This window comes from Magnolia sinica, chromosome 13 (genome assembly GCF_029962835.1).
Source record: "Magnolia sinica isolate HGM2019 chromosome 13, MsV1, whole genome shotgun sequence".
Lineage (NCBI taxonomy): Eukaryota > Viridiplantae > Streptophyta > Magnoliopsida > Magnoliales > Magnoliaceae > Magnolia > Magnolia sinica.
The window spans coordinates 8816967-8889055 of NC_080585.1; the positions used below are offsets into that span (position 1 = coordinate 8816967).

A 72089-nucleotide genomic window follows, 5' to 3' on the forward strand; every position below is an offset into this window, starting at 1 on the left:
AGTTGGGAATCGCACCGAACATCGATGAGCTGGACTCCTAGGTTGACAGCTAACCTGAGCCTAGCCAACAGTGCTTCATATTCTGCCTCGTTGTTCGATGTCTTGAAGCCAAGCCTGATCACGTACTGAATGGTGGTCGCATCGGGTGCGACCAGGACGATCCCCGCTCCTCCTCGTTTTAAGTTGGACGACTCGTCCACGAACAAGGTCCATCTATCAGACCTTATCTCTGCCCCAACGTCCTCGGGGGGGGTGAAGGAACTGGGGGAACAACAGGGTTTGTTGCTGAGTCTGCTGGTACCTCTGGACTAATTCCTCCGAGTCCACAGTTCGGAGTAGTAAGTTCTGCTATAAAGTCGGTAATTGCTTGGCCTTTGATTGCAGTCATCGGTTGATACTATATGTCAAACTCTCCAAGCTTAACAGCCCACTTAGTCAGGCATCCGGATACTTTAGGTTTTGGGAGAACTTGTCGAAGTGGTGAATCTATGATGACAATGATGGAATGTGCTTGAAAATACAGATGTAGTCGCCGTGTAGAGACAACCAGACTCAAGGCTAGCTTATTCATACTCGGATACCTTGTCTCTACTGGAACCATCGCCTTACTGGTATAATAAACAGGGTGTTGCTTGCCCCCAACTTCTCTGATAAGGGCTGAGCTGATGGCAAATGCATAAATTGTCAAGTAAAGGAGTAAGGGCTCTCCTTCCTTTGGTTTGGACAATAATGGTGGTGACGTCAAGTATTGCTTCAGCTACTGAAAAGTTTGCTCGCAATCCGGGGTCCACTCTGCTTTCTTGTGACCCTTCAATTGTTGTAAGAAGGGGAGGCACTTATCAGTGGCTCTGGAGATAAAACGGCTGAGCGCAGCAACCCTTCCAGTGAGGCACTGGATCTCCTTCACTGTCCGAGGCAAGCTCATGTTGAGCAGAGCCTTGATTTTATTAGGATTTGCTTCGATGCCTCTCTGACTGACTTCAAAACCAAGGAATTTGCCCGACCCCACGCCAAAGGCGCACTTGTCCGAATTTAGCTTCATACGGTACTTTCGTAGGATTGAGGTCTCTCCGAGGTCTGAGATATGATCAAATGCTTTGATGCTCTTTACGAGTATGTCGTCGACATAGACCTCCATAGTCCGACCGATCTGTCGAGCAAACATCGAGTTTACTAGCCTCTGATACTTCGCACCAACATTCTTCAAGCCAGAAGGCATGCCCAGTAACAGTAGAGCTCTTTGTCGATGACGAAGGTTATCTTTTGTCTGTCCGAAGGGTGCATTGCTATTTGATTGTATCCGGAGTATGCGTCCATAAAAGTGAGGAGATCATGCCCAGCCGTGATGTCGACCAATTGGTCGATCCGGGAGAGGGGGAAACTATCCTTAGGGCATACCTTGTTCGGATCTGAGTAATCCACGTAGACTCGTCATTTCCCATTAGATTTCTTCACGAGCACCACGTTCGTGATCCAATTTGGGTAATGAATTTCTTCGATGAAGCCAGCGCCGAGGAGTTTAGAGACCTCGTCGATAATTGTAGTATACCTCTCAGGCTCGAAGGATCTTCTCTTCTGTTTCACTGGCTTGTGCTTTGGTTCCACGTTCAGCTTGTGGACGAACACCTTAAGAGGGATACCTGGCATATCGTGAAGAGTCCAAGTGAAGCATCTTTGTGCTTCTTAAGGAAGTTGAGCATTAGTGTCTGCTGGCTATCGGATAGCGACGATCCGAGCTGAACTGTTTTGATCGGATCCACATCATCAAGAGGAAGGACCAGAAGGTCCTCCATGGAGGAGTTCTCTGAGGCAACTTCTCTGGGGTCAAGCATGTTGACTGTAAGGGTCTGTTTCACCATGCCCTTCCTGACCTCCACAGAGTAGCATTGTCGCGCCTCCCGTTGGTCTCCTCGAAGGTACCCGATTCCCCCCAATGCAGGAAATTTCATCATTAAGTGGTATGTAGACACTTCCGCCCTCATGGAGTTGAGGGAAGGTCGTCCGAGGATGACATTGTACGCCGAGGGTGTGTTTACTACCAGGAAGACGACCAACAGGGTGACCTGGTCCGACCTTCTCCAACCGTGACTGAGAGTAGAGGTGGGCATCGAGCCGAGTCGAGTCGAGGTGGGCCAAGCTTGGCTTGGCTTGTCCATGATGTACTCGAGTTCGAGCTCGAGCTTGGCCTCGAGCTCAACATTGAAGCTTGGCTTGTTTGCCAAAGCTGTCGAGTCGAGTTCGAGTCGAGCTAATGGTTCGAGTCGAGTCGAGTTTACCTTGAGTCGAGCTCGAGCTTGTTGGGTGAGAGAGTAATGGATTCTGTTCTTGATCCTCCATTGATGAAAAATTCAAAAATCTTAAGAGAATCAAAACAAAACCCGACGAAAAAACCAAGCAAAGCTTTGAATCGGATGAGGAAACCTATAAGAACCGATCTGTTCTTGATCTTCTTCCACCAGCAAAAATCCAAGTACTAGAAAAGAAATAGAGCAGAACACAGATCAAAAATCCAAGTAAAGAGCTCTAGCCAATCAGATCATTGGATTTCCTTGAAGCTCTAACAAATCTGAGAAAAACCCATCTCGGATTTCTTGGGTTTCTCGCCTAAGAAGTAGATCTCAAGAGATGAAATCATATTATTGTGGAGCTGAAATGAAAACTGGTGGTGGTGGTCCGGGTGGGCGTGCAGCTGGCAGTGGGCAGAGAAAGAGAAGAAAGGGAAAAGGGAAGGGAGTGCATGCAGTCGGGTAGAAACTCTAGGGTTTGTTTTTTATTTTTTTATTTTTAAGTTTAAACTTAAAACTTATATATATATATATATATATATATATATATATATATATATATATATATATATAAAATATTTAATAGTTAATATTTTTATTAATCGAGTCGAGTCGAGCTCGAGTTCGAGCTTCGAGTCGAGTCGAGTTTGAGTTCGAGTCGAGTTGAAATGCCCCCTGGTCGAACTTGGCTTGAACTCAACTCGAGCTTCAAATAATTAGCTTGGCTTGGCTTGAATCGGTCATTCAAGCCGAGTCAATCCGAGCTGACTCGAGCCGAGTCGAGCAAGCTTTTCGAGCTAGCTTGACTCGTGAACAGCCCTAACTGAGAGAGAGAGATTGCTCCCTCTGAAATTACTTTATCACCTGCAAAGCCATGCAACGGGGTCCAGATGATTTGGGGGTGTGATCTGTCGATCAACATCTTATCGAATGCTTCAGAATACAAGATGTTGGCCGAGCTTCCAGTGTCGACTATAATTCGATACACTTTTTGATTGACTATAGTCATCGCAACCACTACTGCATCGTCGTGGGGGTGTTGAATCCTTCGCACGTCGTCTTCTGTGAATGTCAATCTGTACGGGCTCATCCGAGGCTCCTTGCTGGACATGTCGGCAAGATAGATGTAATGTTTGGGGTCAGTACTACGAGCGTGGGCTTTTCAAGCCTGGTTCGAATCCCCACATCCTAATGGTCCCCCATATATCGTTCGGATCTTAACAGCATCGCCCGCTGCTCGGCTCGACGATTCATCTTTCTGAAGTTGTTTCTCTTCTTTCACATACTGCCGCAGATGCCCTTTGTGAATAAGAGTTTCGATTTCTTCTTTCAAGTCGACACAATCGCTGGTGTTGTGTCCATGGTTGTGATGAAAGCGACAATACCTGCGCTTGTCCCGTTGGCCTGCTTCTCTTTATACAGCTCGACCAATGCAATAGCCTTTTGTCCCGGATATCTAACAAGATCTTATCCGGAGACGTGTTGAGGGGGGTATACGAGTTGAATTTGCTTTCCGGTCTTCTGCTCGGCCTCCGATCACGGGAGGTATTGTTGTCCAACCTCCTTTTATTTGCTTGCAATGGCGCTTCATCCTTCTGCCTCTTTTCTTTGGATGAGCGTTCTGAGCTTTGGTTATTCTTTTGCGAGCTGAAGAACTCTTCGGCATTTGTATACTTCTGAGCCGACTTATGAGCTCTCCAAGCGTAGTTGATGGGTTCTTCCCTATCGAGAAGAGGAACCTTCTGTCTTTGAGCCTGCTGATCATCGCGGTCAGAGCCATTTTGTCTGAGTAGTCGTTGACCTACAGAGCCTCCTCGTTGAAATGAGAGATGTAATCTTTCAATGATTCTCCACTTTTTTACTTGAGGGTAAGCAGGTGAGTCGACGGCTTACAACTCTTCTTCCGATGATGAACTGCATCAGGAATGCCCTACTGAGCTCAGCGAACATGCTAATTGACCTCGGCTTAAGTTGTCGGTACCAACTTCTCACAGCCCTTGTGAGAGTTATGTAGAATGCTTTGCACATCATCACTTCTGAGGCCGACTAGATTTGTATCTAAGAGTGGTAGGACTCCATATGCTCTGACGGGTCCCCAGAACCCAAGTATTGAATGATGGGGGGCATTCTGAACCTCGGAGGCATTGACGTGCCCATGATGTCGCTAGTAAATGGAGGCTCGGTCTCCTCCATCATTGCTTCTACTGCAGTTGGGGTTGGCGCCTGATGATTCCGCTGCAGGTTCTTAATTTGGTTTCAAAGTTCGTCAAGCTAGGCCTCCCATGGGACTCTGTTATCAACGATAGTTTCGTAAGGAACCTCGACCTCGGGTGTTTTGCCATTTCTTCTCCTCTCCAATTCATTTTGGAAGTCAGTTGGGGCTAACGCTGAGGTCTCAGACACGTAAGTCGGCGCACAGGTTGCTGCATTTCGTACATGATTTGGTACGCGAGCTGACATACTTTGGGATGCCCCTGCTCGTGAACTTACAAGAACGGGCTGCCCTGCACCCCTTGGAGCGACCTCCCCTTGATCAGGGGGTGGTTGTTGTTCCATCGCTTACTGATGTTTCATTTGGTTGATCTTGTTGACCAACGCCTGCACTTGATTCTACAACGCACGATACTCATCTCCTCTGTTCCGAGTTCGTTGAGACAGTCCCGTTGGAGCTGATTCAGCATGAAGTATTGAAGATAAGCGTTGTTGTCTAGTAAGCTCAGGTTTCACCGCTGCTACTGGAAGTGCCTTCTTCTTTCCTCTAACCATCTTTGGTAAAGTTACTAAGACTTTTTATTACGATTTTCCATTGACGACACCAAAATGTTGATGCTAAAATCTAATTTATCCTTTGCTGAGCTCCAAGCACTTGAACCGAGACCTGTAGCCTGCACAAGAGAAGGACAAAGGAGACCCTAGCTAGAGCAAGGGACCCTTTGATGCCAAAGTCAGGCTATGAATCTAGGTCTAAGTTGTGTAGAGTAGGCTTATGGTATCAGATATTGCGTACATGTTCTTGTAGATATGTCTCCTATTTATACCTTTTTTCTGAGATGAATGTACCCGTCATTCTCAGCATGATTTTTGTTGTTGAACAAGAATGGTGTGTGCGTTGATGTCGGCCATTACCTGGAGATCATGCACCGGATGTTACTCCAGATATGCAGTACTGGGGTTAATTCTTTAGCGTAATCATCGGCCATGTTCTCATCCGAGCCGACTCGGAAATCTTAGTCTCACTCACGACAATCCGAGCTCATGAGAGCTGATCCTGATCGAATCCAATAGATATGATGTGTAATGGCTTCTTTTGGATTTCAGGTCGGTGTCAAAGTTCTACAAAAGAACTTGGAAATTCGACCTAGATTGTTATGACTAAGTCGGTGAAAGATGAACTACTATCAGCCCGAGGCTCCGCTCGTTGTCCTCCAAGTCTACCTCTGTCAAAGTTCCGCTCGAATTTTCCTGTAACAATATAAATGTAGAGTACATACGTCAACGTGCCCCACACAGGAGGGGCACACCGTCTTGGGTGAGGTCGGGGTGCATTTAATGGGAGGCGGATTGAATCCTACCTGGGGAAGGGGCATCAGCTACTCAAAAATAACGTAAATCCATTGCTTGTGGAGTACATAACGGGGATTAATCTGTTCCCGTTGAAAACTTCTTGGGAGCCCTAGAAGTTTTTGATAGAGTTGATATTTGTGTTTTCTCTTCATCCATGTCTATGTAACTTTATGAATAGGTTGGATGGCAAATAAACATCATGGTGGGCCTAGAAAAAGTTTCAACGGTGAGAATCATTATCACCGCTGCTTCCTGTGGTGTGGTCCCCTTGAGTTTGATCTGCCTCATTTTTAATTTTATCAACTAAAATTATATGAACAAATGGATGGACGGTGTGGATAAGACCCATGCATCATGGTGTCCACTCAAATCTGCTGCCCGTTTCCATTGAAGACGGCGGGGCAGGACGCAATCCGCTCCGCCGAAATGCTAGACTGGCACTCCGGAAATTTCGTCAAACTAGCTGTGTCAATTTAAAAAGACGTAAAACTTTGCCACACGTGGATTCTTTGTGGGATGTCTGTGGGGCCCGCAAGGATGTTTGGGGAAATCCATAACGTCCATCAGTTTTGTAAGATCATGATAGGACATAGGCTAAAAGATAATGCAAATCCAAATCTCAAATGTGCCGCAAGTGAGGAAAATGTGTGTAGATAAATGCCTACCATTGAAACTTCTCTAGGTTCACGGCTATGTTTATATACCATCCACACCGTTCATAAAGTCCTTCGTGATAGGATAAACTGAAAACATTAAAAAAAAAATAATTAAAAAATAGCTTGATCCAAATAAATATTACCATAGCAGACCATAGGGAGTATTTTACCGCAGGCGTTCAACCAGTATTGTTTGTGTCGTGGTTCAGCTTAAATTCAGATCCATCGCAATTTTGGACTCTTGCTGAAAATGATTTGGAAAAATATACAGAGAATGCGATAAAACATATACATTATGATGACTCATCGGACACTATCAAGTTGCTACTGGTAGCCACTTCACTACTGACAGAGTCAACAGCCAAATCATGTCCAGCGCAAGTTGCCAATCGAACTAAAAGATCGCTTGGTATTTTCGTAAAATTAGTCCTCCGTACGAATATTTGTCGTCTTGTCCCTTCTGGTGTGAACACATGATACGGGTGGGAGTATATATCGGCTTAAAGGACGCGGACTGCGTCCTACCTCCGCCCGTGCCTAGCCACGAACAGACAATTCTGTGGCCGGGCCCACAGATATTTGTGTGTTTATCCACGCCGTCCATCCCTTCTTGCAGATCATTTTAAGGTATATGCACAAAAATGAGGTAGATCCAACACTTAAGTGGATCACACCACAATGACTCTTGTATTTGATGCAACCCAAGCTTGTTATTTTTTGTGGTCTACTTGAGTGTTGGATCTACTTTAATTTTGTACATGTATCTTAAAATGATCTTTGAGAAGGGATGGACGGAAACACATACATCACGGTGAGCCCGGCCATAGAACTGCCCATTCGTGGCCAGAGACGGAATGAGGTAGGACGCAATCCACGTCCAGCTTAAAGCAGGTGGATTGGAACATCAAAATTGGTCGATCTATAATTGTAGGGCCCACTGCGATGTATGTGTTTTATATCCACACAGTCCATTCATTTCAGCGGCTCATCTTAGTTCATGAGATTATAAACGAAGCATATTCAAATCTACAGTAGACCATACTACATGAAACGGTTGTGATTTAATGCCCACCATTGAAAACTTTTAACAGCTCCGCGTAATGTTTATTTTCCATCCAACTCGTTAATAAGTCCACACAGGCTTAGATAAATCGAAAATACAAATATCAGCTTAATTCAACACTTTTATAACCTATAAAGTTTTAAACGGTGAACACTTAATAAGCCACTGTTTCATATGTTGTGGTCCACCTTGTGTCCTAAAATGAGCTGGAAAACAAACCTACGGCATGGACATAAAACACATATATCAGGCAGTGGACCCCGATAATCCTGATCACTGACCCTGATCCACCCAATATGTGTGAGGCAAACATGCTGCTGCATTACAACTTACAATGCAACCTGCCGCTGGAGATCATTGTCCAGAGGGAAGCGGATTAGGTGCGTCCTTACTGTGGGCCTAACTTGATGGATGTATTCTATATCCACACCATGCGTCCATTTTTCCAGATAAGTTTAGGGCATGAGCCCAAAAATAAAAAAGATCTCCAACCTTCGGGTGGACCGTACTATAGGAAACAGTGGTGATTAATATCCAACCATTGAAACCTTATAAGAGCCCACCCACTGTAATGCTCTAGCAATGTTTATTTGCTGTCCAAGCTGTTGATAAGGTAAACCTAGATGATGGAAAAAATAAATACCAAGTTGAACCAAAACTTATGTGGCCCATTAATGGCCAATCATAATGTTTCCTATGGCATGATCGACTTGAGAAATGGAACTACCATGTCTTTGGGCTTATGTCTAAAATCTAAAATGATCTAGAAGAATGAAGGGACGATATTGATATAGAATACATACATCAACGTAGCCATGCACGATAAGGGTCTCACTGTCTTGAGTGAGACCAAGGTTGCACCTAATCCGCTCTCCTGGAATGGGAAAGGAATGTAAGACATTCATTAGGTGGGCCACACATGATCGTTGTTTAGATCTGACTATTAGATTATTTGTATTGAGTGATTCAATAGATCCATTATAATTGTGATCATTGCAAATAAGTTTAGGATGGGATGCTTGAACCATAGTCCCTATACACGGTTATTAAGCCGGATATGATAACCTACGATGTAAAAATCCCATAGGAGTGAAGTGTGGGGCTTATCGTGATGTACTTTCCTAACACCCATGCCATCCTTCAGGACTGAAAACTTATTTTACCGCATGGTGCAAAAAATAAAGTAGATCTAAATCTCAAATGCACCTTATTACAAGAAATAGTAGTAATTGGCCCCTAAAAATATACTGTGAGCTACAAAAGTTTTGGATGAAGATGATATATGTATGGTTTCTTCGCACAAGTGTATATGAACCTATCAATAAGTGGATGGAAAGTAAACGTTACTGTCACTCAAAAAGGTTTTAAGACACCTAAATTTCTGTGAGCTACTGCATACCAATAGGCAATTATGTGTAATGTAGCTGTTTATAGCGTCGTCCACTCTTTTTTTCAAATCATTTTAAGACATGAATACAAAAATGAGTTAGATCCAACGCTCGGATAGACTGCACCAAATAATAAGCTTGGTTGCATTAAATGCAAGAGTCATCTGTGTTGTGGTCTACTTGAGCGTTGGATCTTCCTCAAATTTATACACATACATTAGAATGATATGATACAAAGTATGGAAGGCATTGATAAACAGATACATAAGAACTGCTCCTCCTGGCCAGAGACGGGTGGGGTAGGAACAATCCGCGTCCTTCCGTCTCTAGCTATGTCTGGTGGGAAGGGTTGTCCATGGGCCAAACTCGGGCCTGAAAAATAAAAATTTCAAAATAAGCTCAGCCGCACACCCTAACCCGAAACAGGTCAAAATCTGATCCGACACCTACTCAGCCCGATCGTTGACAGCCCTGCTGGTGGGGGTAGTGCCCAATTCGCGCCATCCGCATCCCCAGCCTCACAGTTTCCTGGCTAAGATAACGATAGCCTCAGCAGCGACTCTTCGAGGGAACCCGATTGTGTCAAGCCCTGGGTCCGACAAGATTTGTGTGAGCCTCCACTGTAACGTATCTGTTTATCCACACCGTTCAGTCCTTTTTTCATATCATGTTAAGGTACAAGATAAAAAATGAGTCAGATCCAACGCTCAAGTGGACTATACCAACTATTAAGCTTGGTTGCGTTAAATACACAGAGCATAAAATGCAAGTTGCATGTATTCGAGTATCATTGGACGAATATTTTAACATGATCCGAGAATATCATGGTGGACCCACACAGATCTGATCCGACCACCTGGGTTCAGACACAATCCGCTTCCAGCTGCGAGACCGGGCGAGTGGTGTGCCGAACCTTCGACTGCCACGTGTGAAAACTAACGACCGTCGACGCAACACCACAGGGCGCGGATTAGGTACTTCCCCCGCCTGATTGGAGAGGCTCTAAGGGCCACTGAGGGTCCACCGTGATGTTTTAATTTTATCCAAACCGTTCATCCATTTTTTTCATATCATTTTAAAGTGCCAAATAAAAAATAAGAGAGATCCAACGCTCAGTTGGACCACACCACAGGAAGAGGAGGTTCTAAGGATGCCCACCGTTGAAACCTTGGGTCCACCGTGTTTTTTATTTGCCATCCAACCTGTTTATACGGTCATATACACCTGGGTGAATTGAAAAAACAAATATCATCTTAACCTAAAACTTATGCCGTCCCAAAAAATTTGTCAACGGTAGGAATCCAATCCCTATCTTGGTCCATTTAAGCCTCTGATATTCACCGTTTTTGTCTTAATAATTTAAGATGATAGGGAAAGATGGATGGACGGTATGGATAAAATTAAAACATTAACCCTCGGAGCCTCCGCCTGTCCCGAGCTCCGAACAGGCAGGGAAGTACCTAATCCAGGCCCAACAACACATGCATTTAGTCCTAAAAGTGCCACGTCATCGAGAAAATATCAATTTATCAAGACAAAAACTTCTGCGGCCTCATAAGTTTTTCAACGGTAATCGTTTAATCCCCATTTAGGTGGTCTACTTGAGCATTGGATCCATGTCATTTTTGGCTCTGGTCTTAAAATGACATGAAAAAATGGATGGACGGTGTGGATATAACCCATACATCACGTGGCCCCTAAGAGCCACAGCCTGTCGGACAGGCGGGGGAAATACCCAATCCGCGCCCCCATAAATATCTCAGCTGGGGGAAATATCTCGAGCTCAACTATAAATAGTCGATCCATCCAACTGACACACTTCACTTCTCGCCGTAGTAATCTCTAGCTTCGCTCTCAGTCTCGAGTTTTTTATTTAAAAACGCATCAAGTAAGGAGAAAATCTATCATGTCGCAGATTCAAAGGTATGGGATCTTTTCATCTCTTATTTGAGTTTTATTTGAATTGATTTTTTTTTTTTTGGTATTATGGGTTTTTCGCTAGCTAGCTAGGTGGGCCACACCTGTAGGATTCTTACTCTTGCTCTGGTGTTAGACTCCTGGGAGTTTCAACACCCGGTCAAGGGTTCAAGTATCCATTGGTGAAATTCCACTATGGCGTGAGTGTGTGGGGGTTTGTGTGCGTGTGTGTAAAAAAAAAAAAAAAAGGTGGGCCACACCTGTATGTTGATTTGCTTATTTTTGCGCAGCATACCGATTTCATGTTCGGGTTAGCTGACCCAAGCTAGCTTTGAGTTGAGTTCGGGTCAGTGGTAATCAGGAAGTGGGGATGAGCCACAGTTTTCCGAGCTCGGCCTGAAAGTGAGCCTGGGCTGACCCACACCCAATACGGGTCGAACCCCACCGATTTATGATATATATGAGATATGCTTATAAGGTATATGAAATATGCTCATAAGGTACATTGCGCTTAGTTGCATCTGTTTACGTGGACAATTCAATGGATCGGTCTGTAACCGATCGAGTTAAATCTAAGATTATCATGCATTTGTTTAAGGGGGCGTTTGGATTGTAAGTTACTTTAGATAAGCTAGTTTGGTTTTTACTTAATCCGCATATAAGCATTATGTTTGGAGGCTAGCATGATGAATGGTTTAGATGGCGTAAAAATAACATGGTGGGCCGTACAAACAATATGGAATTAGGTACTTTGGCTTTTACCAGCATTTCTAGTACGTGGGCCCACTTGATTGTTAGTTTAGTCTAAGAATTAGCCCAACTATTTGTCTAAATGAGCTCAATAAAATGACATACTTTTATCTAAGCTTTTTTCATGTGTTAATTTGATCTTTGAATAATTTTTTACTTCAAACTCTTGTTGGTGTGAATATACAACTTATTACCTGAAAGTAAGTTACCTATAACTTAGTTACAAATTAAAAAACTTAAAAGGCATTCAAATATAGCATTAATGTTTTTAAATAAAAAATTATAGTGTTTTTAATACCTGCAATAAGGTCTTATATTTTAGGTTAATGGTTAGATTATCCTTATTATTATTATTTTAATTTAAAATCATAATGGTTAAACCATGCCTTATGGGTGCCTACGGGTGCCAATTTTAGGCGTGTTTGCGCATGGGGTTAGCACAGACATCCCGGTATGTTATCACCCCTAGTTGGTTAAACAATGCTTTATGGGTGCCGATTTTAGGCCAGACGTGGATATGGCTATGGTTATAACAAATAGTGGCGTGTATGCGCATGGGGTTAGCACAGACATCCCGGTATGTTATCACCCCTAGTTGGGTTTCAGGTTGAACAGTAGAAGACCCGACCTGCCTGTGTAGGCTAATTCAACCTGACAACTCTGTGGGTGAGGTTGGGCTCTAGCTCGTAAGTGGTTGGATTGAGCTTTTTAGATGATGGGTTTTGTGTTGGTATGGTTTGAATCCTCTACAGAGTGATGTTTATATCTTTCCACCAAGTGTGATTAGCCATTGTTATTTGAAACGTTTATGTGAGCCAGAATCCTTTGCCAGGAGGATGTGCAACAAAAAGCACTGCAGTGTGGCCACTGTGAATCTGTTTGAAATCCATGATGCGAACCCAATAATCTGGCCTAGCCAAAACTCAAGTGGACCACACCATAGGGATAAGGATAAAGACACCCGTCGTTGAGGTCGTCTTGAGATTGGTTGGATAGTATGTGAACATCGTTGTCGTCCCATGAAGGTTCATGGTGGTCGTCTCCTATTGTTCCCTCTGGCCTGGCCCGTAGGGATGATTTTTGGGCACTCATCCAAACATGAGCTAGAGAAAATGATGGACATCATGGATTTCACCGACACCCACTCCAGGATATGGATCAGGTGATATGTATTGGTTTCGGAGTATACTTCAAACCTTGCTCAGCTATGGTTTGGATGCCCCAACAATCAGACCCCAACTGTTTTCCAATTCCTTTTTATTTTTTTTTTTCCATTTTATTTGCTTGGTTTCTGGGTATAGAGACAGTTGTTGTATGTCAAGCTTGCCCACACCACAGAATCTCAGATGCTTTAATTTCCTATTGTGTTTTCTGTCTTTCTTGGCTTCTAGTTATCAGCTTAGTTGTTGCGATTCTGAGCTCGTCTGCTTTAGAATATCTTAATATGTCTGATGTACTAAACTGTTTGTGTTCCTAATCTTCCCAGGAAGAGGAAATCGCGGAGCAGTAGACGCAATGGATGCAATTCTGTAGAGGAAACGCTCGCAAAGTGGAAAAAGCTTAACAGCCAGCTCGACTCGGATGATGGCAAGAATGTCCGGCGGGTGCCTCCTAAGGGCTCCAAGAAGGGCTGCATGAGAGGGAAGGGAGGCCCTGAGAACTACCACTGCAACTACAGGGGTGTTCGACAACGGACATGGGGCAAGTGGGTTGCTGAGATTCGGGAACCAAGCCGAGGCAGCCGGCTCTGGCTTGGCACATTTGCAACTGCCAGACAGGCCGCCCGTGCATACGATGAGGCTGCCAGCGCAATGTACAGCTCTTGTGCCCGACTCAACCTACCACAATATTGCAATTTGAAGGAATTGCCAACATCGTTTCCGGAGTCTACCACAACATCTCATCATTCTGAGGGTAGTAAGGAACCAGAAGCACCAAAAACCACAACATCTCATCATTCTGAGGATAGCAAGGAACCAGAAGCACCGAAAACCACAACTTCTCATCATTCTGAGGGTAGCAAGGAACCAGATGCTGGTGTTCCAGGGAATGAATGTGTGGCCAATTTGGAGAGTGACAGAAAATCCGGGGCCATGTCGGAAAGTGACAGAAGATCAATGGCTGCCAAAGCCCCATTGGCTTTGGTCAAGTCAAAGGTGGCCCAGGATGAGCCTTTGGATGAAGTGCAGCTGCAAGGTTTTGGAGAGGAATTGTTCAATGCGGACGAGCTCATGCGCTTTCTAGATAGTGATCCAGGCGGTATGAAGGACAACAGCTGTGTACCATGGTGGGACCCCAACAGTAATGCTGGCCCAGGTTGCTTGGGGCTCGCAGATGAGCAGCAGCTGCAAGGTGGGCATCCATCTGATAAGATGAAATTCCAGTTGCCGTACCGGAATGCGAATTTATTGGGGAGCTTGCCTCACATGGAGCAGACTCCCATGGTCCTTGATCACATATACCTCGATTTCTGCAGACCAGTGAAGAGTCGAGGGGATGTTGCAGATTACTGCAGGTCAGCGAAGAGTCGAGGGGATGCTGCAGATTACGGGCTCCTGTCAGATCAGGAAATGCTTCACTTCGGACCCTTCGAACTGGACTTTGGAGTACTCAACAGTGAGGAAGGATTGAAACATGGTTGCAAGTTTTCAGTTGGATGTGCTTCTTTACTTGAGGAGCATCAGCAGATGTTCTGAATTTTGAGTGGGATATGCTTCTTTATCGTGAGGAGCATCAATAGAGGTTGTGAATTTTTAGTGGGGATGTGCTTCTTCTCCTTGAGGAGCATCAATAGAGGTTGTGAATTTTCAGTGGGATATGCTACTTCATCTGGAGGAGAATCAACAGAGGTGTGAGGACTGATCGAACCTGTGGTCATAGGCATTTTGGATCTCATGGGTTTTGAGCTAACAAGAGTTTTGAGCTGATTCCCTATAGTTTTTTTTTTAAGATGGAGAAATTGGCTTTTGGAAGATGTATTTGTTTCCTTCTCCCCCACCACAATGGGAAGAGACTGACCATAAACATATCTTTCTTTGCTTCTGTTCTCCCTGTTTTTTAAGGTGGCTGTGTAAGGAAGCGTTTGGACTGGATTTTTTGATGTGAATATCTGAATGGAAATAATGATAGGCTACATAAATGTAGATATTAGATATGATGGAGGGATGGATTGTATATTTTCATGCAAGATATGTGTTGTAGATTTTCATACAAATAGAAAATTCTATTATGTTCAGAGTTCTATAACAGTTCCAGATCTCAATTCCATTTAGCTTCCAGCAGTGCAGCCTATTTGTCTTGGATATGCAATTTTTCTTTTCCTTGTACCGTGAGATATTGTTATGTAGAAAGGTGGGGTGGATGGTCTCTATAGCTTGCTTAAACATATGAGATGTAGGGAGGAAAATGGATGAGTTGTGGATCTTCATACAATATCGAAAATGTGGTTATGTTTTAGAGTTCTTCATGCAGTCCATTTCTTCATATGATGATACAAAATGTTCTACTCTTGCAGATAAATACTTCATAAATATATCAGTTCATAGTTCTATGAGTGTACTTTATAATTTGTCAAATCAAAATTCAATGAAAAATCATGAATTGGCCAGTTTATAGATTTTTTGAAATCTATGTTCTCATTTCCTTTATCCGAAACAGGCCCTAACATCCAATGATGAATTCCTAGAGCTCTATTAGAATATGAATTTAATAGATTTTATTTTCCAAGGTCTTAGTCCCAAACAGGCCCAACATCCAATGATGAATTCCCAAGCTCTATTAAAATATGAATTTAATAGAATTGAATGAATTTTGTAGCTCTATTAAAATATGAATTTAATAAAATATATTTTCCGAGGTCTTTGTTTGGATAACAAGAGTGAATTTTCATAGCTCTATTAAAATATGAATTTAATAGATTTTATTTTCCAAGACCTTGTTTGGATAATAAGTGGGAATTCCCATAGCTCTATTAAAATATGAATTTCATAGATTTAATTTTTTGAAATCTTGTTTGAATAGCAAGTGGAAATCTCATATTCCTCTTACATATTTCAACTACCTATACCTACTAAGAATTTAAATGTGGAAAAGGTTAATGCTTGTTATTTCCAATTTTACTTTTCTAAGAATAAAAAATCCTAAGGTCTTTTTATTATTTTATTATTTTTTCCATATTTTTTTGCTTGATTCAAACAGGCCTAGTTATAATTATAATAATAATAAACAGATAAAAACTCTTTATGTCAAATTGAATTGGGTGTGCATGCAAAGAGTAGAAAGTTGCATTAAGACAACTGAGTTGGCGAGTCAACTCAATGAGTCCTGACTTCGGTTGAGGTTGAGACCGGATTGTGGTCCAGATGGAGTCGAGTTGGGCTCCAACTGATCCAAGTTACTCAATATGAGTTTTGGGTGGGCTAGTTTTAGGGCATGTTTGGACGCACTTCCTCATAAGGGCCTGCACTCTTACTACTGGTTAATTTTAATGAGCTGGATTTTATTGTGCGGTGGAAGAAAGGAAGGTTTGCTGAACAAGCAGACATGCATATTTGTTGCTCCTAAAATTTAAATACTGGATATTTTATTCTGAACTTTCTGCTTTAATATCGTGTCAAACAGCCACTTTCAAAAATATCAATGTATATCAAGATACTTTAACATAGGTTGCATCAAAACGGGTTATTAAATTGGATACCAGAGTTTCTGCGGGTCCAATTCTAGGAATGGCTGGTGGAAGTATCCATATTGATTGTGAATGGTGGAGTTCCCACCAGGAATACGCGTAGGTAATTTTGAATCCTTCTTAGAGTGTGAATCAGAAATAGAAATTTCTTTTCCAAGTGAGGATTCTCATTCATACATGCTGATTCTGTAATCTCATGCATCACCGTTCATGATGTTGTCCGTCACCCCAAGGGATGGGCCATAGCCTATAATTTTCTGTGAGGCCCACGTGATGGTTGGATCACCCTGATTTTCGGGCGTCTGTTAATCCAAATTGCCTAGATCAGGTCCACGGGGGTGCCAGTGGCATCGATGTTATCTAGTAGAATATGTTTGTGGACAGTACACGTGTGTGAGATCAGGACCATCCATCTATTGGTTCCTATTAACATACCCCACGATTTATTGATCATAGACTCCCAATCGCAGGAATCGGTGAAATCCAAGCCATGGGATAAAATGCTGCAACCAATGGCTAGGACATCCTACTGTTTTGATTTCTGTTATAAATCCTCTGTTGTAGGTCGCATTGATAAACAGTCTGGAACGCCTATACGTGTGCTATATATTGCTATGTTAGAAATTCAGAGTGCGTTTGGTTGCACTAAACTTAGTGAAATATGATGAATTTTCATCAGATTAGACTGATTAATCATGAAATATCATGAAATTGGGCGCGGATGGGGGTACTACTCCCACCATGACCTTGCTAGAGAGGGAGGGTCCTGTCAGGGGTTCTGTGGGGCCATCATGATTTATATATTTTATCCACTCTGTCCATCTAATTTGAAATATCATTTTATGATATGAGCTCAAAAAGAAGGAATATTGAATATTCAAGTGGACCACACCACAGGATGCAGTGGGGATTGAAAGCTCCACCATTGAAAACTTCTTGGGGATAGAAATTTTGGATCAAGTTGATCTCTGTGTTTTCCCTTATCGAGTCTTTGTAATCTTATGAACAGGTTGGATTGAAAATAAACATCACAGCAGGCCTTAGGAACTTTTCAACTATAGGAATTCAATCTCCACTTTTTCTTGTCAACTTGAGCCTTCCATCTACGTACCTTTTGAGCTCATGCTCTAAAATAACCTATAAAAATAAACAGACAGCGCGGCGGATAAAAAAAAAAAAACTCATCAGGATAGCCCCACATCTCCATTGACAGGAACTTCCCTAGTTAGTAGTACCAAATCCGTGCCCATGTGTGACCAAACGCAACCCACGGGTAAGGCACGGATTGGTGCTACCCCCACCAGTACCTAGTTAGAGACAGAAGGTCCTATCAGGAGCTCTGTGGGGCCCACCGTGATCTATGTGTTTTATCCTATGCGTCCATCCATTGAAAGATCATTTTAGAGAATAAGCTAAAAAGGGGAAGATGGAAGGCTCGAGTGGACTACACCACAAGAAGCAGGGCTGACAATGACTCCTACCATTGAAACCCTCCCAGGCTCATTGTGGTGTTTATTTGCCATACAGCCTTCCAACTTAACCTAGTCATAAAGTCACGTAGACATGAATGAACGGAAAACATAAACATCAGCTTGATCCAAAACTTCTATGGCCTTCTAGAGGTTCGGTAGGCATTCAGTCCTCACTTTTTTCCTGTGGTGTGGTCCACTTGGGCATTCGATCTGCTTATTTTTTGGTCTCATCACTTAAAATGATTTGTCAAAATATATAAATGGCGTACATTTTTTATTTTTTATTTTTAAAAAAACATACATTGCGCTGGGCCTAAGAAGCCCTGACAGGACCATCCGTCTCTAGCTAAAACGATCTTCGAATATTCTTCACAGATCCAACCTAAACAGCTCCTCAAGTCCCAGGTAAATTTGAAAAGGATCGTTGATTAAATGAAGCGCCCCTATGACGACAGAGCAAATGTTAGAGATCTGGGTTGTTTATTGGATAGTACCCAATATGGGCATATGCCAACTTGGCGCACATGTGAAAAATCCAGCAATTCATCACACAAGTGCCGGTAGAGCGGAAACCCAGCACAAATAACAAGTTATTCCACCATGGTTTTAAAACTTGGACAAGTCTGACTCAAGTCCAAGTCTGACTCAACTAATTTGACTTGAGTCAGACTCAGTTGAACCTAATCTAGTTAAAACTACAAACTGTTAAACCTATATTGTGGAGTTGATGAATCGTCTATGCATCAATAATAGATATTCAACACAATAATATTAAGGCCTACTTTATTGGGAAGACATTCTTGATGCCTCGATATTACTGACTGAAATTTTGATCTTCCGCACCTCACACCCTTAGGCGAACCTTCAATTAGACTAGGGTTTTCTCTCTTTTGTGTTGATGAGGGGATCGAGACATATATTTATAGGAAACAAGGCTAAAAGCTTACCCATCACACTTCTCCCCTACCTATAGGGTCTTCACACCATAAGTTTTCATATCCAACTTAATAAATGTCTATAGGGACCACGGTTCAAACTTCCCGCCCTAAACCTATTTACAATGATCGCGATTGTAATGGAGCCCACTGAATAGCTCAATTTGAATAATCCAACAGTTAGATTTAAACCGATGATCATGTGTGGCCCACTTGATAAGAGTCTTACACAACTCACCCACTCGTGTTACCCCAATTCAGACCGGTTGAGACCAATTCAATTTCACATGAATAATAATAATCAAGATATATATCTTTACATGACTACTCATAGAGGTAAAATAAATAAAGATATATCTCTTCACATGACTACTTGTAGAGGTAAAATTGGCCAAATACTACTTGCATTATGTATAGCAGAAATATGCCACATATAAGGTAGGCAAGTTGCCACAATAGTCCCGATGCAAATGGAATTGGTTAAGTGTCTAGTTGGTTTAAAATAGCGAATTAATTTAAGTTAAAAGTTTTATGTGGGGCCACCATGTTGGTATCTTTCATCAAAGCCATTCATCAGGTGTGACTCACAAGGATTAAGGGAGGACACAAAAATTAGCCTGATCTAAAATGCTCTAATGTCTTTGCACAACACACAACACAGCACTCGTAAGCATCACAAAGGGCAAAAAAAAATCCTTTACCAGCGGCCAAAACCGCCCCCTAAAAGTCCAAAAACCGCCGGAATAATATTTACCGGCGGTCGGACACGTGCCGCTGGCTATTAAATTTACCGGCGTTTATGATGGCCGCTGGTATTAATTCTTTACCGGCGATTCTGTGACTGCCGCTAAAAAGTGTAAAGCGCTGTACGAAGCGCTGCTAAAAATTCTGAGAACGCCGGTAAAAACAAGCGCCGCTAATGTAGTAAAAACGCCGCTAAAAGCTATGAGAACTACATTTAATTTTGTAACAAACGCCGGTAAAATCTGTAAAAACGTGGATAAATTATTTACAATATAAGAGAAATGTCTTAAATTATTATTCAAACACAACCTGTACATCATTTACAACCAGCCCTCATTTTTCTTAGATGAGCAAGAAAACAGTACAAAAAAGGTCTGAAACTACTTACCCAAAAGCCTTCAATGTAGCCAACAATCCATGAATTCCCATGTTTTCCATGTTATTATCATCATGTTGATATACCTAAAGTATAAATAAAAATGGCAATTACGACCATGATAAGAACTTCTTAAAATCAAAATACAAATAGAAAAACTACATGAGACAGATTTTTCAGGTTGGTTACAGTTGCCATGTAACCATTCAAACCGGTTGCTAGAATGTGATAGCAGATATGCCCCATAACCTGCATGAATGTGTTTCTTTATTACACATTGGTCATCAATATAACTAAAAACCACAAGAAGCTATTTTTCTACAAGCAACTCGACGCACTGTGTTCTCAATGATTTGACTAAAGTAGAAAACCCACCCTATCATAGAATATGATACAAAGTCTGCTCATCAGATTCTCTACTGAGAATTACATAAGCAAAAGATCAAAAAGCAGAACAGAAATGGTTGTCAGGGAGAAGATATCGGTTAGTTGGCTAGTAAAAAAAGTCTCCCAAAAACAAATTTCATGAGTGAGATCAGAGTACGAAGCTCAACTTCTTCCAACCAAAATATAGCACACCAGATCTGGGTTACGAGATCAAGCAGATACCTAGATCCCTGCCAATGCAGCATCTGCAGCAGCAATAGATTTAGCTGAAATGAGTTTTTCAACATTTTCAGCTTGAGAAAGATCTAAGCGTCCATTGAGAAAAGCACGGAGAGTGAACTCACCCGATAGAACATATGATCAGAAAGGTGCTGTCAGAACATCCATTTTTGTTACGCTTATAAAGTGATTACATTAGTTAGGGCACAAATTTATGAAACAGGGAAACAAAATAGCTTGTGGTTCACATTCATCTTACATGCCGTGATGCATTTTTCTCTAGAATTCCTGTTTTTTTTTTTTTGTATTTTCAGGCCTATGGGCATTTTTTTATTATTATTGAGTTCTCTCTTTTATTCCTCAAAACAAGAATAATAAACAATCCAAAAGAAAGAAAACAATAGCCACAATAAGAAAGCTCACCATCTCTCCTGATCTAGGTAGAAGACCGTGCCACTTAGGAATTGCATGTGCACGCTCTACATATGCAGCATTTGTTCTGGTACCCAAGATTACAGCAACAACAACATCATTATTGCAGTATCTACTTCCAGCCAGTGTTCCAACTGTATCATTGACCTATATTGAAGGCAACCAGTAAGTACCATTAAACTGAGTTGCAGGGGTACCACTAACACATGAAATGTTAAAAGTTACATGTGAAATTGATACATGGATATGGCAAATACTAGCATAGGACATTTATTTGGCACATAAATTAATGTAAGATCCCTGGTAGGGCACAAGCCAGGATTCATCAAGAACAAACTTACAAGTTTGGTAAAGAATGAGATGAACAAGAGATTGGTAAACTTCAACACTGCAGGTTCATTATCTTTATCCTTAATATTCTTATAGACTAACATATTAGTGGATCTGTTTAGAAAGAAGGTACTTACAAAGAGGAGAGTGTGCTGTCCAAATGGCTCCTTGGATTAAAAAAGAAAGTAATAGTTACAATACATGGATTGAACTGAAGTTCCAGAGCATGATATTCCCTTCTAATCCTCCCCACAAGGGTCACCACCGACAGATTTCCCCATACAGTTTAGCTGTGGTGGGAAGTTCAGGTTACATCCTAGGTTGGAACACAGCTACTTGTTTTAGTCATTGTCTTCCTCTCTTGTTGGCAGCAAGTGTCACTATATGAGGGCCAAAAGAACACCTAACCATCAGCATGAGAACAACCCTGCCATTGGTAAATATTATCAGAGACTAGCAACCAGAGCTATAGTATGAAAACTATATACTTGATTTAGTGATTTAGTATGAAAACTTCAGCATTACACCAAACTTCTTCATTCTGTCCAAATTCAAAAACCTGCCTTACCATTTTCCAACCCAAAATAGCCAAATAAATTTGAAAGAAAAAAAATAAATAAAATCAAAAAATCAAAACTTATCTGAAATTATTACTTTGCAATGCAGGAGTATGTCCAAACGACATGGCATGGCCACAAGCTTATAATCACTGCCGAGTTCCCGAATGTGATCACAAGGAAAACAACAGGGCCGATTGGAGTTGCTGCAAATGAACTGTTCGAATCGCATTAAGAAAATTCCTCTCAAAATTATCTTTTGGTGTTCAAATCTGCAGTAATGAACATCTCACAAAGACTTGTAACATTCCTCTCAAAAATATCTTTTGGTGTTCAAATCTGCAGTGCTTTTTAGACAAACCAGACTAATGAGTAAGATCATTATTTCTTTATGATCCTAGGCCATTTTATTGTGTAGTATTTAGATTGTGTTTCAAAACAATGGCCTGCTAAGTCAATGATAATTTCCTAAACTACAGTTAGGGAAACACAATTGCAACGGGTATGTTCATACTGCCCATGGTTTAGCTCATGAAGCGGGCCAACTACAACCCTCTTCCAATGAAATAAAGAAAGTACATAGCTAGCTACCATTCAACTCATCCATGCCAGGGGGCATGTCAAACCAAGGCAAGGTAAGAAAGGACACGCATTGATCTCCAATCAGTACAATATCAGATTTAGTTTTTTAAAAAAAAGAAGTCCAAACATTGTATATTTTTCATTTCTCAACAAGATGAGAAGTGTCATTAACCATGAAGTGAGCAAGATAATTGCAAATCCATATGCATAGGGAACGTGTAAAGTTGCAAGTCCATCCTTCAGCACGTCACCAATGCAATTTCTCAGTCATTCACATCTACACCGGTCCTCAATGCACCCAAAATTCAGAACAGTTGAGCAAATTAAACACAAAATATTTCATCTGTCATGACAAACAGCAAAAGCAAAGTAATGGGGAGAATGTTTATGCAAGAATGAGTTCAATCAGATCAGGTTATCTATTGTGCTGAACTTCGAGAAATACAGAGAAAATCCAGAAACTTTCACACAATGTAGCTTTTAAATAGATACAAAGATGCAATTACACAGCACACAACTTCTATTAGATGAGATGTTCATTCATTTAGTTTCTTTCTTAGTTGTGAGCACTAATGACAATAGATTTCAAACACATTAACCATTTATATTGGGTCTAATTAAGAAAAAAATGTATGCAAGGTTTAAAAATCAGTTTCAATGTACCATATTGTCACCACTAAAATCGGGTCATATCTCCCTCTATCAGGCCAATACAATGGATGAAACTAGTTCCATCAGGCGATACATACTGGTTTCAGATGATACTTAAAATCAGTTCTATAGCGCTTTGGGTTACATGGGCATCATATAACAGGGGATACACACAACTTGGGTTCCATCATCATCACCTTCTCCTTGCTTTTTTGGGCTGGCAAAAGTTCAAAGTTCAATGATGGGATGCTTAATATCAACCCTCCATCCAAGTCTGGGTCCCACCCAACCAGCACATTATGACCAGGTGGAACCTAGAATACTTGTTTTATTTGATTTACAATGCATTTATTTATCATGCCTATTCAAATTACTTGAAAGATCCAAAAGGAAAAAGAAAAAAGAAAAAAGAACTATTTAGCAGAAACAGATGCAGCTTAAACTACAACAAAAAGCCGGGAAGATTACAACTATCTAGCTTGAAAGATCCAACCTTATATGTACATATATGTACACATATAAATACTTAAACATCCATCTGGCATTTAAAAAAAAAAAAAAGGGATTGATGGCAGTAAGTATGCAAACCTGCTGAAATGTAGCTGATCATATGTATTTTTCAGCTTCATCTCAAACCTGTGAAATATTCAAGCACAATTTGAGAAAAGGAAGAAATAACTGAGAAATGGATAAGCTGCAATTTGAGAGGGGGGGAGATGGCCATACATGTCAATTCTCAAGGACTACAAACTGACAAACTATCATCAATTATAAGATGCTAACCCTTCTCCAGAAAGTAGAGATATTTAAGCAAATTATCTTTCGATAATTAAAAGATATGTTGCTAAAGTGTTTGATTTCACAGATATTCAAAGCATGTATTTTTACTATTTGTCAAAAGATAGGGATATATCAGCCTTTTCGCTTCACAATCCCACAACCATTTCATGGGCTACGGACTTGGTATTTCATCTTATGAAATCGAAATAACTATTAAATAAGGGTAGCTAATGACCTGCTTCTTCTTTTTCAGCGACTCCTCTGTAGCAGCTATCTTATCTGCACACGCTTTTCAAGATTAGATAGCATGCTCTTTTCTCTCTTCCCTGAAAACCAATGCAGTCTCACATATCAATTAACAGTACTTTTTATGTTTAAAGTAAATTTCTAAAATTGTGATGTTTCCTAGCATTCACAGTTGGAAAGTAGCCATCAGTCACATGGCAGCAACGTTGAAAGGAATATTGCTGTCATTTGGAGCTCAGGTCATGAATGATGAGGGAATTAAGATTTGGTTATTTCCAAATTATTAGACTAACAATTGAAGAGCTTTGCTAAGCAAATACGCATGTGCAATAAAGCTCATGTACATGCCACAAATGTGCCAACATGGCACATGGATGCAAAATCCAATCCTTCCATAAGGTTGGTCCAACCCTGTACATGTTTTCCCAAAAAATAAATCTGGTCCACTCAATACATAGGCTGCAAGATATATTGGGGCCTATGCCAAGATTGGAAATAGGTGGATGTGTTAGAGAACTTCAGCCAAGATTTTCAGAGCTGTACATTTGTTTGGATCTCGATCGGATCTATCATGCCATGCCGGCACATGAGCTTTATTACAACAGAGACCAAGAACCATGCAGGTTAGGATGGGTGAGTTGGTACAAGTTGAAGGCTCTAAAAGGGCAAGAGGAAGGCTCAAAAGGAGGTGGATGGAGGTAGCAAGAAAAGTCTTGATGATCTACAGTCTAACTGAAGGACTAGCCCTTGAATGGAATGGTGGAACAAGATTCATGTAGCTGATCCCAATTACTTGGGGTAAGGCTTAGATGATGATAATGATAATTGCAGGAGTTACTGGAAAGGAACTCATGAGATATTTTTTGTTTCAAAATTACAGGTATGGCATTTCCATAAGTGGATTTGCATAAGGGCTGCATCATATTGAAAGATTAAGACCTCCATGACCAAACTGCTCCTTGTCAAGGGACACATAGTTCCGTTTCCAAGGAGGGGCTCAAAGGCATGATATAAGCAACAAACAATGAAAACAAGGAAAATGAGAAAGAAGGAATATGTGTTAAGGATTTGGAATAGAAGAGCAATGATCCCCACTTTCATAAATAAGGCAGATTTCTCTTGTTTTGAGCTTGTTTTCTGAAGCCAAACTACAGTGTTTGATCTATTAATACTTTGTAAGTACTAGCTTCTTGAGTTTATTACTTTGATTATCAAGCACTGCAATCTTGTTCCAGCAGTGTCGGTAGTGCTGAATATGTAACAGTTAAATATCTCCATTAGCATTCTCTTGTAAAAAAAAAACAAATAAATTTGTCTAAAGTTGGTTAACACAGATGGAAGAATACCATGTGCAGCTGATGGAAAAAAAATAAAAATCCATCTAAAATTGTCGAAGAAAGAAGTTAATCATAATGATTAAGATGGAACTCTTAGATCAGCTTATAAAAATTTAAGCTCCCATCGCTGTGAGTGATGGTTTCCCAGTCTGGTTTAGTGTCAGCTTATAAAAATTTAAAAGCCTGCAAGTGTGCTTGCAACATTCAACCTTCAAGCATTGCACATGCAACTACGAAAAAGTGTACACACACCATAGCCTACATTTGTTACCATACATTTGGCCTGTCACTAAAATTTCTACAAATACAAAACAAAACAAAACAAAACAAAAAAGCAGCAGTATATTTGTTAATTTTTGAATATGTTGCACCTGATAGCCATTTTATTCAGCTTTCAGCTGACCAACCTATCTCAATTTGAATAGTATTATGTAGATCAGATTCAGCAGAGACAAAACTTAGCCTGAATTTATTCAGAATGAAATCCTCTAACTATTTTTACATTTTTACAAAAGAAGTGAGAAATGTTTTGAAGTAACAATAAGGTTAAGGTAATCATGAAAATCTGAGAAGAAAAATATTTGAATAGAACCATTGAATAAAGAGTTTATTTTCCACGTACCAAGAAGAGCATTTACTAGATCCCCAGAACTGGTCTCTAGTGACCAAGAATTGTCACCATTCCTAACAGCAAAGAATGGAAGCCTGTTAATCACCATCAATATTTGTTGTTTTAAAGGCCTTGTGTCTTTGTTTTTCCATCCCATAAAGATGCTGGAAATTAGCGCCTTGAACAACATCAACAAACACAAAGCAATATGACAACATTCAACAATCGAATTTCAGTGGCTTAATAAACATTAAATGACACAACAATCAGATATTCACTAGTTTAAACCGAAACTATATTACACAGAGGATTTGTTTTTCTTTTTGCATAGCACATTAACAACTCATTATTTGCACACGCTTGTAAGGTGTAGTTCATCTGAATTGATAATCAGGTGAGCCCTGATTGGACAATTCCAGCCTTTGGACTCGAGCACCTCCTTTAGGGGAAAAAAAGATAGTGAGAGGAGCATAGGTTGATCTGTTGTAATTTTCCCTAAAAGTCCTCAAATTCAAAGGCTGAAAATCCTCAAAGGCTGGCGGTCCCATGATCAGAAAAATCTATAAATGAAGTTTACCTCATGGTTGGAATGGTTGCCTTGTTTTCTATGTCCTGCAAAACTGGTGAAGAGGTGGATGTAAGGCCTCTGTCAGTGCTTTGATTGAACCCATTATCCTTTCCAGTATTAGCATTTCTCCCACTACCAACATCTGATCATATGAAATTAAGTCAAGGACTTAAAACTTGGAAATATGACAATGGCAAAAATAATCAAAAAGAGATCATTCCAGTAGCTGATCAGCATAGTACAAGTTCTGAATGAACAAACCTGATGGTGCAAATGCAATATGATGCAATCATCGATCACAAAAAAAAAAAAAAAAAAAAGTCTTCAGCTCTAACCAAGTAGCATGAATTTTACAGTAGTAAAAGAAGGTTTGTCGAGAAAAGGTTGGAAGCCCCACGAGTCTCCTTAGAGATCAAGGCTTGCTAGTCTCCAACAATCTCCACCATAAACATGGAACATATACACTTATATACGTAAGAAAAGGATTCAAATGAACATATCCAATAAATGAGAACTGAGAAAATAAAAATCACCAAGAAAATATTTTTTTTTTTTTAAAAGGAAAACTAAATTCATACATTTTGGTGCAGTTCCCATAGAGACAGGTCCTGTACGAACCTGGCCCCCATGGTCCCAACTTGATCTAATCTTTGGCCTGCAAGTCAAACACATGCCTATTTTTAAGTCCACCAAATGAACAGGACAAGCCCACCAATTATACATGTCTTAGTCCTCCCACCCAATGAATCACGCAACAAACGTGTGAGTTTGCACATAGGAAATGCCTTTTCAGCTTTGAATGTATCCAACGCCGCATCTACTCCAACAATCTCACCTTGCCAAATCACTTCCTGCAGGTTCATAAAACAGTCAATCAAAAATTATTGAGTAGGAGTATTTTTCACAACATGGGCATGGATTATGTGGATGTGACCATGCCAAAAGAAGAACAGAGTAAAGGGAACTACAGAAATAATCAACCATGCTTTTGGAATGAGAGGGACCTTGGATTCATCCTTCATGTCAAATGTAGATATCAAAATCCCTGCTCATGATGGAAAAATAGATTATTATTATTATTATTATTCAATAAAGATCGACATAAATCCGGTACTACAGGCAGATTACGATACACATCAGATGACCCATTTCTTTTTGACAGTCCAACCTTTTCTTTTTCTTTTTTTTTTCTTTTTCTCTTTAAAGTACATCAGGACAACAAACTCAACTGATTTTCTGCTCCCACTTAAAAGTTAGACAGTTCTTTAAAACTTGTAAAATCTGATAAGGATACAAAAAAACATATATGAAGTTATTAGTGCAAAAGTCTACCTAAAGAGAAAACCAATTCACTGAACACAATAGCCAAGCTATTGCAATTGCATTCACCAGTCTTGGGTTTGAGTCACTTAACCAGTACTAATGCCCATTTCAGAGTTATCTTAGTTTTCAATGTCTTTCTAAGAACTGAAATAGCACACTACAGAAAATGTGAATGTCACAATTTGGTGAATCCTGGAGGGAGAAACATCACAGTTGAATGGACTTACAGACTGGGTATTGATGATTTGAGTATTTTTATGAGTTTGCCAGGATCTAAAGAACCAACCTGCAAAAAGATAATAAAGCTTTGGCAAATTTAGCAAATGCACGGCTAATGTAAATGGTGATGCCAAAGTCGAAACAAGAATGGAACCTGCAAGGGAGACATTATTAAGTGATTGCAACATGCTCATTTCTGTTTTGATAGATGAGCTCACTTGTCATTTGAAGCCAGTTTGATGGACTTTCTGCTTTCCACCTAATATAGAGTGGGGCTTCCACAGTTTCTGAATTGGTTGCATTTTTTCCATTGAAACAGGGCACAATTACCTAATATAGAGCGGGGCTTCCACAGTTTCTGAAATCTTGACTCTCTAGGAACCAAATATCTATTACAATGAGTTCATACAATGGACCAAAAGGTGAAGGGACTGAACTTGCCTTCTCTAGATGATGGCGAAGATAAATAACATCATGCATTGCCTTAATAGCAGCAATCCAAGATGATAACAGCACAAAATAAATGAGTTAGTCATAGGGCCGGATTTGAACAAAATCTACATGAGCTAGAAGTAAAATTGCATGGTGTTAACAAGAAAAACAATAACAATTATGACACGATGAAATGGTTAAAAGCAAAATAATATTTTTTTAGAGGAAAGATGTTGGCTGATTTCAGGAAATAACTGAGCCCATGGGTGCAGCATCAGTTGCAAGCTCGCTGTTTTGCAGGAGTCAGAAAAATCATTTATAAGGAGAAGAGATTAAATTATGATCAATTTACGGTCCACCTTCTTTTGGTCCAACCATGCTAGGAATGTATCTGTGCCATGTTCTACATCAGTTTGCTAGTTTCTGTTATAGTAGTGTAAGCATGCAAAGTACAAATTAACAAACAACTAACCAAAAAGTAAAAAGCTTATACTATGGAAAAAGTAAAAAGTTTATATTGTGGCTGTCTTCTTACAAGGAAGATGGAGTATAAGAAAAATAGCATTTTCCTTTTAGGGCTTGTTTTACATATTTATGATAGAAAAGAAGAGAGGGAAAAAAATTTATATTTACCGATTCCTACAAAATCCCTAATCATAATGAAGCTTGATGATCCTATTCATCCATTCTACAGATCCATAATAGGCATATAGAGATTATTGTATGTCAAATAATATCCAAAGTGTTGGTTTCGGAAGATGGAATGTCTAATGTTCCCCGGCCTTTAATCATCCATCTTTTTTCTACATGAGACCCACTAGAGGCCTCATCAACCTTATTTTTGGCTGCATGGAGGGGTCCACTTGATGAATGCCCCAAACTCATACATGTTGCCACACTTGCGTGTATTGGGACTAGTAACCAAGTTCCTACAATAATTAACCCTGTCAGGGCTCTAAGATAATATACAGATAGATGACAAGCACATCATTATTTAGTTAAAGAAAGCATACATAGTTTTTCTATGGAATACCTGTGTATAATTATGTTAAGTATGATTTTGTCTTTTTTTTTAAAAAAAACCTTTTTTTTTTAACCAACTGTATATTGATATGGACAAGTATACAATATGACGATTCAGGAGGGCCTAGCTAAACAGCAGGCCACTCCTATCATATGAAAAAAGACAAAATCAGCCAAAAAAAAAAAAAAAACAGGGGAGCAGAAAATCAAAAGATAATGGCACTGCGCCCGGCTGCTGGAGAAAGGCTGAAAGCAAAGCCACAATATGTTTGCACATGCCATTGATCACCCACATGATGAGCGGCCAATAGACCTCTTTGAATATAAGACAATAAATCTACAGAGGGACAAACCGATGATTGAATATGGGTGATTTATAGACGTCCACAAACAAAGGCTTCTGCAAGAAAAGCTTTGTATGATCTACATCCCTATTGCAAATCAATGTTACGAAACCTAAAGGGAAGGTGATACGATTGATTGACAGTACTAAATAGTTAATCGAAAGAGGGTGCCCCAGGTCTAGCCAGCATATTTGCTTTGGGTTTGAGGGCCTATTTATTTACCAATCATGGTTGAGCATTTCTTCAAACATATAGGGGGCCATGGACAGCGGCGGACATGGCTGCTGCTGCCATGGACGCTGCACAATTTCTGGCCATCAAAAGAGGAAAATAGAGAGAAAGAGAGAGTACCTTCAAGTGCCTTCTCAGATTTCTTCTTTTCTCTTCACCGTTGATGACCACGTCCATAGGTTACCGGGCCTACTCGATCTGTAGCTGTAGATTTGATCTAAGAACCCTGAGAATGAGAAGAAAGGAAGAGAAATAAGAGAGAGAATGAGATTTGGAGATGGGAGATGGAAAGTTCCAAATCAAAGATGGGAGAAGCGCAGGAGATGAGAGGGAGAGATGAGAAAGGGAGTGCTACAAGCAAGGAATAGAAAGAGGGGAGAAGGGTTTTGGAGAGGAGCCACGCGGGAGAAGAAGCGCGATTTTGGAGTTCGGGCGCGCGGGAGAAGAAGCGCGATTTTGAAGTTCGAGCATGTGATTTGGGGTAAAATATATTTAAGGTTTTTTATTATTATTTGGAAGGTGCGGCGGTGGATTCATCTTACACGGCCGGCCACGTAAAAACGCCCCTGATTTCCATCTACAGTGGCATTTGTTGAGGCCGCCTGTGATAAAAACGCCCCTAATACTAGTATTTCTTGTAGTGATGCATGGGGATGGTTTCAAAATGAGTAGTTTGCAATTTATTGGCTAGACCACACTCGCATGGATAAAAATGATTTAAAACTATTTCTTGAAAAATTAGTTATTCAACAACTAATTGGATGGTCAGGATCAACTGATCAAAGTGATTTGAGTCGGCCTTGCAATCAAAGGTGGGTCTAACATGGGAGATGGTCGATATCAATTATCCACCTTTTTTAGTATAATTGATACGAATCATTCATTGCAATCAGATATCCATTGCCACCGTGGATAAACAATGTCCTGATGCATCCATTCATATGATTGCGGTGCAAGATTGCATACCTATGGTATGGTAATCTAGACCGTTGATATGATGGGCCTCATGTTGCGAAAATATTGATTTAAAAAATATTTTAAATAGAAAATATGTGTGTGTATTAAAAAGTTTGTTTCAAAAACTGTGTTTTTTTTTTTTTTTTGGAATAGTTCTGTATAGGAAAGGAGAGAAGAAAATAATATGTTTATATACGGGGGTATAGAGACCTTATTATTTGCTTGGTAGATCCATGGAATACGCAGACTTGTGTGTTCTACGCAGTGGAACACCTGCATGCATGCACGGGCATGGTCTCGGGCGCCACATATCATATATGGTTTTGGGATAGGACAAGCTACTTTAGTCAACCATTAGTAAGTTTTGTTTTGATTGTAACTCTTCATCCGTTGGGTGTCCAACATGAATAGTAAATTTGCTATTTATAGTAAGTTATGAATTTTAGGAAGTTTTAGCTGTAGTTTAATTTTGGAACTTCTTCCAAGGCTTGGTATCCCTATTTAAAGGGTTGTAGACCCGTTTATTTCATCTATCAATCAATTTATGAATTTTCATGAATATTATTTCTATTTTCTTATTTTTTTTTCTTGTAGATTCAAGAAATCTCTGTGTGGAGTCCAGAGAAGCTCCGTGGATTTGAAGTAATTATCCTTGAGGAAGACGGTGATCGACCTCATCATGTTCATCCCTGCGTCCCTATCGACCCAACAAGAAGAGCAAGATCAAGCTAGTAAGGTTCAATACGAACCTTAGCCGGCAGTCCTCAAAAAATAGACCAAAATAGTTGATGTAGAGCGGGTTGCGGACAGTTTCATGGCCAAGATGGATCAGAAAAGGCCCAGTCGACGACAGAAGTGATTTGGACCGTCGGATCATAGATTGGGCGTATCTCACAATCCAGAATGAGTTATCGGGCGTAAAATATATGATTTTGGGGTAGAACAAGCTACTTTAGCCAACCAACCCAGCATAGCTGGGTTATGCAAGTTGGATTTGCAAAATACCCCTGGATCAATGGTCGTTTCCTTATTTTAATTCCATTTTTACTATAAATAGTAAGTTTTAGTTTGATTATAACTCTTCATCCATTGGGCTTTAGGAGTTGCACCCAACGCAAAAGGAGCTTAGAAAAATTAGGAGAACGGCTTGGTGAAGCCAAATAGGACACTTATTATTTTTAGCTGAAAACCTTATGCACTAGTAGACATCACGATCGTCTATAAATAGTAAGTTTACTATTTATTGAAAGTTGCGAATTCTAGGAGTTTTGGTTGTAGTTTTCTTCTGATTTCTCTCCCATTTCTTGGTATCCCTATTTAAAGGGTTGTGAAATCATTTATTTCATTCATGAATCAATTTCGAATTTTATAGAACTTATTTTCTATTTTGCTTGCTTTCTTTCTCGTGGATTCGAGAAGCGTCTGTGAGGAGTCCAAAGAAGTTCCGTGGATTCGGAAAATTTATCCTCTTGAGGGAGACGGTGCTCGACCTCATCACTTTCATCCCTGCATCAGCATTGGTCTAAACTAGCAACAATTTTTCTAATTTTCCCTTAGATCTGGGATTTTATATTATTTATCTGCCAGAAGAAATTTGTGTACACAAAGTTCCATTAATGGCTCTTCATGTTTGTTGAACGCAAAACCACATACGAACTCGTCATATCTTAGAAACTATTTTCCTGCAACCTATCAGCATTCTCAATCACTTTGAGAATGGAAGAATAACTCTTTAAGGACAACGTAGTCACATGTGCTTCAACATGTCCTTAACTTTTCAATTTCTTTATTATTTTACAGAATTTGTAAATATGTAATTTGCAATAACACCTCACTGTAGAAGCAATATAGGCCAAACATTGCCGGTGGATTCACACTAGCTGAAAACATTTTCCTTTGAGCAAGTGCAATTGCAATGGCTTGAGCATGTTGGACATGGAAGCAACCTTAGATTGGATCAAAGATGCAATAGAGAATGGAAAATCCAAGTACACAAAGAATACACAAGATTTTATGTGAAAAATCCTTGCGGGAAAAAACAACAGCACAAAACAATGGTCAATCCACTATACTAAAAGGAAGGTTACAAGAGATAGAACAACTTACAGTAGGAATTACCCTAACTTTTCCTTCAAAACCCTTGATGCCAGGCTCTAAAATTTCCATTCTACTTACCCTAATCGCAATTCCGGGTGTGGCACAATATATATGGGTTTAATTATGGAATTAGGGTATGTTAATCAATGGCTAATCATTTTTAGGATTTCGGTAGGTGATAACGAGGGTTTTCTAAGCATTGTAAGTGATTCCATCACTCGTACTTTTGCTTTGTGCCGTGGTTTTTTCCGGTAAGGGTTTTTCCATGTAAAATTTGTGTGCTTATGATTGCTTTGTTTACATTTACTTAATCTCATGTGATCTGAATTCGAAATTTGCTTCCACATATTCTCAACACCCATGATAGGGAAGATGGCATTTATCGAATCAAGAATTGTATTTCCACTGAGTTTGTAAAGGAGTATAAAGATCTGGACCTTCAAAAACACGTCATCCATATTTTCCATTTGGAGGGTGGGGTTCTTCATCCGAAGCTGTGTTGCAACTTGCCTTCTGTACGATAGGACTTTAATATACAAGTGCAATCATATAAAAAGGAATACTCACTATCAGTCACAGAGAGCAACTACAATAGGCCTTTTCGAAAGAACTACTTGTATTGATGATGTGAACAATCCAGCGTATGAGCATATACTTGGATTATAGTGAAGGATTACTGCTACTAGATTATCGTTGCTCTTAGAGCTAAGCTATGATAAGGAAAGATAAATGTCATTGGTTTGTTGGATTTTTAAGAAATAATTTACTTTAATAAACTTCTTGCTATTTATAGATCTTTGTTGCAAATTCTCTTCAGGCGTTTCTCTTATTTATTTCAACGGTTATGGCAGTTGAACTGTTGTTAGGTCGGTCTTCCAGATCCTTTTGTCTCTTCATGCCCCTCTAATCATCCTTTTCCACTCGATCGATTTCCGCTTTCTGGACTTCTCGCTCATGCCTTGTCATCAGATAACATGTATCATTCAACTCAACGCTAGTTGTACTTCAATGAAAAGCACTCCAAAACATCTCTAAAAATCTTTCGCATGCTATACATTTCTCTTGCAATGACACGTGTCCTTTCCTCATTGGTTAGTTTAAAACATTCAGAAATATGGTACAACACATACATACTTCTCATGAAGTCCAAAGATCATAAATAAGCATTAGTCATGTTTAATATCCGAACTAGTTCTTAACTAGAAAATCAATTTCTAATGAGAAGTTAAGAAATCATAACATGTGAAAGGGAATAGAAGTTGGTTTTCTTGCTCTTAAACAAACTGTCACTAGCTTCTTTTTGCCATCCAATGTCTTGTTATGATGTCAAGGTTCAAATAAATACCAACTTGCAGCCTTTATATGAATGTTATTTGAATAAATAGTGTTTCGACCTAGTTATTGGTGATTCTGTTTTCGCAGCACCCTGTAAGAGGCTGACCTACCACTTATCCACACTGTTCATTTGGTCACCCCCACCATGCATGACGGATCCTTGTTATCCATTAATTGGCATGAAAATGGATCGCTAACAGTCTATATGCAACTACAAAGTCCACTCATCAGATGGCCATATTGTCTAATGGAGAAGATTTTTGGTCAATTGTCATCCCAGGACCCACTTGATGAAAGATCTAGATCACTGAAAGATGGGCCAAACATATATGAAATGGTTGATTAAATTATTTGGTTTGTAATGATTGTAGATATTTAATTATTTAATATTTGAGGAGTCTGAGCACTATAACTGATTAAAGAATCAGAGGATCGCACCACATTATTTGATGCTAGATGGACTTGTACGAAAAATGCTTAGTTTAACGACGGACATAGTCCGTCGTTAATGGAAAATGTCCGTCCCGCGCAATTTTTTATGGAAATTAGCGCGGTTTCTTAGCGCGGTTTCCTATTCCACCAGATCGAAAAATAGCCAAGTGGTGGGATTTAGCGACGGCCCAAAGTCCGTCGCTAAAACGATATTTAATTTGGTCCGTCGCAAACTATTGCTCTTCACAACGGGTTTCAGTTGCTTTTGCGACGGTTCATAGCCCGCCGTAAATTGACTTTTACCCCCACCACGTTTTTTTTTCCTTTTTAGCATATGATGGAAAATTGTGTTTTATTGTAGTTTAAGATCTATTTTTTTAATAGAATTTCAATGGCTTTATTGTATTTATTTGTATTTAAGATTATTTTTGTATCAATTGATTAAATGCAATGATTTTTTTTTTTTTTGTTTTGTTTTGTTTTTATATCAATCGAGTGCAAAATTATTATCACTTTTTTCTTCTTTAAAACTAATATTTAAATGCTTTGCAATATCACATGAAAAAGAAAATTGAGAAGTTTAAAAACATTTATGATTTAAAAAAAAAAATCGTTGTGAAATTTAAATTAGAAAAATATATATATAACAATTATGTTTGAGAAAAATTGAGATTTTGAAAAGAAAAAAAAATAGTGATTTAATAAAAATATAGATTTTGAAAAAAAAATTAAGAAAAGTGAGATTTTGAAAATAAAATTTGCGAAGTTAATAAATTGTGAAGTTTGACACCAAAAAAAAAAAAAGATTTCGGGAAAAATTGAGATTTTGAAAATAAAAATTCAGAATTTGTATTTTGAAAAAAAAAATGAAAAGTTTAATAATGAAAATGAGATTTTGTTAAAAGTTATGAAAAATAATTAAGATTAAAAAAATGGACATTAAAAAAAATTAAGATTTTTAAAAGGAAATTGAGATTTATCTCTGAAAAAAAAGAAGATTTTTTACTAAATTACTAGGGACATCCACTAATTGAACCTCTAACCGTTTATACACACAAAGATACACTTGTGAGAAAATGATAGCCCAAGTATAATGAATTGTAATTGCAAAAATAACTTATAATGATGAGATTGATCAAATTCTATGATCAGGCCATCCTAAGGTTGATCTGAATGGTCAGATATGTTCGGAACGTGCTAATTAGGATAGAGAACATAAATAAGCTCAATATGACCTGAAACGAATTAGATCCATCCAAAACATTTTTAAATGGGCATGATCAATTTTTCTAAATCTAGACTGATTTTGGACAATCTGACTAGTCCAGATTAAAGAGTAAATATAACTTCAGATGTTTAAATCATATTTCACTCAAATATGACTATTGGATCGCAAGATACGGTCCATTATATTGTTGATCAATCTTGCCTGCCCATTGTATTTCTCATCCGAAGCCCGATCGTGGCAGTGACTAGTTAAATCGAAGTTTGAATTAAAAATATATATATTTTTAAAAAAAATTGAGAAGTTTGAATAAAATTAACAAGTTTGAAAAAAATTGAGATCTTTATATAGAAATTGATATTTTGTATTTTGAAATAAATTAAGAAGTTTCATTTGATGTGTGTAGAACATCAACACTTTGCATTTGATGTGTCCCCTTTAGGTTATGGGATATCTCAAAAATCAGCTGTATACGAAACTCAGATTGGCCATAGCATCTAAAACTATGAGAAAACATAATAAAAGATATAAAAGCACTTGGTGGGACCCACATTAGTTTTGGATGCGGCTGAAATTTGGTATAATGCCTTATCCAAGTGGGACACACATACTGAATGGGCTGGATCTGTGAATCACATCTAGGTGGACCCAATATATGATTATGAATGTTTTAAGGCATGGGAAATCCCTCTTAACTATAGTATGTGGTGTGGCCCACCCAAGTAATGTATTGACTTTCTTTTTAAGCCTGTGGCCCACCATGGAATGGTGCATCTGACTAATGAGGCAATACAAACATCAAGGTGGGCCCTACACAGGAAGTGTAACACCTACAAAAGAGTTACCTAAATAGGGAAATGGTATATTGGTATTTAAGGTCGATTTCATGTGAACATCCCGTGAGGTCGAGCTGTGTAGGCCCCATCATGATGTGTATAGAACATCAACACCGTGCATTTGATGTGTCCCCTTTAGGTTATGGGATATCTCAAAAATCAGCCGTATATGAAACTCAGGTGGGCCATAGCATCAAAAACTATGTGAAGACATAATAAAAGATATAAAAGCACTTGGTGGGCCCACATGAGTTTTGGATGTGACTGAAACTTGGTCGCACCCCTCATCCAAGTGGGACACATAATGAATGGGTTGGATCTATGAATCACATCTAAGTGGGCCCAATATATGATTATGAATGTTTTAAGTCGTGGTAAACCCATCTCAACTATAGTATGTGGCGTGGCCCACCCAAGTCATGGATTAACTTTATTTTTAAGACTGTGGTCCACCATGGAATGGTACATTTGATTGATGGGGCAGATCTAAAGTTCAAGTGGACCCCACCACCATTGATACCTTCTTAAGGGCCACCACGATGTTTATTTGAGATCCAACCCGTTTATAAGTTAATACAGACATGGAATAAGGGAAATCATAGATATTAGCTTGATCGAAAACTTCTATGGCCCAAAGAAACTTTTAATGGTAGGCGTTCAATCTCCAATATTTTCTGTGGCGGGTCCACTTGAATTTTGAATCTGCATGCTTTGGCTCATGACCTAAAATTATCTCTCCAAATGGATAGACGGTGTGGATACAATACATGCATCATGGTAGGGCCCACAGAACGTGTGACATCACATTAGTAGCAAGATTAGTGTCCAGTTGTACGCTATTATGTACTGAGTAAACTTTGTTGAGCCCAACATGAATGTGTGTGGTTTATCCACTCCATCCATCCTTTTTTTAAGATCATTTTAGGGGTTAAGGCCAAAATTGAAGCATATCCAAAGCTCAAGTGGACCATACCACAAGAAACAGTGGAAGCATTGATTTCCACCGTTGAAACCTTTACAAGGCCTCCAGTGATGTTTAGTTGTCATCCAATCTGTTTATAAGATCACACATACATAGATGAAGTGAAAACACAAATATTATCTTGATCTAAAACTTCTATGGCCCCCAAGAAGTTTTCAACGGTAGATGTTCAAGTAACAGTGTTTTTGGTGGTGTGGTACACTTGAGCTTTTGATATGTTTCATTTTGGGATAAAGACCTAAAATTATCTGTTAAAATGGATGAACAGAGTTGATAAACTACATGCATTCACGGTGGGTCCCATAGCATTTACTTCCTTTAAAAAAAAAAAAAAAAAACATGCATACACGCCGGAGTGGGATTTCACCACCTATGGATGCTCAAACCCTTGACCAGGTGTTGAAACTCCTGAGAGTCTAACACCGGAGCGGATAAACTTAGAGTTTACTTAGTACACTAAGTTTACTTAGTCAGTACGCAATCCGCTTCCAGCTCCTCTCTCTCTCATGTCTCGAGTGAGCGAGCGAGCGTGGACGCCCTAATCCCGTCCCTCTCCTCTCTCTCTTCCTCTTGATCTCTCTCCTTCCTCTCTCTCTCTCTCTCTCTCTCTCTCTCTCTTCCTCTCAATCTCCCTTCCCTCTCTCTGTCTCCCTCTACATATCCCTAATAGGACCGTCCGTCTCTAGCTAGGTCGTGGGGTAGCACCCAATCCTAATCTCCTGGTATAAAACCCTGGAAGACCCTTTCCTCCCCTAAGATTTTCTTCCTCCATCAATCTCCATCGTTTTCTGCTCAATTTCAGAGAAAAATGGCGGATCAGCTCACGGATGATCACATCTCTTGAGTTTAAGGAGGCATTTAGCATGTTTGACAGGGATGGAGATGGTCAGATCCCTTCTACCTTCACTTTTCCCCATTTTTCTACTGGAAAATCTGGTGATTTTATTTTTTAAAAAAAATTAGCATTTTTGTGGTATCAGTGTTTTTTTTTTTTTTTTTTTAATTCGATGTTGATTTCATTAGATTTGATGGTTTACTGCTTTGATTTGTTGAAATCAGTGAGGTTTTGGCATAGATCATAGAAAATTACTTTTTTTCTTGTATTTTTGCACATATGTAAACTGTTATAAGTAGCTCCATAATCAAATTGTGTATCTGCAATGTTAACATGTTTCAAGTAGCAAGTTTCATCCCTGTGCCAATTTAGGTCTTTTGCACGACTCACTTTCTTAAGCAGCAACTATCACACAATCAAAGATTGGAGATGAGAGCAGTGATGAGAGAGGATTTAGATTGGTTAAGGCCATTGTTGCTGAGGGGAACAAAGGAATCTATAGATAAAGGAATGAAGGTAGGCTTTTAAGTTCTTTAGCTCGTCTTCTTAACAAAATAAATGCTCTTTTCCCTCTGTTATTTGTTTTGATGTTTTGTTACATTTAGTGGAATGGTTATTGTGCTTAATTTTGTGAATGGGATTCTTATTAAATATATATATGAATTATTTTGTAATGAAATTTTTATTTATAATTTTATTTACAGATGTTTTAGAGATGGACCAAATCCGTCACTAATTTTTGAACGAGCTGACAATCAACGATGGATTTGAGGTCCTTCGCTTCTCCTAAAATCAGTGACGAACTGTATTTGTCACCAAAATTTGTAACGAATAATTTAGTGGGTTTTTCTATAGTTTAGCAATGAATAGTATCCGTCAGTAATCTGTGAAAGATCTTATCCGTCGCAAAAAATGACCTAGAAAACAGCGACAGACCATCCGACGGATCAAATTCGTCGTTAATTTGCTTTTGTGACGAATCTGGTCCGTCCCAAATTCGTGATTTTGGCATTGTGGAAATCTGTGGGGCTTATGAACCAGGACGATGCAGTGGCTGATCCAAATGCACGGCTATTATTGGCCGACTATTTTGAAGGATTGCATGAAATGCGCAAAAGGATGTCAGGCTTGACATAACTATATCTTATCATGAATCCATGGCCACTTCGAGGGTGAGCCATAGACATTATTAGCTAAATTTACCTGCCGTATCAAAACAACACAACTTTATCACTGTCACAATTGACTACTTTACGAAGTGAGTTGAGGAATGACAACTACATGGAGTCGATCAGGTGGAAGTCCTGGAATTTATTAAAGAACATATCATATGTCGGTGTGACATTCTTGAGACCATTATAGTGGACGGGGAATCTGATCAAGAGCACAGATTTAGGCCTTCTCTGGTGCCTACAAGTTCAAGGTCATCTATTCCATGCTGTTTTACGCTGATATCAATGGGTAGGCCAAGTTGACAAATAAGATCCTAAAAAATATCATCAAACGAATGGTGGACGGTCATCCTCGGTCGTAGTATACAACATTGTCAAATATGTTGAGAAGCTACTGAACTTATAAAAGGATGAGCAATAGAATTACTTTATTTGCCCTTATGGGCATGATGTTGTGTTGCCATTGGAATTGAATATTACTTGACTCAGGGTGGCTTACTAGAACCAACTCATGAGAAATTCACCAAAATGATGGATCATTGAGCTCAAAGAGCTCGACAATATCTGATTGCAAACTCTTGACACGTTGAAAGTACACAGCTAAGGTTACCAAAGCCTACAATAAGAAAGTGAAAGGGAAGGTTTCGGCAAATAAGAGATGGTCTAGGAAACCATTCTTCCTATTGACACTGAGAACTAGAAGTAGGGTAAGTGGTCTCCAACCTGGGAAGGGCCACTGGTAGCCAAGTTAATACTGGACGGTGGAATATATTTGCTACAGGACAAACAGCCAAGTAAGCAGGAATTCTATACATTGCCGATATCTATAGAAGTACTACCCAACTTTGTGAGAATCCATGCAAAAAAAAAAAAGAAGAAGAAGAAGAAGAAGAAGAAAGACGAATCACTGCTAAATAGGCCGACAAAAACAGAATAAAAAAGAGAGAGAAGGCAAGGCTAGGTGAATAAGGTAAGATGAAAATTTTCTTTTATATTTCCGTAATCGGTTGTCACGATACATTATAAAATTTCTCTTTGGTCATTTATTTTCTGTAGTGTGGTTCACCCGAAATTTGTATCTGCTTCGTTTTTTTGACCATGCTTTAAAATAAGTTGGAAAAAAAAGATGGGCAGTATAAATATACATCAAATATTTCGATATGGCCCTACAGACAGGGTCGCAACCACATCACTGGTTCAAGGGTTGCAGCCAAGTCACGCTCCAACCAAACTGTGTTTGGCTATTCTCCCTACAGTCAGGGTCGCAACCACATCACTGGTTCAAGGGTTGCAGCCAAGTCACGCTCCAACCAAACCGTGTTCGGCTATTCCCTGTTGTTTCTGGTGCTGGGTAAACGGCCAAGTAGGGATTGCCTTGACAAAAATGTAGTTTGGCTGGTGACCCCAACACCATCCTAGGTGGTGTCGAAGTTCTGTTGACACATGATATATGTGTTTTATGCATGCGGTCCATTCATTTTTTTCGGCTCATTTTAGAATATGAGATAAAAAATAGGCAAATCAAAAACTCAAAGTCGGGAAAAGGTAGGGATAAAATACATACTGTTAAAAACTTTTTAGGAGCCAATCACAATGGTTATTTAATTACCATCAACCCTGTTCATAAGGTCACGGATGAAGGGAAAATACAAATAACATTTTGATTCAAAACTCGAAGAAATTTTCAGCTATAAGCATTCAATCTCCACTGTTTCATATAGTGTGGACCACTTGAGGTTTGGATTTGCCTTATTGTTGAGCTCATGACCAAAATGAGCTGGCATGGATGAGACACATACATCATGGTGGGCCATGGAGTTTTGACACCAACTAGTTAGCTGTTGGAGTCACCAGCCAAACTCCGTCCTGATCCATCAGTCCAAATACCTTATGTTAGGAGCTAAATTTAAAAAATCAGGACCATCAAAAACTTAGGTGGACCACACCATAGATAACAGTGGGGATGTGAACTCCTACAATAGAAACCTTCCTGGGACCACCTTGCAGTTTATATTTTGTCAAATCCATTCTTCCAATGAGCTCCGCTGGAATGACAAGACGTCAATTCATATTAATCCAAAGCTCAAGTGGGCTACACCAAGTAAATATATAAGTTTTAGGTACAATTTAAAATTTTTCTCATTGTATGGTCTAAGTTTTGGATTAACTTGAATTTTTTACATACACTTAGCATAAATTCCTGGAATGGATAAACGGACTGGATTTTATAAACACTTAATGGTAAGCCCCACATAGCTCGGTGTTGCATGCATTTCTCACCACAAGTGGTATACAGGATTCCAGTCTACCAGAACATCCTAGTTATATGAGATGTAGCCCAACGAAAAGGTAGACTGCACTATGAAGTGGCTAATGGTCGGTGCGATGTGGACCTACCATAATGTATTTATTTTATCAACACGGTCCACCCACTTTTCTAAATAAAAAATGAAGCAAATCCAAATCTCAGGTGGATGAAATGGAGGTAATTGGATTCCCACCGTTGAAAAAAAAAAATTGGGCTACCGAAGTTTTGGATCAAGCTTCATTCATCCAGGTGTGTGACTTAATCAACAAGTTAGATGGAAAATAAATATTATAGTGAACATTAGGAAGATTTTAATGGTGGGCATTGAATCGCTATCGTTTATGTGGCGCGGTCCAGCTGAGATTTGGATCTGTCTCATTTTTAGAATCATACTGAAAATGATGCGAAAAATGGATGACAATGTGATAAAACACATACCATAACGGGCCCATAAGACACCCACCAGTTGATACTAGTTGCCACCTTACCAATGACAGTGTAAATAGGAAATCTGTGTCCGGCCCAAATGTCCATGGTAAACAAAATATCAGCCTGATATTTTCATAAAATTGATATCCTTGTCCGGTGTAAATGTCCATAGTAAACAAAATATCAGCCTGATATTCTCATAAAATTGATACTGTTATCCAGTGCAAATGTCCATGGTAAACAAAATATCAGCATGATATTCTCATAAAATTGATACCCTTGTCTGGCGCAAATGTCCATGGTAAACAAAATATCAGCTTGATATTTTCATAAAATTGATATCCTTATCCGGCATAAATATCCATACGGTAAACAAAATATCAGCTTGATATTTTCATAAAATTGATATCCTTATCCGGCATAAATATCCATACGGTAAACAAAATATCAGCCTGATATTCTCCTAAAATTGATACCGCAAATGTCCATGGGAAACAAAATATCAGCCTGATATTTTTATAAAACTGATACCTTTGTCCGGCGCAAATGTCCATGGTAAACAAAACATCAGCCTAATATTTTCATAAAATTGAAACCCTTGTCCAGCGCAAAGGTCCGTGGTAAACAAAATATCAGCCTGATATTTTCATAGAATTAATAACCTTGTCAGGCCTAAATGTCCATGATAAACAAAAAATCAGCCTGATATTCACATAAAATTGATACCCTTGTCCGGCGCAAATGTCGATGGGAAACAAAAAATCAGCCTGATATTTTCATAAAATTGACACCCTTGGTACGGATGTTTGTCGTCTGGTCATGAGGCGGTGGACCCGGGACGCGGATTTCCGGCAAAAGCCTTTCAAGTAGGAAGTCCGTGCGCAAGAATGCTAAGTGGGGGTAGCAGAGATATTTTTAAGAAATCCACCCTGCCCATCCGTTTTTAGAGCTCATTTTACGACGTGGGAATAAAAAAGGAGATGTATACAGCACTCAAGAAGGCCACACAAGGTGGAAACAGATGGCATTCAGTGAGCGCCGTTGAAGCATTCTTATGACTACGAAAGTTTTGTTTAAGACTATATTTTTTGTGTTTTCATTTCATCCCATTGGAATGATCTTGTAAACGGTTTGCATAGCATATAAACTAGGTAGATTTCCACTGTAAGAATTTATTTTTCCAATTTTCCCTCTCATGTGGCCCACCAGATATTTGTATTTAACTAATTTTTTCTCACACATACTAAAATGATCCGGTAAAACAGATGGATGAAATGGATTTGTCACTTCCATTGCAGTTGGCTGCACCCAGAATCCATGCTTAGGAACTTGCTAAAAGGCTTTGGCCGCAAATCCGCGTCCGTGGACACATGACACAGCTGGAGGTATATATCAGCGTGAATTTGGTGGATCAGGAACTATCAAGATGGGTGGATCTATAATTGTAAGGAATCTATGATTTATTTTATATAAATTCATGAGCCTCTAGACGAAGCATATTCAAATCTACGGTATATCATACTATATGAAATAGTCGTGATTAAATGCCCACCACAAAAGAAAGTTACGGCCCACCATCATGTTTATTTTCCATCCAATTCATTAATAAGTTCACACAGGCTTAAATAAAGGGAAAACACAAATATCAACTTAATTCAACACTTTTGTATCCTGTGAAGTTTATATCCCACTATTTCATATGATGTGGTCCACCTTGTAATATAAAATGAGCTGAAAAATGCACCGATGGCATGGATACAAAACAAATATCACACGGTGGCCCGACAGTCGTGATCATTGACCCGGATCCACCTAATCCTTGTGAGGCAAACATGCAGCCTTTACCGTGGGGCCCACTTTGATGTATGTATTCAATATCCATGCCGTCTACCTATTTTTCCAGATAATTTTAAAACATAAGCCTAAAAATAAAAAGATTCGACTCTCACATTGTCAACATCATAGGAAACAATGGTGATTAATGTCCTACCGTTAAAAACTTATGAGGGCCGTTGTAATGTTTTGGTAATGGTTATTTGTCATCCAATTGGTTGATAAGGTAAACCTGAAAAGAAAATATAGATTAATCTAAAACTTGTGTGGCCTTATGGAATGGTCCACCTGAGATTGGATCTGCTTTTATTTTAGGCTCATGCCCTGAAATGATATAGAAAAACTAGATTGTATGGATGTAGAATACTAACCCCACACGAGGGCCGCACATTTTTGGGTGAGGCCGGAAACGGATTGGCTACTCCACCGCGCAGTTGGTCGGTGCTATGTGGTCCCACCATGATATATGTGTTTCATCCAAATTTACAAATCATTTAATGGCTTGATCCCAAAAATGAGAGGGATATAAATCTCAGGTGGACCACACTATAGGAAAATAATACTTATCGGATATCCACCGATAAAATCCTCTAAAGGCCCACTGTACTGTTTATTTGACGTATAATCTATTGATTAGGTCATAAAGGGCTAGATTATATGAAAAAACAAAAATCAGCTTGATCTAAAACTTTTATGGCCCCAAAAGGTTTTTAATTGTCAAAGCTCATTCAACACTTTTTTATTGTAATGTGGTCCACTTGAGACTGGGATATACTTTATTTTTTGTTTTATATCATAAAATAATCTAGAAAATTAGATGGATATGGTAGGGCAACATAGCACCTAGCACGGACCATTGGCTGGTGGCAGGGAGTAGCCAATCCGTTTCCGGTGGGAAGCGGATTGCGTCTCTGTCCGGGTAGGGTTTTGTGGGGCCCACGGTAGTGTAGGTGTTTTATCCATGCTGTTCATCATTTTTCTCAAATAATTTTTAGTTATTATCCTAAAAATGAGGCAGGTACAGGTCTTAAGTAGACCACAGAGTTGGGATTGAACGTCCACCATTAAAAACTTCTTAGGAGCCGGAGAAGTTTCGGATCATGCTGATATTTGTGTTTTCACTTCATCTGCATCCACACGACCTTATGAATAAGTTGATGCTAAAAAAAACATCATGGCGGCCCTTAGAAAGGTTTCAACGGTGGTGTCATTATCAATGCAGGACCTGCTTCATTTTTAAAATCATGCCTTAAAATGATCTGAGAAAAGGGATAAACGGCATTGATAAAACACCTTCATCACGGTGGGCCCCACATAGCCCTGCCCTGACGGATTACCGTCTCTGCAGGCGGATTAAATCCTACATTGCTAACGTGATGTACGGGTCTTATCCATATCGTCCATTCATTTTTATTTTTATTTTTTTGCAATAGAAGTGTTCGTTGGAGTGGATATTTGTGTTTTCTTTTCATCCACGTCGCCTGGAAAAATTTCAACGGTGAGAATCATTAACACTGCTGCTTCCTAGTGTGGTCCCCTTGAGCCTTGTATCTGCCTCATTTTTTATTTTAACATCTAAAATTATAGGAAAAAATGGATGGACGGTGTGGATAAGACCCATACATCATGGTGGCCACTCAAATCGGCTGCCGGTTCCCATTGAAGACGTACCTAATCCGCTCCGCCGAAAAGGTAGACGCACACTAAGGAAATTTCGGCAAGAGAAAATGACCACTGTAGACAAAACCTTTTACCCAGCGGTTTTTATGAAGGAATACAAACTTAAGTTACCAACTTAGACTAGCACGTGCGGACGGCGACTTTGAGGACGAAACTACCCCTCATTTTCACTGCGAAGACGAGCGCTGACGCTCCTCCAACTGAGAGTTGTACGAACGGCTTAAAAGAAATCAAAGTTACATGCCCACAGCTATGTATTTATTATATCCACAACGTTCATCCATATTTCGAGATCATTTCGGAGCATTATCAAAAAAAAGGAAAATCATATCCAAAGATCAACTGGGCCACATCACACAGAGCAGCGGAAAATTGATTTTCATCGTTGAAACTTTTGTAGGGCCCACCATAACATTTATTTTCCATCCAATCTATTCATAAGGTCACAAAGATCTGGATGAAGAGGAAAAACAAATTTCATAATGATCCAAAACTTGTGTGGCCTCCAAAAGGGTTTCAACGGTAGACGTTCAAGCAGAATGGTTGTTGCGTATGGACAGGGATACGGATATAGCTACGGTTATAATTCGTAGCCAAAATAGTGGCTCCGCGATTCACTGTCCTATTGACGATTAATCGTCCCCGATCTATGGCTACGGATTATATCCGTAGCTATAACCGTATCCCTATGCTCTTTCTTTTCTCTTTTCTTTTTTTTTTTCTTTTTTTTTTTTTAAATGGAGAATTTTATTCTACCTACATTTTTTTCTAACACATATTTATATAAATATGTAAATATAAGCATATAAAAAAATTCTCTTCTTTTTTCATTTCTTTCTTTATTCATATAATAAGATATTTTCTAAACAAAAATTAGTTACTTGACGTACCATATATAAATCTAGGGCTGAAAGTTGGGCGGGCTCAACCTGACCAACCTGTGACCAACCCGACAGTGGGTTGGACTTGATCAGGATGTATTGGGTTTGGTCTTAGGGTTGGGCCATACAAACAACAACTCGATAAAACTTGGGTTGGGCTTGGGTTGAGGTCTCGGGAATTGCCAGGAAATGCATGGAAATGACTGTGAAATGCATGGAAATGACCATGAAATGAAGGAAAATGACCGTGAAATGCATGGAAATGACCATGAAATGTATGGAAGTGACCGTGAAATGAAGGGAAATGACTGTGAAACACGTGGAAATGACCGTGAAATGAAATGAAATTGCCGGGATTGACTGTGAAATGCATGGAAATGACCATGAAGTGAAAGGAAATGACCGTGAAATGCATGGAAATGACCGTGAAATTAAATGGAATCGCCGGGATTGACCGTCAAATGCATGGAAATGACCGTGAAATGAAATGGAATCGCCGGGATTGCCCGTGAAATGCATGTAAATGACCGTGAAGTGAAGGGAATTGATCGTGAAATGCATGGAAATGACCGTGAATCAAAACGGAATCGCCGGGTTGACCGTGAAATGCATGGAAATGACCGTGAAGTGAAGCGAATTGACCATGAGCAAGGGAAGCTAGAAATTCAGCGAGGCAACCTAAAAATTGAGCGAGGAAACTTACGAATTGAGCAAGGAATGCTAGAAATTGAGCGAGGCAACCTACGAATTAAGCGAGGGAACATAGGATTTGAGCGAGGGAAGCTAGAAATTCAGCGAGGCAACCTAAAAATTGAGCGAGGTAACCTAGGAATTGAGCGAGGGAAGCTACGAATTGAGCGACGGAAGTTAGGAATTGAGCGAGGGAACCTATGGATTGAGCGAGGCAACCTAAGAATTGAGCGAGGGAACCTAGGAATTGAGCGAGGGAACCTACGGATTGAGCGAGGCAACCTACGAATTGAGCGAGGGAACCTAGGAATTGAGCGAGGGAAGCTTGAAATTGAGCGAGGCAACCTAGAAATTGAGCGAGAGAACATAGGAATTGAGCGAGGAAACCTAGGAATTGAGTGAGGGAAGCTTGAAATTGAGCGAGGCAACGTACAAATTAAGCGAGGCAACCTAGGAAATGAGCGAGGAAACTCGGTCGACCCTGCAAATGGCATTCACACCCCAAACATTTGAGATCATTTTTTGTTCCTCTAATAATTAAAACAAGGAGAAAAAAGTTTTTAAAATAAGGCAAAAACCAACTTTGGTGTATGTGAAATCTTTTCGTATTTCAATTTTTGACTCAAGGTCAAGGGCTATTGATAAGCATAAACTGCAAATTGAGTGGGCCAAATTGGAAAATAAGCTGGATAAACTAGAATTTGAGCGAGCCAAACTGAAATTTGAGCGGGCCAAATTGGAAATTGAGCGGGACAAACTGGAAATTGAGCGAGACAAACTAGATATTGAGCGGGCCAAACTGAAAATTGAGCGAGCCAAACTGGAAAATGAGCGGGTCAAACTGGAAAATGAGCAGGACAAACTGAAAATTGAGCGGGCCAAACTGGAAATTGAGCAGGATAAACTGGAAATTGAGCAGGATAAACTGGAAATTGAGCGGGACAAACTAGAAATTGAGCGGGCAAACATAGAAATGAGCGGGACAAACTAGAATTTCAGCGGGACAAACTGGAAATTGAGCGAGCAAACATGGAAATGAGCGGGACAAACTAGAATTTCAGCTGGCCAAACTGGAAATTGAGCGGGCAAACATAGAAATGAGCGGGACAAACTAGAATTTCAACAGGCCAAACTGGAAATTGAGTTGGCAAACATGGAAATGAGTGGGACAAACTGAAAATTGAGCGGGATAAACTGGAAATTGAGCGGGCCATCCACCTCCAGAGCAATGAACAGACCTGAACAAGGAGAGAAGGGCTAGCTTTGTGAACTTCAATTACTCTTGGGAGTAGTTAATAAACTTTAAAAGATTGAAAATCCATTGTCCTTACACAAATGTGCAAGTCTTGAAACATGGCAAATATTAGACTGGTCATAGCATTTTTTTAGGTACGTTAGAACTGTGCTTTGACATAATGAATACCCTAGGAAATAAGCCACTTTCAAAATACCCACCAATATAGCTTCTCCAAATTTACCAACTACAAAGGTAAGTCTTTAGAATTTTAAGAAACAAAACTATGTAAGATTACTTCAGAATCATTTGAATTGGGGGCATCTAGATGCATTGAATATTTCAATTACCAAGCATTGCAATGCCTGGATAGTGTAACTGCTGGCAATTGAACATAAAACAATGAAAAGCTGAAAAGCTGCAAACATAATATAAAACAATGGCTCTTCGATATAAACACATAAAACTTATAATAGAAGACATAGAACATTGTGGGGATGTTCTATGCACAATGAAGCCAAAATGTGAACTATTTAGACCACCTAAGGTGGATCCCACATTTATAGGGCCAGGGTATATCCAAGATTCTTCATCAGTTATAGGGGATGCGCCTAACATAAGTTTCCAACAACCCAGGGTATATCTACCAAATTACTCAATTTTTATGAAAATGTTCCTCAAACGAACATCCTAGCTTATCCTCTTGGGGCCGCATGCCTCCAGAATGCCAAGAATATCTCCTGATTGCTGAAAAATCAGTTCTAAATGGTCTCTCAATTTGGTGCTGGATGTCTTGGAGGGACCAAACATCCAACCTTTTCTGATTCAAATCCTTTCGGATAGAAAATCAGAATAATATTGAGATTCTCCATTATGAACCAACCCTATTGGTTCATCGATAAATCCGTGACCACTTCTATGTTAATTGTGTAGTGAATTGGTTGTAGCATCACCCGTGAAGTATTATTTTATATACATTGACGATCTCCTATGTCCTAATAAGACTCCTCAGCTCATTTACCAGTGTTGTTTCCGCCCTTTTCTTAGGATTATACATTATATGTTGTAGGAAGAATTTCAATCCTTCTATGAATAAATTCCATCCTTGTTGGGAGTATTTGAAATTTTATTGGGGTGAGAAGTTAGGGTTCTCCATCTTCGAATTGGTTGTGTAAATAATAGTACAATACCTTATTTGCTTTTAGTGCTTGTATGTAACGGTTATGGGTTATCTACAAATGTGATGTGAAGAGTTGATCCAAATTACTTGTCTTCCTTTTTTTAGCAACTAGTCAAGGAAAACATACCTAAATAAGACTTTAATTTCACTACTAAACTATGGAGGTGTCCCAAAAGAATACTTTATGGATCTTCTGAGGAATGCTTTGAATGATGTTCAATTTTCGGTTTGTCCCGCTCAGTTTCCCAATTTTCAGTTTGGTCCGCTCAATTTCCAGTTTGTCCCGCTCAATTTCCAGTTAGGCCCGCTTAATTTTCAGCTTGTCCCGCTCAATTTCCAGTTTGGCCTGCTCAATTTCTACTTTCCAAAATTCCTCCATGCTATAAGTTCTCCAGATGCAAATAACTGAAAATTCATGAAAACATGTCCCTTATAATGTTGTTCTGTTTTCTCTACTGCCCCACCCAACACTTACACGTCTGCCATAGAAGCCCTGCCAACCGTGAATTTGGGAGTGCACTCAAGCACACCCAAAATAACCTTTTGATGGTTGTGTATGGTATATATGATGATTAATGTTCAGTATTTTAATTGTATTGTGGTTTTTTAGGTCGTATTGTTCGAAGGTTGGATGCTTGGTTTCAAACCTCTACCAAACGAAGTCGTCAAAGCAGTTGACCCACAGGTTAGCCCTTGAAAAAGGGATCCAGTGCTCACATCTATTTTATATTGCATGTGCTTGGTTAGTGTATTTTTGTCAAATGCATGTTTATTGTTAGTTAATCAAATTGGCTTTTATGCATGTTTATTGTTAATTAATCAGTTTGGTTTTTACTCATATCGTAATTCATATTCCAGTTGGAGATCATAAACAAAAAACTTGAAGCTTATTATGATGCATGGGATAAGTTCGTACAGTCGTGGATAATTATCAAGATCAATAACCCAAATTGCATCTTTCGGTGGCAGTTGCAGGTTTGTAACATTTTCATGAATGGAAGTTCTGACAAGGGAAAAAATAAATCTAAATTTCTCTATTTTTCCATCCTACATCAAGACAATCATCATTCACATGGCTGCATTTTTTTGAAACTTTGTCACCTGTATGACATCGCAGGTCGAGCTTGCTATGAGGGTGGAGGGCAAACCTGGTATGTCTGATGAAGAGGTATGTTTCTTCATCCGACATTTTCTTCTCTTTTCTTTTAATCTTGCCTCGTATCCCCTAATTATCTGTACTTGGGCTCATGTAATTACCATTCTTCCTACAAATGGCTGATTTTAACTTAGACCTCTCTATTTAAATAACAATGTTTGAAAACTTGAAACCTGATTCGTGACTTGACAAGTCCAGTCAACTCAAAACCTGATTGAGTCCTCAATCGAGATTTTTTCGGCGAATTGAGCTGACCGGGTGATATTTTTGAATGCCCTGTCAAGATTCTCAACAAGTGTCTAAGGACATGCCATATACTACAAAAAGTGAGAATATTGATATCTTGGCCGAATTTTTGCCAAGTGACCCAACTATCATTTCCCTAACAATTTGTGTCATTTACCTTTTACTTCTACTCCTATTATTTTCACATTGCCCCTGTTGGTACTAAAAGAAGTTATTTTGGCAATCCATTTTGCATATCATACGTCTTTTCCTTTATGTTGAGGAGAACCATGGAAGGTAATTGGCTTGGGCAGGATGCATCGAGTTTGGTCTTGGGGTTGGGCCATACAAACATCAACCCGATAAAACTTGGGTTGGGCTCGGGTTGAGGTCTCGGGTTGCCTGACCCAACACGAACCCGATTAATATATAAGTTCCTTATAAATTAATTATAATTGAGTGCAGATCATTTGTGTTGAAGGCAAAGGAAATTCCAATGCCTCCCCTCAAGCTAACAAGATATCCCGGATTTCCCTCTCCCAAATAAATTGCTTGATACAAAATACGACTTGTAATGGAGTAGTAGTCCTATATTTTAACTTGTTTGTTTAGAAAAAAATGCATGGAAATGATCGCGAAGTGAAGAGAATTGACCGTGAAATGAAACGGAATCACCGGAATTAAACGTGAAATACATGGAAATGACCGTGAAGTGAAGGGAATTGACTGTGAAATGCATGGAAATGACCGTGAATCAACACGGAATCGCCGAGATTGACCGTGAAATGCATGGAAATGACCGTGAAGTGGAGCGAATTGACCATGAAATGCGTGGAAATGACCGTGAAGTGAAGGGAATTGATCATGAGATGCATGAAAATGATCGTGAATCAACACGGAATTGTTGGGAATGACTGTGAAATGCATGGAAATGCCTGTGAAGTGAAGTGAATTGACCGAAAATTGAGCGGGACAAACTGGAAATTGAGCGGGACAAACTAGAAATTGAGCGGGCCAAACTGAAAATTGAGCGAGACAATTGAAAATTGAGCGGACCAACTAGAAATTGAGCGGGCCAAACTGGAAATTGAGCGGACCAAACTGGAAATTGAGCTTTGCAAACTGAAAATTGAGCGGGGCCAAACTGAAAATTGAGCTTTGCAAACTGGAAATTAAGCTTTGCAAACTGGAAATTGAGCGGGCCAAACTAGAAATTGAGCGGGACAAACTGGAAATTAATGCTTACCTCGCTATCAACCCACGCATCCTTCATCCATATCGTACTAAACCATTTCTATGTTGGCATGTCCTTGCTTGCTTTATACCAGTCATCTGCCTCTTTCACCTCCTGCGCGGATAATACTTTAAAAGGATCCATATGTAGACGAAATGGTATCGGAGAAGTTGCAAAAGCGGTTGCTTGGTTAGGTTCGGGAACCGCCCCATGGGTTGTATCAAATGCAAACAGAGACAAGTACGGAGATATTTTGTAATATGACGGCTTCAGTATCCTTTTGGTTCTTCTTTCATAAACGGGATGAGAAGTGGATGTATTCAATACATTACTTTTGGCATTATTATATGATTGCACATCCAGATCCCCATATATAAGTTCTTTATCGTCAATATCATTTACTTCCCCTCTCTTCTGCAACTCCTCACCCTCCTCCTCCACCACCTAACGTCCCTTCTGTGTACGACTACCTTCCTTCTCCTTATTAAACTCCTCCCTCTCATTCGCTAACTTTTCCTTCTCCTCAAAAAATAAATCATTCTCCCTCTTCAATTATTCTTTCTCTTTCATTAAGGTCTCCCTCTCATCAAACATTGCTTCTTTCCTCCTTATCTCTTCCCTCTCTGTTCTCAATTCATCCCTCTCCTTCTTCAATTCCTCTCTCTCCTTCTTTAACTCTTCCCTCTCAATCCGAAATTCCTCCATAAAAAGAACATCCTTATCTCTTCAGAATATTTGTTGCCTGCAGAGATGAATTGAAAAACATATCAAGCATAAAATTCACAAGATAAACATAGTGGACAAAATCAGATATAATTGAAAACAATGTATGTATGATCTTATGAATAGGTTTGATAACAAACAAATAAGTTATCCCAATGAGCATGTTATCCATGTTAACACAATGACCATGGTGATGTATTATTGACATCCTTATACATTGGTGATCTAATATTCACAGACAATGATAGTGTTATAATTGATGAGTTTATAAATGCTACTTCATAAATTTAAAATGACAAATATGGGTCTTATGGCATATTATCTTGAATCAGGATAAATTAAATAGATGATGTAATTTTTACATTTGAGAACACGTATATTCATGAAACTCTAAAAATCTTTGAGATGAAAAATTCTAAATTAGTGTGCATACTCATGGAAATTACGTTGAAATTGAGCAACAACAAGAAAAATAATCTAATAGATCCTAAAGGGCTTCAAGTTGTCAATTAGAAGTTTTAAATACTTGACTCATACTAGCCTAAACATCTTGTATATTGTGGAATTACTTAACTACCGCATGAAATTTCTAAGTTAGATTCATCTACAAGTAGGGAAAAAGATTTTGCATCATTTGAAAGGTATACTTGATCATGATATTTATATGTGTGTTAAAGAATATAGACTTTTTTTTTTCTTCACAAATAGTGATTAGGTAGGCCAATTTATATAAACAATAAAAAAGTATGTTAGGCTACTTATTCTATGTTTGAAGCAGTTCATTCACAGAATTCTTAAAAAAGTAAGATGTGATAACAAACAAATATCACTATTGGGCCCACTATGGTTTCAATGGTGGAAATCATTATGCCCATTGTTTCCCGTGGTATGATCCACTTGATCTTTTGATATGCTTCAATTTGGGGCTAAACCGCTTAAATTAGATGGAAGAACGGATGGATAACGTGGATATATTACGGGCTAAACTGGAAATCGAGCGGGACAAACTGGAAATTGAGCGGGACAAAATGAAAATTGAGCGTGCCAAACTGGAAATTGAGTGGGACAAACTAGAAATTGAGCGGGCCAAACTGGAATTGAGCCAGACAAACTGGAAATTGAGCGAGACAAACTAAAAATACAGTGGGACAAAGTATAAAGTTCATTTCATCATCCACCAAATTTACAAAGTATGCTATACATCCACCCATGCACTTCCGGCAAATATGAAATTGAGTGGGACAAACTAGAAAATCATTATGCCCACTGTTTTCCGTGGTATGATCCACTTGATATTTTCATATGCTTCAATTCGGGGCTCAACCCCTTAAATTAGATAGAAAAATGGATGGACGACGTGGATATACTACATGAAAGGGATTGGCTACTCCCCCTGCCACCAGCCAATGGCTGGTGTTCGGTGCTCTGTGGGCCCCATCATGATGTATGTGTTTCAACCATGCCGTCCATCTATTTTTATATATCATTTTACGATATTAAACAAAAAATGAGGTATATCCTGATCTCAATTGGACCACATTACAAGAAACAGTGTTTAATGAACATCGACTATTAAAAACTTTTTGGTGGCTATAAAAGTATTGGATCAAGATGATCTTTGTTTTTACCCTTCATCTGGGCCTTTATGATGTAATAAACAGATTGGATTTCAAATAAACAGTACAGTGGGCCTCAGGAGGATTTAAATGATGGATATCCAATCACTATTGTTTTCCTGTATTGTGGTACATCTAAGATTTATATCCCTCTTATTTTTAGGATAAAGCCCTGGAATGAACTTTAAAAATGGATGAACAGAATAGATGAAACACATACATCATGGTGGGGCCCACAGAGCACCGACCACCAGCCATGTACATCATTGTGGGGCCCACAGAGCACCGACCACCAGCCATGGGGCTGGTGTCAGGGGGAGTAGCCAATCTGTTACCTATACTACATATATTCAATGTGGGCCCAACTGAGTTTAAAATATACCTGTGGTGCGTGCTTTCTTCACTAGACCGACCATTTTCAGAAGAAGACAAAATGTTGATAAGGGGGGCGCACAAAAAGGATTTTTTTGGTCTTTCTAACGGGTGAAAAAAGGGGGTGAAAGCAACGGCAGTGAAGCATCAGTGGAAAGAGAGAGGAAAAGTAAACATTTGAAAGGGAGAGGAAAAACAGCATTGAAAAGGAGGGGTATTTTCGTCCTGGAATTCGGTCTCCGCTCGTGCAGGTCTAGTTTGCAAAGCAAAGTTTGTATTGTTTCATAAAAACAACTGGATAAAAGGTGGGGTCCACAGTCCTAAAATTCTCTGGTGAATTTGACCAAGCAGTTAATGAAATTGACCGAGATTTACATGAAATTCTCTTCGGTGAATTTGACCGAGCAATTAATGAAATTGACCGAGCAGTTCATAAAATTTTTCGTTACATTACATCAATCCGTGGAAGTTCCCTATCATATTTTTATGATATCTCCGTCAAATTTATGAATTGTTCGGGGAATTTCACCAATCATGAACCGAGAAGTAGGTCAAATGGACCAAAACCTCTCGCAATTTAGATTTATAGTTTGCTCAGTACGCACTTATAGTGCTGAGTTAACTGAGTTGGGCACACCCAGATCCATAGCTCAATTGGCAGACTGAGTGGAGATACCTCGTGTTAACATTTGAGGTCTTGGTATCGATCCCTAGTGGGGGTGGCTAACATGGAATGTGTGTACTGACATGGGTGTGTACTAACAAGCTAACCCAAAAAAAAAAAAATAATAATAATAGTAAAATTAAAATAAATAAATAAAATATACTGAGTTGGGCCCGCCTTGAATGTATGTGGAGTATCCCCATTTTTCCATCTAAAGTAAGGGTTTCAGCCCAAAATGGTGGCATATCGAAATATCCAGTGGATCACACCACAGGAAACCGTGGTTCCACCGTAGAAACCTTGTTATGCCCCCACAATGATGTTTTACTTGTAATCCATCATGTTCATAGGATAATTTTTGCATGGATGAACCGAAAACCAAGATGCGAGCTTCATCCAACAGTTCAATGGCCCACAAAAAATTTACACCGTTTAGGTAAATGTACATTATTCATGTAGTGCGTACTTTCTTCCATGGAAGGACCATTTTCAAAAAAACGAGATAATGCTGATGAATAGAGAGGGTGGGATCCCGCTAGAGCGTGGTGCGATCCAAGCAACAGATGCGGTGGTGGAGTTTTCGTCTCTTTTGTTTTTTCGCCAAATGGAGCGAGGGAAGGGAAGGAGAGGAAACGACCCAGCGGGGAAAAGGAGGGGTAGTTTCGTCCTCAAACTTGCCGTCCGCACGTGCTAGTCTAAGTTGGTAACTAAAGTTTGTATTCCTTCATAAAAACCGCTGGATAAAAGGTTTTGTCTACAGTGGTCATTTTCTCTTTCGGCGAACTTGCTGTATCAATTAAAAAAGGGGACATAAAACTTTGCTGCACGCGGATTCGTTTTTGGGATGTTTGTAGGAAGTCAATCACGTCCATCAGTTTTTACAAGATCATGATAGGACATATGCTAAAAAATAATGAAAATCCAAGATCAAGTGTACCGCTAGTGAGGCAAACGTGTGTAGGTAAATCACTACCATTGAAACATCTCTAGGTCCACTGCTATATTTATATACCAGCCACACCGTTCATAAAGTCATTCATACCAGGATGAACTGAAAACAAAAAATTTAGCTTGATCCAAATAAATATGACTATAGTTGATCATTTGAAGTTTTTAAAAGCGAGCGTTCAACTATTATTGTTTGTGGCGTATTTCAGGTTAATTTTAGATCTGTCTCATTTTCGGACTCATAACATGGACAGATAGACAGACAATGCGATAAAACACACGTAATAATGGGCCCATCGGACACTCGCTGGCTGCTACTGGTAGCCGCTTCACTGCTGACAGTGTCAACTGCCGATTCATGTCCAGTGCAAGTGGCCAACCGATCCTTATTCTTGCTCCGATGGTAGACTCTTAGGGGTTTCAACACCTGGTCAAGGGCTCGAGTATCCATAGGTGGTGAAATCCCGCTAAGGCGTGAGTTTGTGGGGTGTGTGTGCATGTGCAAAAAAAAAATTAAAAAAAAAATAAAATTGGCCAACCTAACTAAAAAGACAGCCTGGTATTTTCATAAAGTATGGATATTTGTCACTTAGTCCCTTCAGGTGTGAACACATGATACAGCTAGAAGTATATATCAGGCTTAAAGAGACGTGGACTGCATCCTACACCCGCCCCTTCTAGCCACGAACAGGCAATTATGTGGCTGGGCTCACCGAGCCGTCCATCCCTTCTTGCATATCATTTTAAAGCATATGCACAAAAATGAAGTCCATCCCTTCTTGCATATCATTTTAAGGCATATGCACAAAAATGAAGTAGATCCAACACAGTGGATCACACCACATATGACTCTTGTATTTAATGTAACCCAAGCTTGTTATTTGTTGTGGTCCACTTGAGCTTTGGATCTACCTCGCTCTTGTACATATATCTTAAAATGATCTGCAAGAAAGGATGGACGACGTGGATAAACGGAGCCCAGTTACAAAAATGTCCATTCATGGCTAGAGATGCGTCCAACTTAAAGTGGGTAGATTAGGAACATCAAATTTGGTGGACCTATAATGGTAGGGCTCACTATGATGTTTGTGTTTTATATCCACACTGTCCATTCATTTTTTCAGCTCATCTTAGTTCATGACCATATAAATGAAGCATAGATGAAACGGTTGTGATTTAATGCCCACCATTAAAAACTTTCAAAGAGAATGGTGTATCAATGTATATCAAGATACTTTAACATAGATTGCATCCAAACGACCCATTAAATTGGATACCATAGTTTCCATATGGGTACCCTTGTAGGAATGGATGGTGGAAGTATCACATATTGATTGCGAATGGGGAGTTCCCGCGTACCCACCAGGAATACGCGGAGGTAATTTTGAATCCTTTTTCGAGTGTGAATTCGTAAGAGAGATCCTTTTCCAAGTGAGGATTCTCATTCATACATGCTGTTTCTGTAATCTCATGCATCACCGGTTCACTATGTTGTCTGGCCCCCCAAAGTACGGGCCATAGCCTATAATTTTCTGTGGGGCCCATGTGATAGTTGGATTGCCCTGATTTTTGGGGCATCTGTTAATCTAGATTGCCTAGATCAGGTCCACAGGGATGCCAGTAGCATCAATGTTATCTAGTAGAATATGTTTGTGGACAGTATACATGTGTGAGACCAGGACCATCCATCTATTGTTTCCTATTAGCATACCCCACGATTCATTGATCATAGACTCCCAATCAAATACCCCACGATTCATTGATCATAGACTCCCACGAATCGGTGAAATCCGAGCCATGGGATAAAATGCTGCAACCAATGGCTAGGACATCCTACTGTTTTGATTTCTATTATAAATCCTATCCGTTGTAGGTGGCATTGATAAACAGTCCAGAACACCTACACGTGTGCAATACATTGCTATGTTAGAAATTCAGAGTGCGTTTGGTTGCACTAAACTTGCTGAAGGATGATGAATTTTCATCAGATTAGACTGATTAATCATGAAATTGGGCACGGATTGGTTACTACTCACGAATTGGTTACTACTCCCACCATGACCTTGCCAGAGATGGAGGGTCCTGTCAGGGGCTCCATGGGGCCATGGTGATTTATATATTTTATCCACTGTCTATCTAATTTGAAACATCAACATGAGCTAAGAAAGAGGAATATTGAATACTTAAGTGGACCCCACCACTGGATGAATTGGAGATTAAAAGCTTTACCATTGAAAAATTCTTAGGGGATGGAAGTTTTGGATAAAGCTGATATTTATGTTTTCCCTTATTGGGTCTTTATAACCTTATAAAGAGGTTGGATATAAAATAAACATCACGGCATGCCTTAGGAATTTTTCAACAGTACGAATTTAACCTCCATTTCCTCCTGTTTACTTGATCTTTCAATCTATCTACTTTTTGGGATCATGGCCTAAAATGATCTATAAAAATAAATGGACAGCATAAATAAAAAATATTCATCCAAAATAACCCCACATCTCCTCGACAGGACGGTCCCAAGCTAGTAGTACCAAATCCGCTCGCATGAAATTAGGTGTCACCAAAAGCACCCTACAAGTAGGGCATGAATTAGGTGCTACGCCAACCAGGACCTAGTTAGAGAGGGATGGTCTTGTCAAGAGCTCTGTGGGGCCCACCGTGATATATGCGGTTTATCTAAGGTGTCCATCGATTTCGAAAGATATGTTGACACACCATGTTATATGTATTTTATGCATATGGTCCATTCATTTTTGTTTCAACTTGTTTTAGTGCATAAGCTAAAAAATGAGGTAAATCAAAAGCTCAAGTGGACCACACCACAGGAAAAGATAGGGATAAAATGCTTACTGTTAGGGCCACACCACAATGGTTATTAGGGCCCCACCACAATGGTTTATTTGCCATCCAACATGTTTATAAAGACAAGTACCAAGTGAAAACACAAATAACACCTTGATCCAAGACTTGGGGAATTTTCAGCTGTAAGCATTCAATCTCTGTTTCTTATAGAGTGGTCCATCTGAGCTTTGGATTTGCCTTATTAATGAGCTTATGCCCAAAATGAACTGGGTGGATGTTAACACCCTAAGTATAGGGTTGTAATGTGGTAATAAACTCGGTAAGACTGAGGTCGAATTCACATAGACTGAAACCTGTACATAATTTGAAATTAACTAGAACTAAAGCTAGAATAATATGAAATCTAAATCAGGTGAATATGAGAGAATAATGGTGAAATAAGAATTAAAATTTAGATAAATCGAAGGTAGGAAACTAGGGATTCAGATGATCCACTTGTAGAGATCAGGGAGATCTACGCTTGATTTACGAATTCAACTAGACTTAAGTCCTATTGAAAAATATATCAATAAAGCACAAGCTGAACTTCCTTTGATCTAGTTTTTAAAGAGATGAAAGGTATAAGAATTAGAGTTGATTCCATCACAAAATTATGTCCATGAGATAAAGCAAACAATAGAATTTTAACCAATCCACATCCAATTTAAGGAATTTATGAACATTAGGAAGGGTTCCGTCATCCAACCATGCCCAGGAGACGATGGTGAACAACAGGGTTTCCAAATTCACAAACCCTATAATGCGAAGAACATGCTCAAAGCTATCGCAAATCCATTGTAATTTAAATCACAACAAACTATTAAAAACTGAAAGCATTTCTATTAATCAAATTAGAATCAAATGAGAGTTCAATTAAAACATGAATCAAAGCATAGAATCATTCTCATCACGCCACAAGCTTCACCTCTTAGTGCTAGCTAAGGGGTTTAGCCCAACATGATCTAGCTAAAAATCTCTAAACAAATCAAAGGAAAAGAAGAAAGAAAACAAAGATAGAGGAAAAAACTAAAACTAGCCCTCTCTCTCCTTTGTGCACGGTCCAGCCAAGATTTGATGATCCCCTCTCTCTCCTTTTCCTTTTCTTTTTATAGGCAGCAGGGAGGACGGTGGCTGGGAGTCGGCCGGGAGTCGGTTTAGAGTCGGACCGACTCTGGTTCGCAGCAGAGTTCGCATGCGCAGCGAAAGCACATAACGTCTTGCGTTTGGAGCAGATTTGCGGCGCGATATCAACCCATCTGTCAATTCTGACATCTTGGCTAGGGTATTGGCCTCCCTATGGACATATTGGACGGTCTGGATCACGCATCCGACTGTGATCAAGGTCACAGAACGCCCCACCGAAGTCGGATGCGTACGGACGTGCTTTTTGGAAAGTTATTGCGCTGGAACGCTCGGTGGGCCCCACACTGGTATTTTCAGAGAAATCCACTCCGTCCATTAGATTCATGGCGACATTTCAGTCGAAAATGAGTGGTTTTGGTCGAGTTTTGGTGCGGTCCACTATGTAAACTCAACTCGCCGTTCATCCTACGTTTTTTAACGATCCACGTGTTTAAATTTCTATAGGGCCAAAATTACACCTAGGAGATGGTCAATCCCACTCTCTGGATCATATGGACGGTCAAGATCATTCTAAATAATGATAGGTGGGGCCCACTAGCCAAAAACGGCCAACGTGCGTAAGGCGCTGGGGAGTTTTTTTTTTTTTTAGAAACCAACGGTCAGCGCAACGCTGACCTATTTTGGTGGTTGCGGCGCACGGCCGGTGCACTTGTGCACCGTGCACGCGGGTCCCATGTGGGGTCTGCAACAATGTATATATGAAATCTGATCCGTCTATCCTCTCTATCATATGATTTAAAAGGTTGAGACCAAAATTGAAGTATATCCAGATATCAAGTGACCCCCAAATCAGTGATTTCATGGGTTGATCTGACTTTTGGGCCACTTTCACAAGGATCCAAGGGTTGAATTTTGATATGTATGGTTAATTTAGGGTCCTAAACTCAGGTATAAAGTTTTGAGTCAAAAAAATAGTGAGAACCATGTGATCTTTCATTTTGGACGACTGTTAGGCCCTTTTAACTTGAATGAATTGATTTTTTAGGATCTTTAGCATATAAATTCTTCGATATCGGTGCTTTGGGGTCCATCCCTTGCCTTGGTGACTTTAGAGCATTAAATACATGCTTTTAATACCATTAGAGCATTAAATACATGCTTTTAATACCATTTTTCAGTCTAGGCTCCTAAATACACATTGCATCACAAACACGATTAAAATGGAGCGTTAAACAGTTTCATGCTCGTAAAATTAGATAATAACTGGGGTCTAATGTGTAATATTCGACCTTCATCAGTGGATAAGACACATTGGAATCACCTGCCAAATTCCGTCCCGGACCCATCAGTCCAAAAACCTCATGTTAGGAGCTAAATTCAAAAAATCAGGACCAACGAAGGTGAACCACACCATAGATAACAATGGGGAGGTGGACTTCAATAGAAACCTTCTTGGGACCACCTTGCAGTTGATATGCTGTCAAATCCATTCATCCAATGAGCCCCGCTAAAATGAAACGTGGTCAATTCATACTAATACAAAACTCAAGTAGGCTACACCAAGTAAATATATAGGTTTTAGGTACAATTTAAAAATTCTCTCGTAGCATGGTCCATCTAAGTTTTGGATCAACTTGAATTTTTTACATACACCTAGCATAAATTCTCAGAATGGATAAACGGACTGGATTTTATTAACACTTACTGGTAGGCCCCACATAGCTCGGTGTTGCATGCATTTCCCACCACAGGTGGTATACAGGATTCCACTCCACCGGACCCAAACAGAACATCCTATTTATGTGGGACGTAGCCCAACGAAAAGGTAGGCCCCACCGTGAAGATGGCCTCAGTGACTACTGGTCTGTGCACTGTAGACCTACCACCATGTATTTATTTTATCAACACGGTCCATCTACTTTTCTTCTAAATTATTTTATGTATGGGCTAAAAAAATGAGGCAAATCAAATCTCAGGTGGATCAAGATATAAAATGGGGATAATTGAATGCCTACCGTTAAAAACTTTTTGGGCTACTTAAGTTTTGGATCAAGCTTCGTCCATTCAGGTTGTGTGACCTAATCAATAGGTTGGATGAAAAATAAATATTATAGTGGACCTTGGAAAGATTTTAACGGTGGCCCTTCAATCAATATAGTTTATGTGGCGTGGTCCACCTGAGATTGGGATCTATCTCATTTTTGGGATCATGATGAAAATATCTAAAATGCAAGGGCAATGTGATAAAACACACACCGTAATGGGCCTATAGGGCACTCCCCAGTTGCCACCCTACTACTGACACTTTCATTTAGAAATCCATGTCCAACGCAAAAGGCCAACGTAAGGGCCCGTTTGGCCGGTCGGATTGGAAGGGACTGGATGGATGGTATTGAAAGGGATTGGAAGTTAAATCCCGGGATTGGCCGGGCGTGCCAAACAGAGTCGGTCATCCGATCCCAATCCCATGGATCTTAAGACAATCCCCTGACAACACCATCGTTACCTTTAAATCCCATCCAATCCATTCGAATCCGTTCAAATTTGCCTGGGACGTGTTTGGTTCGAGGGACTGGAAGGGATGGGAAGGTTTAATCTCAGGATTGGCCGGGCGTGCCAAACAGACTGGATATAGCAATCAAGAAATAGAGCAATCCCATGGATCCAGACAATCCACTGACAACACCATCATTACCTAGAAATCCATGCCATCCACCCCAGTACCATTCAATCCTTTCCAATCCACCCGGCCAAACGGGCCCTAAGCAAAATATCTTACCACTGACACTTTCATTTGGAATTTCATATCCAGCGCAAAAGGCCAGTGCAAAAAGCCAACGTAAGCAAAACATCTTACCACTGATATTTTCATTTGGAAATCCATATCCACCGCAAAAGGCCAACTACTTAAGCAAAATATCTTACCAGTGATACTTTCATTTGGAAATCCATGTCCAACTCAAAAGGCAAATGTAAGCAAAATATCTTACCACTGATACTTTCACAAAATTGATACCGTTGGCCTTGGTACTAATGTTTGTCGTCTAGTCGTCAGCTTGAGGCGGAGGGCATATGATGCGGCTTTACTTGCTAAAGCCTTTTGCGCAAAGTTACTTAACAAGCAAGGATGCTGGGTGGGCCTCACACAGATTTTTTTGATAAATCCACTCGTTCATCCATTTTTCCATCTCATTTTAGTGTGTGTGATTAAAAATGAGATGTATCCAACACTCAAGTAGGCCATACAAGGTGGAAATAGTTAGAATTAGGAAGCACCGTTGAAGCATTCTTATGGCTTAAAAGTTTTGTATCATGCTATAATTTTTGTGTTTTTACTTAATTACATTGGGAATGATCTCGTAAACGGTTTGGATAGCATATAAACATTAAGGTGGACCGCAGGAAGGTTTCAATAGTAGGAATTTATTTCCCCAATTTTCTCTCTCGTGTGACCCACTTAAGTTTTGTATCCAATTCATTTTTTTCTTACACGTCCTTAAATGAGCTAGCATAATGGATGAACGGTATGTATTTCTCGCTTACATTGCAGTGCGTGGCACCCAAATCCTTGCTAAAGAACTACTTGCTAAAGGCTTTGGCAGAAAATTTCCGTCCGTGAACACATGACACAGCTGGAGGTATATATTCGGTGGATCAGGAACTATCAAGATTGGTGGATCTATAATTGTAAGGCCCATTATGATATATATAAAGAGAGAGAGCCATAGGCACCTATGCACATATGTCATGAGTGTCTAATCTGAATGGTCTAGGTGATGCTGAATCCCATGAAACCCTATTGGGCAAGTTTTCATCCTAATCTAAAATTCTGGTGGGCCATAAAAAAGAGAAATTCAAATAAAGGAAGGAAACTGTTTTCATTTCTCATATCCTAACAAAGTTTTGGATCAAAGTAAAAATTGGGCCCATAGGATTTCATGAGGTGCTGATTCATGTGAACCATTTAGATTTTGGAGTCATATCACCTATGATGAGTTTTCAAAGAAGCTCGCACAAGTTTTGTGCAAACTGGTGCATAGCTTAGCATTCTGCTATATATATATATATATATATATATATATATATATATATATATATATATATATATATATATATATATATATATATAGGGAAAAGGTACTATGCCCTCGACCTCACGATAAGCTCCCGTGAGGTTGAGCTGTGTGGGCCCCATCGTGATGCATGTCGACCATCAACATCGTGCATTTGATGGGTCCCCTCTAAATTATGGGATATCCCAAAAATCAGCCGTATACGGAACTTAGGTGGGTCATACCATCTAAAATCATGTGAAGACACCGTTAAAATATATTAAAGTACTTAGTGGGGCCCACCTAAGTTTTGAATGCTTCTGAAACTTGGTCTGAACCCTCATGCAAGTGGGACACACATAATTGATGGGCTGGATTTGCAAACCAAATCTCGGTGGGCCCAAAAAATGATTATGAATATTTTAATGGTGCACGGCCCCTCTCCACTTCTGTATGTGGTGTGGCCCACACAAGTCACCGATTGACTTGATTTTTGAGACCTACGCCCATGATGGAATGGTGCATCTGACTGATGGGGTAGATGCTCGAAACGCATCACGGTGGAGCCCACACAGCTTGACCTCATGGGACGGACTCGTGAGGTCGAGCGCATAGTACCTTTTCCCATATATATATATATATATATATATATATATATATATATATATATATATATTTCATCCATTTTTCCAGCTTATTTTAGGGCATGAGACTCTAAACAAACCATATTCAAATCTACGTTAGACCATACTACATGAAATAGTCGTGACTGAATGCCCACCATTTAAAACTTTATACGGCCCACCACAATGCTTATTTTCCATTAACTCATTAATAAGTTAACACAGGCTTGGATAAATGGAAAACATAAATATCAGCTTGATTCAACACTTTTGCCTGTGAAGTTTTTAACCCACTATTTCATATGTTGTAGTCCACCTTGTAATTTAAAGTAAGCTGGTAAATGTACAGATGGCATGGATATATAACAAATATCACACAATGGGCCCGACAGTCATGATCACTAACCCAAATCGACCCAATCGGCATGAGTTGAACATGCAATAGCATAACAACTCACAATGCAACATGTTGCAAGTAGGGCTATCAACGGGCCAAGCCTGAGGTTGTGATGTAGTGCGTGTGTTGAGTGTGAAATATTGCATATTTTCTCATATTTATACCTTGGTTTTATAAACGTGATAGTGCTTAAACGATTTAATTATGCATGTTTTCATGTGCGAGGTGATTTCGAGAGCTTAAGGTGAAATTGATGCCAAAAGGAATATTTATGTTCAAAAGATTACTAAATGAAGATTTGGAGATTTGAAAATCATTAATGAAAAATTCACATGTTAAAGATCCAAGAAAACCAAGTGAAGAATAAAAAGTATCAAAGATTTAAAATGAAGAAAAAGAATCATAAAATTATCCTTAAAACAAACATGTGGGTGACGACCTCTATGTGACCAATGAGCAACCAATAAGGCTATGAGCCTAGTACATCAAACCGTAATGATGTCGCGACCGTTCCACAATTGCATTTGGCTGACGACCCTTACATCAATTATGGGCGTCATCCACCCGTCGATGGGCGGCCTAACCTTGTACGTCCGGGCTGTTTCATCTGAGTCCTGAGTGATCAGTCGAGCCAATGTTAGCCTCACATTAATTGGAGAGTTGTCGTATGGGTGGTAAACCCTAATATGGATCAAGGATTACAGGCACAGATTCGCTGGGGCCGCCCTGGGCTTAGCAATTTGGATAAGGCAATTGATTATATGGAGATATTTCGACTTCCCTAATATTGCTGGATGAATAGACTTAATTAATTCACTTGGCTCACATGAGCATTCATCACATTACATTAGATAGGTGTGGTGACTCGGCAGTTGAGGTCGTGTGCTGAGAGAGTGTTGATCTTTTGCGAACATAAGATGGAGTCGCTATGAGGGAGTGTTCGATGGCGAGGGCATGCATCATATCATAATGGCATGTATGTGCATTAACAAGAGTGTCTAAGGACTTTATGCTTAAGTTGATTTTCATTAATTGTGCATGTGGATATGATAACATGTGTAACTTAGAGTTAATGAAACCACTGAGTTGATCACTCACTTCCACTCTGGGACGGTGTTTTAAAACATCAACCAGATCCTATCATAGATACAAGTACCATGGAGTCCGATATGCTAGAGGAGGCGTTCGTGGACTCAAAGGATGAGTCCTCGTACTTTCAGCTGCTGGGCGAGCCACTGTAGGTTGCTTTAGGGGCAGCGATGAAATTTGAGGCCGATATGTTTCGTATTTTGGAACTACATGTATTTTTGCTAAGATGTAGTCCCGTACACTGGATATATACATTTTTTTGTTAGTTGTATTTTGAGTTAACTTCTGCATTTAATCCAGGGTATGTCATATAGTCCATTATAAATCTCTCGAATGCTCACATGCCAAGTAAAATAAACTAAAAACCCATTCCGCAAATCATAAGTGATACCCAAGATATTGGAAGTCAAGCATTACTTAGCCCTCGAAATCTGGGGCATTACAGAATGGCTAGTCCTGACAAACATTCATGAAGTGAGAAGTTTACACGGATTGATAACTTTCTATCGTTGATTCGTGCAGAATTTTAGCACGATAGTCTCACCTATTACAGATTGAAAAAAAAATGGACCATTTCATTAGACCGATGACGCTAACAAGAGCTTTCATGAGATCAAGCATTGGTTGTCCCCGACACCGGTCTTGGTTCTTCCTAATTTCGACAAGTTGTTTGAGGTTGAGTGTGACGCCTCATATGTCAGAATTGTAGAAATATTATAATAGAAAGGCAGGTCAGGCAGCCTTCTACAGCGAGAAGCTCAGCGAAGCCCGAAAGAAGTGGTCGACATATGAGCTTGAGTTGTACGCAGTTGTTCAGGCACTGCGACATTGGCAGCATTATCTGATTCAAAGAGAGATTGTTTTGTACATTGATCATCAAACATTAAAATTTATTAATAGTCAGACTCACGTGAATCGTGTGCAAACTAAATAGGTTGCGTTTTCATGGGAATTTATGTTCGTTCTGAAGCACATGTCAGGGCAGCAAAACAAGGTGGCTAATGCACTTAGTCGTCGTGCATCACTACTTGTTACAATGAGCAATGAGGTTATCGGCTTCGATTGTCTCAAGGAGTTGTATGCTGAGGACGGGGACTTTAAAGATTCTTAGATAAAGTGCCAAGAAGGTTATTCCAATGTCTTACACATACAGGAGGGTTTCCTCTTCAAGGAGAATCGATTGTGCATTCTCCAAAGTTTTTTGAGGAAGCAGATTATTTATGAGCTACATAGAGGTGGCCTTGGTAGACACCTTGGGCGAGACGAGACGCGAGCTCTTGTGGGGGAGCGGTATTACGGGCCGTAATTGGTACGTGATGTAGGAAAGGCAGTACAACATTGTCATGTTTGTCAGACCTCCAAAGGACAATCTCAGAATACAGGCCTTTACACCTCGTTACTTGTGCCTAACGGCCATTGGGAGGCTTTATCTATGGATTTTGTGCTTGATCTCGCATGAACACAGCGTGACATAGATTCAGTGTTTATGGTGGTTGGTCGTTTCTCCAAGATGGCGCATTTTATCCCATACAATGAGACCCTTAATGCAACACACGTAGCGAATCTATTCTTTAGAGAGGTCATGCGGCTACATGGGATTCCCAAGACCATTACTTATGATCGTGATATAAAGTTCACTAGCCACTTTTGGCAAACTTTGTGGACTCAATTCGATACATGACCTCAGTTCAGCAACGCTTATCACCCACAGACCGATGGGTAGACTGAAGTTACAAATTGCACATTGAGAAACCTTCTTCGATGTATTTCAGGTGAAAAACTGAAGTGGTGGGATTTGACCTTGTCTTAAGCGGAGTTTGCATTCAACAATATGGTAAACCGCTCGATAGGGAAGTCTCCATTCCAGATTAGTTATGGACGAATGCCTCGCCACACACTTGACTTGGCCCCCCTACCCAAGCTCCGAGGCAAGAGCATTGCATCAGAATATATGACAAATAGAATCATTGGCATTCATGCGAAGGTACAGACTAAGTTACATACCTCGAACGAAAAGTATAAGGAGCAAGTGGACAAGCATTGGCGACAAAGTGTTCGAGGTGGGCGACCATGTTATGGTCCATCTATGCAAAGAGAAATTTTCGACCGGGACGTACAACAAATTCAAGAATAAGAATATTTGACTGGTACCAATCATCCGAAAGATCAATGAGAATGCTTACATTGTTGATCTTCTGGATGACATAGCGATCTCACGGACTTTCAACGTTGTGGACTTGATCGAGTATCATGAACCAAAGTAGGACGAAAACTCGAGAATGAGTTCTTTTAAAGTGGAGGGGATTGATGTAGAGCGGGTTGTGGATAGTTTTATGGGCCAAGATGGACCAGAAAAGACCCGGTAGATGACATAAGTGATCTGGATCGTCAGACCTTAAATCGGGCGTATTTCGCAATCCAGAATGAGTTATTTGACATATCATATTTGATTTTGGGATAGGACAAGCTACTTTAGCCATACAACCTAGTCATACTGGGTTGCGCACACCAAATTTATGAAATACGGACAGATCGACGGTCGAATTCTCGTTTTAATTTCATTTTTACTATAAATAGTAAGTTTTAGTTTCAGTATAACTCTTCATCCGTTGGGCTTTAGGAGTTACGCCTAACTAACGTGAAAAGTGTTTAAAATAATTAGGAGAACGTTGTGATTCGGCCAAATAGGACAGTTACTATTTTTGGCTGAAAACCTTGTGCACTAGTAGACATCACGACCGTCTATAATAGTAAATTTACTATTTATAGTAAGTTGAGAATTTTAAGAGTTTTAGTTGTAGTTTGATTCCAAAATTTCTTTCATGACTTAGTATCCTTATGTAAAGGGTTGTGAAGTCATTTATTTCATTCATCAATCAAATTACGAATTTTCTCAAATTTATTTATATTTTTCTTACTTTTTCCTCGTGGATTCGAGAAGTCTCTATGAGGAGTCCAAATAATTTCTGTGAATTCAGACTAGTTATCCCCTTAAGGAAAATAGTGATCGACCTCATCATGTTCATCCTTGCGTCAGGTTGGTCTTGGCCCGGATTTTGACCCATTTTGGGTTGGGTCATCGGGCCAACCATATTCAAAATTCATTTTTTACAAACATGAGCCAGCCCAATCAGACCCTAATGCATGAGATCATTCTAAAAAAGGGAAGCCGATTAGGTGTGTCCACGACCTCACACAACATGTGCGGTCTTTACCAAGGGCCCCACCTTGATGTATGTATTGAATAACACCCTGCTGTCAAAATGTTTTGGTAATGTTTATTTGCCATCCATCCTGTTGATAAGGTCAACCGGGATGAAGGAAAAACAAATATAGATTAACCCAAAACTCGTGTGGCCCTAAGGTATGGTTTACTTGTGAATTGGATCTACTTATATTTTAAGCTCATACCCTAAGATGATATAGAAAAACATAGATTGTATAAATGTAAAATACATGCATCAACGTGCCCCACGCGACAAGGGCAACACAGTCTTGGGTGAGGCCGAGGTGCACCTAATGGAATAAAAAAATGGGTGGACGGTGTGGATAAGACCCATACATCACGGTGGCCACTCAAAGTTGCTGCCCGTTCCCATCTAATCCGCCGAAAAGGCAGGCTGGCACTCGAGAACTTAGGCAAACTTGCTGTGGCAATTAAAAAAAGACAAAACTTTGTGGCACGCGGTTTCTTTTTGGGATGTTTGTGGGGCCCACCAAGATGTTTGTAGGAAATCCACCACGTCCATCAGTTTTGCAAGATCATGATAGGACAAAGTCTTAAAAATAATGCAAATTCAAAACTCAAGTGTGAGACAAGTAGGGAAAACGTGTGTAGGTAAATTCCTACCATTGAAACTTCTCTAGTCCACTGCTATGTTTGTATATCATCCACACCGTTCATAAAGTCATTCATACTAGGATTAACTGAAAAAAAAAAAAAAAAAAAAACCTTGATCCAAATAAGCATTATTATAGTAAACTATAGTAAGTGTTTGATAGTGAGCGTTCAACCACTATTGTTTGTGGCGTGGTTCAGCTGAGAATTTAGGCAGACAAGGCGATAAAACACGTGGGGCCGTTGGATACCCTCCAGTTGCTACTAGTAGCCACTTCAATACTGACATTGTCACCGGTCAATTCATGTCCAGGGCAAGAGTGGCCAACCTAACTAAAAGTTAGCCCCATAATTTCATAAAGTTAGGATATTTGTCATATAGTTACCTTCAGGTGTGGACACATGACATAGCTGGAAGCATATATCAGCTTAAAGGGATGCGGATTGTGTCCTATCCCCACCCTCTCTAGCTAAGAACGGGCAGTTCTGTGGCCGGGCCCACCGTGAAGTATCAGTTTATCATCCATGCCAGCCAGCCATTCTCACATGTCATTTTAATGCATATGTACAAAAATGAGGTAGATCTATCATTTAAGTGAATCACACCACATGACTCTTGCATTTAATGCAACCTAAGCTTGTTATTTGGTGTGCTTCACTTGAGCATTGGATCTACATCATTTTTTTGCATATATATTAAAATGATCTAAAAGGAATGCACGGCTGGATAAACAGATACATCACGGTGGGGCCAGCCATAAAACTGCCCGTTCATGGCTAAAGACTTGCAGGGTCGGAGCGTCCAGCTTAAAGTGGGTGGATCAGGAACCATCGAAATTGGTGGATCTATAATTGTAGGGCCCACTATGATGCATGTGTCTATATTCACACAGTCCACTCATTTTTTCGGCTCATCACAGGGCGCATGAGCGCATAAACTTATACGAAGCATATTCAAATCTACGGTAGCCTATACTACATGAAACGGTCCTGATTTGACCATACCACATGAAA

At 39.6% G+C, this 72089-nt stretch overlaps 2 protein-coding genes and 2 long non-coding RNA genes across 8 annotated transcripts; 1 reads left to right on the plus strand and 3 right to left on the minus strand.

Annotated features, from left to right (window-relative positions):
- The first annotated feature begins 10757 nt into the window (after positions 1 to 10757).
- LOC131222698 (dehydration-responsive element-binding protein 2A-like) lies at positions 10758 to 14854 on the plus strand. Of its 3 annotated transcripts, none has more exons than XM_058217861.1 (2): positions 10758 to 10879; positions 13110 to 14854. In XM_058217861.1, the coding sequence occupies exons 1-2, from the start codon at positions 10863 to 10865 to the stop codon at positions 14317 to 14319; spliced, it is 1227 nt and encodes a 408-aa protein (XP_058073844.1). In that variant the 5' UTR covers positions 10758 to 10862; the 3' UTR covers positions 14320 to 14854. The 3 variants fall into 3 exon arrangements, with proteins under 3 accessions (XP_058073844.1, XP_058073845.1, XP_058073846.1); XM_058217862.1 differs by lacking the exon at positions 10758 to 10879 and adding an exon at positions 11166 to 11351; XM_058217863.1 differs by lacking the exon at positions 10758 to 10879 and adding an exon at positions 11348 to 11373.
- Positions 14855 to 19749: 4895 nt separating this feature from the next.
- On the minus strand, positions 19750 to 21972 carry LOC131222700 (uncharacterized). Its single transcript, XR_009160161.1, has 3 exons — positions 21857 to 21972; positions 20444 to 21629; positions 19750 to 20083 (listed from the first exon to the last, which is right to left on the minus strand). It is a non-coding gene; the product is annotated as an uncharacterized LOC131222700 (long non-coding RNA).
- Positions 21973 to 23399: 1427 nt separating this feature from the next.
- Positions 23400 to 24093, minus strand: LOC131222702 (uncharacterized). Its single transcript, XR_009160162.1, has 2 exons — positions 24008 to 24093; positions 23400 to 23628 (listed from the first exon to the last, which is right to left on the minus strand). It is a non-coding gene; the product is annotated as an uncharacterized LOC131222702 (long non-coding RNA).
- A 2604-nt stretch (positions 24094 to 26697) lies between these two features.
- LOC131222699 (uncharacterized) lies at positions 26698 to 30450 on the minus strand. Of its 3 annotated transcripts, XM_058217864.1 has the most exons (5): positions 28084 to 28389; positions 27763 to 27814; positions 27538 to 27578; positions 27112 to 27384; positions 26698 to 26970 (listed from the first exon to the last, which is right to left on the minus strand). In XM_058217864.1, the coding sequence occupies exons 1-4, from the start codon at positions 28267 to 28269 to the stop codon at positions 27214 to 27216; spliced, it is 450 nt and encodes a 149-aa protein (XP_058073847.1). In that variant the 5' UTR covers positions 28270 to 28389; the 3' UTR covers positions 26698 to 26970; positions 27112 to 27213. The 3 variants fall into 3 exon arrangements, 1 of the variants encoding a protein (XP_058073847.1); XR_009160159.1 differs by lacking the exons at positions 26698 to 26970; positions 27112 to 27384; positions 27538 to 27578 and adding an exon at positions 30226 to 30450 and having other exon boundaries at positions 27585 to 28142; positions 28294 to 28641; XR_009160160.1 differs by lacking the exons at positions 26698 to 26970; positions 27112 to 27384; positions 27538 to 27578 and adding an exon at positions 30226 to 30450 and having other exon boundaries at positions 27585 to 28013; positions 28084 to 28641.
- Positions 30451 to 72089: the final 41639 nt, after the last annotated feature.

Coding starts and splice junctions, on each gene's coding strand:
- LOC131222699 (XM_058217864.1), bottom strand. CDS start 28,269: ATGAGCATGTTGCAATCACTTAATAATGTCTCCCTTGCAGGTTCCATT. Junction 27,815..28,083: donor AAATCATCAATACCCAGTCT/GTAAGTCCATTC, acceptor TATCCTTATCAG/ATTTTACAAGTTTTAAAGAA. Junction 27,579..27,762: donor TAAGTGGGAGCAGAAAATCA/GTTGAGTTTGTT, acceptor CATCATGAGCAG/GGATTTTGATATCTACATTT.